The 68,678-nt window shown below is 50.3% G+C and overlaps 1 protein-coding gene across 2 annotated transcripts; it reads left to right on the forward strand.

Moving 5' to 3' along the window:
• The first annotated feature begins 12,651 nt into the window (after nt 1–12,651).
• Nucleotides 12,652–59,105, forward strand: VCP (valosin containing protein). Of its 2 annotated transcripts, none has more exons than XM_075580882.1 (17): nt 12,652–12,986; nt 24,739–24,850; nt 25,001–25,173; nt 34,283–34,425; nt 35,039–35,169; nt 40,250–40,381; nt 41,389–41,491; nt 42,356–42,489; nt 44,669–44,804; nt 45,566–45,678; nt 50,142–50,306; nt 51,279–51,401; nt 52,565–52,777; nt 52,974–53,282; nt 54,156–54,311; nt 56,885–57,084; nt 58,234–59,105. In XM_075580882.1, the coding sequence occupies exons 1-17, from the start codon at nt 12,970–12,972 to the stop codon at nt 58,337–58,339; spliced, it is 2,466 nt and encodes an 821-aa protein (XP_075436997.1). In that variant the 5' UTR covers nt 12,652–12,969; the 3' UTR covers nt 58,340–59,105. The 2 variants fall into 2 exon arrangements, with proteins under 2 accessions (XP_075436997.1, XP_075437053.1); XM_075580938.1 differs by having other exon boundaries at nt 12,653–12,986; nt 56,930–57,084.
• The last annotated feature ends 9,573 nt before the right edge of the window (nt 59,106–68,678 follow it).

Here is a 68,678-nt window from a genome sequence, read left to right on the forward strand (position 1 = left end):
TGGGCAGTTGTTCACAACATCCGCACGCACACACGCACACACACACACACACACACACACGTGTATGTGACAGTCCATTCTTCATTTAAACGTACTGTAGCAAAAATAATATCCAAGGGAGGCTAAAGGTAAAAAGTTGTAGAGAGAAAGAGACAAGCGCAGCGAGTGGATAAAAGAGAAATATCAAAACTTTATAGCGGGGGCAGTGCGCATCGGTGCTGGATGTTAACTCTAGCAGGGACCCTCCTACAGCTAAACAGTCCTCGTGGCTCGCCAACACCAGGAAGTGACGCCTGTAACGGTTCGACCAATCCCTACGCGTTACGCAATATAGTGCTTTATAACCAAGAGAACTCAAAAAGAATTGAGTAAAGCACCCTATGAGTTTGCACTCTTACCCTATAAGTAATACATAGCTCCTAATAACCAAAGGGCTGCGCACTGTTCCCTGTCAGAGTATGGAACCGACGAAAAAACAAAAAATTCTTTAATAAATCTAATTTTCACATTCAATGGTAAAAGGTGTTTAAATGTTTTAAAATCCCCTTATGGGAGCGGTGGAGTGGGGAATAGAGGAAATTCTGATGAATAACTGCTTAGATTCTGCAGTCAGAAGGTAACTTTCCCCCTCCTGCGGTCTCAGAGGCTCTGCGGTATATGTTACAACATACAGGGTGTTGCTGTTCTAACTAGAGTAACTACATGCGATATATATTACTAATTAAGGTCCTCAGATGTCGCTAACATATACAGTGTTATATAGTAGCTTTAATAGGCACAGGTAGATAGACTGTATAAGGAGTGTCTATTGAGACAACACCTGATTGCAACAGTTGTATCATACTGTAACAACACTGCTGGAATATACAAGCTATTAGATGTCAAGGAAACAACACATGAATAATAGTAGTAGCCAGTAGCCTGCTGGGACTGCAAAATCACATATAGATACCACTATAGACACAATATAGTAAACATACAATGCACATGCCTGTATCAGGATAAACTAGGCAATGCAAGGTGCCACAGTGTATACAGCTCGCCTGAACCCAAAAGTAGCTGCTGTGTAACCACTGGTAATAACCTGCTAGTATATAGCGGTGAGTCCTGCAACAAATGTAGCGATGCAAGAAGTACTCGTGCGTATTGCACAGTCAAATAAACAAAATGAATCACCAGTACATTAGTGTGGGTATGGGTTGCGGCAAACCCCAGCAGCAGAGAGGGAAAGAGATTATACAAGCCGTATGTTTTTGCAGGTAATATAGTGCTTTGTCAGGGGTAAACCATAGAGATGTACCATGGGTGACCAACTCGAGTCCTCAAGGGCCACCCACAGGTCAGGTGTAGCAGGGTCTCCCCTGGCCCCCCTCACCTGCGCGGAGTAGCGGAGACCCCTGCGGTATGTCAGGCAGTTGCAGGGGCAATCGCGTCGCGGGGGGCTTCCGGCGACATCAGTGACAGGGTGCTGCCATCTTGCGTGCGTTCGCGCATGCGCGGGAAATCGCGCATGCCCCAGGAGTACCGGCGGCCATGTTGCGACTGGCACGAGGTTCGCGCATGCGCAGCAAGTATTTAGAATTGCGGTGGCCATTACATGTAGTGCAGGGACACCTAGAAGTAGCGCAAGCGCAGGTAGGGCTAGCAGCGGCCATTATAGGGTTGCGCAAGCGCAGTGCCCATAGCGCACGCGGCCCCAATGATAAAGACGTCCTGAGTGGACTACAACTCCCAGCAGCCTCTGGGGACTGCCCTTTCACCCAGCTCACATGCAGCCAGACAGCCACTAAGGCTTACAGATTCTCATGCTGCATGTGGATACATTGTTGTGTGCTGAGTCAGGAAGCAGACAGTGAAGCACATGAGATAGTTGGTGCTGGGAGAAGATAGGGGGAGGTAGTGTGTGCAGGGAGCAGTAGCTCCTGCCACTAGGCCAGGTTAGCCCCTAGGCCCCAGCTGGGCCCAACTCACCCGTAGATGTGTAGCTGCTGTAGGGAAGGCCCTAAGGTAGGGACTTTGCCCTTTAGCAGTTAGTTTAGTTCAGGGACACAGCTGCAGTGCTGCGTGCTCTGACAAGGAGGGAGCAGTGTGACAAGTGTGTCTGAGATCAGACCTGCATCACTCAAGATAGAGACTATCTGTGTGGGTGAGACTATCCGGATTGGGAGAGGACGCCATTGCTGCGGATTCAGCGTTGGACGCAGACGGGTCCTTTCCTGATGTATGCTGTACCCGGGTGCAGGAGCCCCGGGCAGGTATTTCTACAAGTGCACCAACTTTAACCCACATACCGGTTTACTTACAGGCGCTGATCACGCCTAGTGGGTGGGTTGCTGGACTATTGGGACACTTGGGTATAGTGGTGGGGTTTGCGGCCCAGTGAGGCCAGGTTAAGGGTGACACGGCTGTGTTGCTATTATTGATGTGATGTTATCGTTTTGATGTAAAGGGGGGTTAAAGCTGCACACCACAATATATAAACAAATACATACAGTTTACCGGTGCTGCTGGTTCAAGGAAGTACCTGCCAGGAATTTCCAAAGTACACTGAGGAAAAAAGAGAGATCCAGCGCTACACAGATTTCAAGATAAACGATGTTATCGTTTTGCCCATATAGTAAACAGTTACATATATATATACTTAATTGTATGTGTTTCCTATTTGTGGGTCCTGTGTCAGAGGTCATTCTATACACCTGGAATCCCTGCACAGGTGGAGGCGCTGTAAGTATACGTTCCAGGATACACCCCAGGCTCCCAGTGGCGGAGGTTCAGGCCTCCTGTGAGCCTATCAGGTATTGCACCACACTGGTAACACGGGTATATTTCCACACCTGCACCCTATCTGCGATTGATGGGGGAGGGGGGTGGGGGGGGGGGGGTGGTGATATATGTGTTACACAGGTTTTTAGGATATCCCTGCTTCAGCACCAGTGGCTCAATCAGTGGCTCAGTCGAAGACTGCGCCACTGATTGAGCCACCTGTGCTGAAGAGCCACCTGTGCTGAAGAGCCACAGATTAAGCCACTTGTGCTGAAGCAGGGATATCCTGAAAACCTGACGCCGGCCCTTGAGGATGGGAGTTGGCCACCCATGCTATATACCAAGCCCCCCACAGTCATTGGCTAACTAGTCACTATCCACAAATGCAGTGAAAAAGCAATGAACAGCCCATGGCGGTCGGAAACGCCGTTGCTGCGATTGCTGTAAGCGCCACAAATAAATGTTGCACCAAACTGTGAAGCTTCATCAACTCCTGGTAATGATGGCTTCATACTGTGAGTCCAATGTAATAGGAGAGAGAGAGGGGGAGAGAGAGAGAGATTCTGCCATTACCAGGTGTGTGGCGCATGCTACCTGTAGGTTCACAAGAGGTTGAGGTAGTGGGGGCTGCAGAACAGACTTCTGGGGTACATACCCGACATTCACTCCATGGTACTCAGCGCCTCCATCTGCTGTAGGCTTCAGATCCGTGAAGGTAATCTCCCACAGCAGAACCGTTTCCTCTCCCCCCCAGAAAGATTACACACCAGGCAGGAGGTATATAAAACTGGAACGGGTGTACTCTCTGTACAGCACAGTCGCAGGCACCTCTGCCCAATGCAGTCACAGCACTGGTCCCAAACTTCAGATGGTCCCTGGACCTGCACTACGGGTCAAGGGCCCCTGCAGCAGTCTTAGCTCTTCCCCAGCCCACTTAACAGGACCAGAGTTATGGGTGATCACTCACTCCCCCGAAGGGGAGGAAACCTGGGCCTGCCAGTGCACAGCAGCCTGGTTGTGACACCGTGTCTCTCTCAATGGTAGAGACGTACTGACAATAATTTAGAGATGCAACCCCCTTGAATACAGCAGGGGGAGGGTAACAGGTCTAAACCCATGATTGGGCAACCTCAGACCTAATCCCACCTCCTCCCCTGTCACTCAAAGGTACTGCCTTGGTGGGGAAAACCCAGGATTGATCCAAACACTGCCTGCTGGTACCAGGACTGATATGTCAGGGTAGGGGTAAAATAGTAGCCACACCCAGCCATGGCAACATATATACAGGCAGTCCTCATTTTACAACGCTTCGCTTTACAACGAATGGCTTATCCAACGCTATGCAATGCATACCTATGTTCATTTTTACATCGCCAAAATGGCTTATCCAACGCTCTTACGACGCTTTGCAACGTTGTGTATGTGTGTATATATATACACATTCACATAAACAATGTTGCAAAGCGTCGTAAGAGCGTATATATATATAATATTATACTATATAATATTATATTATACTATATAATATATTATTTATTATGTTATATTATATATATAATACAGTATATACACAATATAATTTATGTGTGTGCTGCATATCTTATTGCCCGCATAAAATATTTTGTGTATTTTAGTGTTAAAAATGCCTTCAGGAACGGAACCTTTCATTTAAACAGTGTTCTTATGGGAAAACGGGTTTCGCTTTACAACGTTTCGCTTTACAACGCCATTTTGAGTAACGCATTGTGTCGGATAACCGAGGACTGCCTGTATAAGGAACTGGACACAATGGAATTCTGATCATTCTACTGAAAAGCCCCCGAAAGAAAGAAAAGGGAAACTCAGATGCCCCCGGTGACGATAAGAAGCTGATGTGGTAAAAATATGTTCTTTCCAAGTTTCAGAAACAGGTGTTAATGCCAAACAGGGATGAGCTGATCCCCATGCTCAGGCCTGGTAGTGATTAGCCCATTATACATTGTAAGATCCTGGAAGCAGGGACCTCCTCGTAGCTCAGCTATCAGCGTGTGTCGCATTGGTGATGTTCAGTGCCTGATATATCATGTTATGGTCTGTAACTCATATTGTACAGTACTTCTGCACATTACTACAACACATGCAACTTACAGCAGAACATTACACCATCCAGAACAGTTCCCCATGCAGAGCATTGCACTATGCAGAAGAGTACTCTATGCCGAGCATTACACCATGCAGAACAGTTCCCCATGCACAGCATTGCACCATGCAGAAGAGTACTCTATGCCGAGCATTACACCATGCAGAACATTTCACCTTACAGAAAATGACACTCTGCAGAGCATTACACCATGCAGAGCATTACATTGTGTACATATAGCCTGGGTCCCCCTGCTCCCCCGCCTGTCCCCTACCTCTGGCTCCAGCTGCGTCTGGCAGCGGAGGTGTGGAGAGATGTGGGGAGAGTATTGGTGGCGTGCGAAGAGTGCTGGCGGGAGCAGGGAGGTTGCGGTAGGCGATCCGGTTGCCGGAGGCAATCGGCGGCTCCCCTTGCAGGGCGCCACCATGTTGGGCGCAATTGTGCAAGCGTGAGATGCTGAGCCTGCGAAGGGTACGCACGCAATTGGCGGCCAATAGGGGAAGGCTCCACGCAGGGACTACATGTCCCATGACCCTCTGGGACAGGTACACATGGTGCCCAACAGCCAATAGGGCTGCAGCTTTTCCCCTGCTGAACTTTTGATACAATTTTGCGCGCTGGGACCGCGAGTCAGTTGGAGCTGGGACACCATCAGGGTAAGGTGTGAGTGTGCAGGTGTCTAGGCACCTGCACTAGGCCAGAGACCCCATTAGGCCCCAGCTAGGCCCCAACTCCCCTCAGCTTGTGGTTGCTTTAGGGACAGGCCCATAGTATCGGGACACTGCCCCTGTAGCTTCAGAGTGAGGGATACAGACAAAAGTGGCTGCATCCTGTGCATAGGTGGTCTGGGACCAGATCACCCTTCACATAGAGACTCATCAACGGTGGCACAGTCCAGGCGGGATACCACCCAACGTAGAGGCGGAGGCTTCACCGGGTTACGGCAACGGATCCATGGATCCCATCATCATCTACAGCCAGGGTGGGCAACCCTGTCGCCATTCGCCACTTGTGGCGAATTGGCAGTGAAACTGTGGTGAACAAGGCTGCCGGGACTCCCTGATGGAGGTGGGGAATTCTAACTTTCCTAATAGGCGGCAGGGGGAGATGATATGCTGCGGTGGAAGATGGTAGGCGGCGTGGGAGATGGTGTGCAGCACCGGGCTGAAAGTATTAGCCGTTAACATAATTACTTGAGTGAGAGTCAGAGCAGGACTGCAGGGGAGGCGCGCCATCTAGCAGCCTGACCCGCAACTTCCTGTCTGCTGCTACCTCACCGCGCTGCTCTCCCCGTGCTGCTCCCGCTCTGACTCAAGAGATTCTACTACCGGACAAGGTAGGCAGGGATGGGAGGACTGGGAAAGATGTGAGGGGGCTGGGAGAGATGTGAGGGGGGCTGGGTGAGATGTGAGGGGTCTGGGAGAGATGTGAGGGGTCTGGGAGAGATGTGAGGGGGGCTGGGTGACATGTGAGGGGGGCTGGGAGAGATGTGAGGGGGGCTGGGTGAGATGTGAGGGGTCTGGGAGAGATGTGAGGGGTCTGGGAGAGATGTGAGGGGGGCTGGGAGAGATGTGAGGGGTCTGGGAGAGATGTGAGGGGGCTGGGTGAGATGTGAGGGGTCTGGGAGAGATGTGAGGGGTCTGGGAGAGATGTGAGGGGGTCTGGGAGAGATGTGAGGGGTCTGGGAGAGATGTGAGAGGGGCTGGGTGAGATGTGAGGGGTCTGGGAGAGATGTGAGGGGTCTGGGAGACATGTGAGGGGGGCTGGGTGAGATGTGAGGGGGCTGGGAGAGATGTGAGGGGTCTGGGAGAGATGTGAGGGGGGCTGGGAGAGATGTGAGGGGGGCTGGGTGAGATGTGAGGGGGTCTGGGAGAGATGTGAGGGGGTCTGGGAGAGATGTGAGGGGGGCTGGGTGAGATGTGAGGGGGGCTGGGTGAGATGTGAGGGGGGCTGGGTGAGATGTGAGGGGGGCTGGGTGAGATGTGAGGGGGGCTGGGAGAGATTTGAGGGGGCTGGGAGAGATGTGAGGGGGGCTGGGAGAGATGTGAGGGGGGCTGGGTGAGATGTGAGGGGGGTTGGGGAGATGTGAGGGGGGCTGGGTGAGATGTGAGGGGGGTTGGGGAGATGTGAGGGGGGCTGGGAGAGATGTGAGGGGGCTGGGTGAGATGTGAGGGGGGCTGGGTGAGATGTGAGGGGTCTGGGAGAGATGTGAGGGGGGCTGGGTGAGATGTGAGGGGGGCTGGGTGTGATGTGAGGGGGGCTGGGAGAGATGTGAGGGGGGCTGGGAGAGATGTGAGGGGGGCTGGGTGAGATGTGAGGGGGGCTGGGTGAGATGTGAGGGGGGTTGGAGGAGATGTGAGGGGGCTGGGTGAGATGTGAGGGGGGCTGGGTGAGATGTGAGGGGGCTGGGAGAGATGTGAGGGGGGCTGGGAGAGATGTGAGGGGGGCTGGGAGAGATGTGAGGGGGGCTGGGTGAGATGTGAGGGGGGTTGGAGGAGATGTGAGGGAGGCTGGGGGAGATGTGAGGGGGGCTGGGTGAGATGTGAGGGGGGCTGGGAGAGATGTGAGGGGGCTGGGTGAAATGTGAGGGGGGCTGGGTGAGATGTGAGGGGGGCTGGGTGAGATGTGAGGGGGGTTGGAGGAGATGTGAGGGGGGCTGGGAGAGATGTGATGGGGGTTGGGGAGATGTGAGGGGGGCTGGGGAGATGTGAGGGGGGCTGGGAGAGATGTGAGGGGGGCTGGGTGAGATGTGAGGGGGGCTGGGTGAGATGTGAGGGGTCTGGGAGAGATGTGAGGGGGGCTGGGAGAGATGTGAGGGGGGTTGGGGAGATGTGAGGGGGGTTGGGGAGATGTGAGGGGGGCTGGGAGAGATGTGAGGGGGGCTGGGTGAGATGTGAGGGGGGCTGGGTGAGATGTGAGGGGGCTGGGAGAGATGTGAGGGGGCTGGGAGAGATGTGAGGGGGGCTGGGTGAGATGTGAGGGGGGTTGGGGAGATGTGAGGGGGGCTGGGAGAGATGTGAGGGGGGCTGGGTGAGATGTGAGGGGGGCTGGGTGAGATGTGAGGGGGGTTGGAGGAGATGTGAGGGGGGCTGGGAGAGATGTGAGGGGGGCTGGGTGAGATGTGAGGGGGGTTGGGGAGATGTGAGGGGGGCTGGGTGAGATGTGAGGGGGGTTGGGGAGATGTGAGGGGGGCTGGGAGAGATGTGAGGGGGGCTCTGGTCTCCCCCCCCTACATGCAGTCCTGTTCAACTGAATAAAAACATTAAAAAAAAAACAAATATAATACATAAACACAAAACATCTCCCCCGTCGCCCTTCCCCCTCCCCCCCTGGTGGGAGATAATCTGTTACTGTGCTTGATGATGGGGGAGATCAAGGGTGCTGAGGGAAATCAAGGGTGCTGGGGGAGATGATGAGGGGGGGTTAAATGAGATGGTGAAGAGGGGGGGTTAAATGAGATGGTGAAGAGGGGGGGTTAAATGAGATGGTGAAGAGGGGGGGTTAAATGAGATGGTGAAGAGGGGGGTTAAATGAGATGGTGAAGAGGGGGGGTTAAATGAGATGGTGAAGAGGGGGGGTTAAATGAGATGGTGAAGAGGGGGGGTTAAATGAGATGGTAATGAGGGGGGGTTAAATGAGATGGTGATGACGGGGGGTTAAAAGAGATGGTGATGATGAGGGGGTGAGGAGATGATGAGGAGGGTAGTGGTGGTGGCGTAAGAGGGGTGTGAGAGGATGAAGGGGGATGCGGTCTGAGGGCCGTTCTATAGTGCGTGCGCTTGCTGCGCCGTGCGTGCGCGCGTGTGGTAGTTATAGTTGGCTGAGGTGAGTCAGTCTTTCTATAATGGTGCCGCGCACGGCAGTGAGCGTGGAACCGACCGACAGGGGGGAAGATGAGGAAAATAAAGATTTTACGCCACTACCACCACTGAAATGTGTGTGTGTGTGTGTGTGTGTGTGTGTGTGTGTGTGTGTGTGTGTGTACAATGTTGTAAAGCATTTCTTTATTTATTTCAAACGTATTTATAACACACACACACAGTACCTCACTCGCTCACAGCATACACACAAAAAGCATGCGTCACGTACACGCGCGTTCGCACGGGCGCACACACTATAGAACGGCCCTAAGAATTTAGAAACTTGTTCAAACAGTGTGTTTAAAATTTTCGCATGCGCAACATAATACCTCAATTTTTACATTGTGTGGCTATTTTCACTTCTAATTCGCCACACCTGTGGCTACATTGAAAAATAGGTTGCCCGCCCCTGATCTACAGCATTTGCGCGTTCGGGTGGGGACACTCCCGGCAGGTACCAAACTCCTCACGTGCACCAACAACACTTTAGTGGGCAGTGCTGTACCACACATTGGGTGGGGGGATTGACCTTGTGGGCACCGGGTTGGTTGGGTGCCCAAGGGCCCCTAGTTACTTTGGGGACGGCGACTCCATTGAGAGGGGGTGGAGTATTGGGAGGTACGGCCTTGCGAGGCCTGGTGGGGAGGCTGTAATTATATTAGCTGCATATAGTAAAACTGTTCTGCTATACCAAGTGTGTATTCTTTATGTGTCCAGTGTAAGGGTGTGCTAGAACCAGGTGCGTGTGTACGGCAGGTTCCGCGACGGCACGGTAATACAGGGTGCCGCCATGTTGTTGCGCAATATTGCGAAGGACACTGACAAGGTGAAGAGGTCGCGCCTGCGCAAGGGGAGCGCGCGAACAACCGGCCAATAAGGAGAGGCTCTGATAATGGACGGCAACTCCCGCGAGCTCTGGGACAATCACCTGATGCTAGGAGCCAATGAGAGGGCGGGGATTACGGAAACAGGAACAGGAAGCGTGGGGGCAGAGACCACGCTAGGAGAGGAGCTCGGGACCGAGCGAGAGGAGGTAGTGTGAGTGCAGGGGGTCCGTGACCCGCCTGCATAGGCCAGCAATTACTCCCCAGGGCCATAGGAAGTTTCCCTGAGTCATAGTAGGCTGCTGTACTGCAGGGATGCCCGATAGTGGAAGGAATTGTCACCTTAGTCAGGGACAGCGCACGGAGTTGTGGACAGTCACAGTCATCTGGGATCAGACGGCTGGGCACCCGACACCCGGAGGATCCGAGCGGAGGCAACGGACCCTTTGCGAAGAGGCACCGGTAACCGCCGTGACCGGAAGGTACAATTGTAAAGCAAGTGCACCAACACCGGTCATCAGGCGCTGATCCCGCCTTAGGAATAACTCTTGTAGTGACACTAGCAAGTGGCTAGCGGACTGAGTGTATTAGCTAACCTCTTACAAGGACAATACTCTATAGAGCGTGGCAGAGCCACTGTATACGGGACAATTTCACTAGGAATGCGGCTGAGCCGCGATAGTATAAGGACTCCAACGTTATAGTATAAGTATATAAGTTATGTGTGATGTTGTATAGAGAGTAAGCTATGGTTACCTATGCCCAGTAAACTTGGTTGCACGCATTGTTGGTATGTTTCTTGCCCAGGGTGATCTTACGTAACGGGGATCCTGGGTAAGTGGAGGCGCTGCGCTAGAACCCTTACCCCAGGCTCCCAGCTAGCGGAGGCTCATATCTCCTGGAGCCGCAGGTTAAGTACAGTGACCAGTAGTCCCTTAGGAAGGTGTTCAGAAAGGGCTACACACCATACAGAGCATTACATTGTGTACAACATGCAGAGCATTACATTGTGTACAACATGCAGAGCATTACACCACGCAGAGCATTACATTGTGTACAACATGCAGAGCATTACACCACACAGAGCATTACATTGTGTACATCATGCAGAGCATTACATTGTGTACAACATGCAGAGCATTACACCACACAGAGCATTACATTGTGTACACCATGCAGAGCATTACATTGTGTACAACATGCAGAGCATTACACCATGCAGAGCATTACATTGTGTACAACATGCAGAGCATTACACCATGCAGAGCATTACATTGTGTACATCATGCAGAGCATTACATTGTGTACACCACACAGAGCATTACACCACGCAGAGCATTACATTGTGTACAACATGCAGAGCATTACATTGTGTACAACATGCAGAGCATTACACCATGCAGAGCATTACATTGTGTACAACATGCAGAGCATTACACCACACAGAGCATTACATTGTGTACAACATGCAGAGCATTACATTGTGTACAACATGCAGAGCATTACACCATGCAGAGCATTACATTGTGTACAACATGCAGAGCATTACTCCATGCAGAGCATTACATTGTGTACAACATGCAGAGCATTACTCCATGCAGAGCATTACATTGTGTACAACATGCAGAGCATTACATTGTGTACAACATGCAGAGCATTACATTGTGTACAACATGCAGAGCATTACACCACACAGAGCATTACATTGTGTACAACATGCAGAGCATTACATTGTGTACAACATGCAGAGCATTACACCACACAGAGCATTACATTGTGTACAACATGCAGAGCATTACATTGTGTACAACATGCAGAGCATTACATTGTGTACAACATGCAGAGCATTACACAGGCAGAGCATTACATTGTGTACAACATGCAGAGCATTACATTGTGTACAACATGCAGAGCATTACACAGGCAGAGCATTACATTGTGTACAACATGCAGAGCATTACTCCATGCAGAGCATTACATTGTGTACACCACACAGAGCATTACATTGTGTACAACATGCAGAGCATTACACAGGCAGAGCACTACATTGTGTACAACATGCAGAGCATTACATTGTGTACAACATGCAGAGCATTACACCATGCAGAGCATTACATTGTGTACAACATGCAGAGCATTACACAGGCAGAGCACTACATTGTGTACAACATGCAGCGCATTACACAGGCAGAGCACTACATTGTGTACAACATGCAGAGCATTACACAGGCAGAGCACTACATTGTGTACAACATGCAGAGCATTACACCATGCAGAGCATTACATTGTGTACATCATGCAGAGCAGTACATTGTGTACAACATGCAGAGCATTACACAGGCAGAGCACTACATTGTGTACAACATGCAGAGCATTACATTGTGTACAACATGCAGAGCATTACACCATGCAGAGCATTACATTGTGTACAACATGCAGAGCATTACACAGGCAGAGCACTACATTGTGTACAACATGCAGCGCATTACACAGGCAGAGCACTACATTGTGTACAACATGCAGAGCATTACACAGGCAGAGCACTACATTGTGTACAACATGCAGAGCATTACACCATGCAGAGCATTACATTGTGTACATCATGCAGAGCATTACATTGTGTACAACATGCAGCGCATTACACAGGCAGAGCACTACATTGTGTACACTGCATGTAAACTGCATTATGGGTACTGCTGCCCTAACTGGCTGCTTAGATTTGAGTGACAGGTTTCCTGCCCAATCAGACACAGACAGATAAGGGCTCCCCATCCAGCTCTTACATCCCAGCTTTGATTTTCCGGGGACCACGCCCTCTTACACATTTCTGACCTATCAGAAGCGGCCACCAGCGCAGTTGCTAGGCAGCTTTACAGCAGATGCTGCAGCTTTACTCCTCCACTGCTATTGGCCCAAGCCGTCGGCCAATGGCAGACGGTCACCGGGTAAAACGCGAGGGGCGGAGCTTGCTTCTTCGCGTGCCCCGTTGATCGCCTTTCCCCTTCCCCTCTTCGACTGTCGCGCCTTGTGATTGGCCGGCTCTCCGCGCATGCGCTCTGTAAGGGGGGAATGACGCAGTCTTTCCCCCCTTCTCTCCCTAGGCTCCTCCCACTCGGCCGGGGTTCCGCAGTCAGTCACAGAGAGGAAAAGGGGGCAGCGCGAGGCCGTGGGACAGCGCGCGCGCGAGGGACAGAGAGTTCGAGAGCACCGCACAAGACCCGGCGCGAGACCCCCAACGGACAGGCCAGGCAGCGCGAGACTCCCAACGGACAGGCAGGCAGCACGAGACCCGGCGCGAGACTAGGAGTGCGCGCGCCTCCCCGAGTCACACACACACAGAGCGGCGGGAATAACACCGGCGTCTCCGTCACCACCGGCTGCAGGGCGGCACCGCGCGGGCACCATGGCTTCCGGATCAGAGTGAGTGCTGGGGAGGGGGTTCCGGGCGCTGCGGGCTGGGCTGTGGCACGGTTGCCGGTAGGCCGCAGCCGGAGCCTGCCAGTATTTACCCGATACAGGAGAGGAGGGGAGGCCGCTGTGTGACTGCCGGTAAGCCGCCGCCTGGGCCTCTCCCTGTGCGTGGTCTCCGGACAGGCCGCACTCCGGTAAGCCGGGGACGCTGCGGCCTGGCTGGGGAGGAGAGGCCTCCTCCCATCGTGCTGTGTCATGTAGGCCCCGCCTGCGGCCTGGGCCTGACTCGCACTATATACCAGTAAGCCGGCCCTGGGTATAACAGCAGCCTTGCCATGCACGTGTACAGTCAGGCAGGGCATGGGGCCCGGATATATATGTGCGGGATCCGCTCTCCCGGGATAGGCCTGGCTCCTGAGATCACAGCCCTGTCCCCACTATCGCCTGTATTCATGCACAGCCTGTAGGTGAGGATGTCCCCACTATCGCCTGTATTCATGCACAGCCTGTAGGTGAGGATGTCCCCACTATCGCCTGTATTCATGCACAGCCTGTAGGTGAGGATGTCCCCACTATCGCCTGTATTCATGCACAGCCTGTAGGTGAGGATGTCCCCACTATCGCCTGTATTCATGCACAGCCTGTAGGTGAGGATGTCCCCACTATCGCCTGTATTCATGCACAGCCTGTAGGTGAGGATGTCCCCACTATCACTGGTATTCATGCACACACAGGACATACTTGAAAATGAGAAGTAACTCTCAATGTATTACTTCCTGGTAAAATATTTTATAAATAACACACAGCCTGTACGTGAGGATGTCCCCCTGGTACTCCTCCCAGTAGGGACACCTTACTTACCTCCAGGGTGGGTGCCTGTTGTACAACATAGCCCACCTCTCCTTGCTGTGCTTCCCATGTATATTTTTACAACTCTTTACCATTTCTTTTTATAACATTACGATTAATGGAATATAATACAGATGGGAAAAGGACATCAAGACATAAATGTAGCATTGGGAGAGAGTCCCTGTCCCAAAGAGCTTATGATCTAATTGGCACATGCAGAGACTAACAAAGTGAACATTTGAGTGTTTGTGTATAAGGCTACACTTACAGTGACGGCAACGCGACGGTCAGGCTACGGTCGCTGGAAAAATCAACTAGAGATGACTTCTAGCGATCGCGATCAAGCCGTCGTGTCGTGCAACGGCGGCAATGCATTTGTTTTGACGCCCTGCCGTTATAACCGCAGCTTAAGTGCGTACTGTAACTTTATTGAGCAAATGCTTCATAGAACAGAAACGTTTTCAGATCTAAGTCTTTACTTTTAACACTTTCCAGTGTGGTTTGGAATTTCAGCCCTTCTCAGACTGAGGGGGGAAAAGCAAAGTCTGCTCGGGGATGTCACTTTCGTTTCGGGGCATGACTGGTCAGACTGGAAGGACATCTCATTAATTGGTTTTAGTGCCAAGTTAATGGCAGTCAGCACAGCCTTTAAAGGTTAATTTCATAAAAGGGCAGTCCCTCCTGGGACAAAAGGGAACTGAGAACCATTGGTATGATTAACTCTTTTGATGTCAGAGGTGCGAGGCCACGGCTCTTAGGGTTAATAGGTTAAATGTAGCTGACAAGTGTAATTTTGAAGGGTTTTCTTTCCAAACTAACATCTCATGAATACAGATGAACATAAGTAGCTAATATGAATTCGGAGGACCCAGAGAAAAACAAAACATTCATTTTTCACACAAGCTACAAATAAGTAAAACATTTATTTTAAAGGGACCATTTTTCTTAGAACCAAAGTGAACTAATGACGTGACATGTTTAAGGTGTTCCACCTGGGTGGTTATTGCCGTTTACCCACATCTAACACCTGTATTTATTCTTTAAAATAATTTGTAAACATGCTGAGCTGAGACTTGGGAGGGGTTTGATTTCCTTCTGTCTGATGTCACTGTGTTTACCACAAGTCTGCACAGATATCTCCCTCCCTGCCATTATCCCTTTATCTTTGTTGACTCTTTGTAAGGACAGAGGGAGAGAAGGGTGAAGGAAACACTTGATTGAGATCCTGAAGAAAATTAATTTTTTGTAATTAATAAAAACAAAGAGCAAGATTTTCGCTATCTGTTTATGGAAGCTAAATAGACTGCAAATTATTTACAAAAGGCGGTTTTCTGGCCGGCTGTGTCATCTCATCACATAATTGCGAGGACGTGAGTGGGTAGTTTCCCAGGAGTGCGATCTCCCATTAAAAAAAAAGGGGGGGGGTCGATTATGACTTGGTTGCTACCCTAGTGCCAGAGTTCATGATGGCGTAGCTACTTCATGGGGCACTCAAGGGGTTATGGGAGATTTAATCATTCTGGGGAAGTTTATGAACTGTAGTTTAATATTTTTATTTTATTTTTGTCCCATTATGTGGAACTACCCCATTACATAAAGTTTTGGTAACTCTGTCCCTGGCAATGGGGAAAAATATAAATCAAACTTTTAATGTAACAGGCTCCTTTAGAAAGACTCATTCACCCTTGATTGAATGTTGGACATCTTTTTAGAAAGGAAAGGTATACGGGGATATACCAAATAAGTATACAAGGGAAGGATGTTGATCCAGGGATTAATCCGATTGCCAATTCTTGGAGTCAGGAAGTAATTTATTTTTCCCCTTATGAGATATCATTGGGTGATATAACACTGGGGTTTTTTGTTTGCCTTCCTCTGGATCAATAAGTAAGTATAGATGTAGGATAAAGTATCTTGTCTAAATTTAGCATAGGTTGAACTTGATGGACGCATGTCTTTTTTTCAACCTCATCTACTAAGTAACTATGAATTGTCATTTTTATTTGGGTCCTGTGAAAAACAAATGCCTTTGTCTAATGAGGGCCTAATTATTTAGAAAACAGACACAGTATCTGTATTTTCTAGAATTTAATAAGTATTATGACAAATTAGTGCAGTGGTTCTAAACTTTTTTTGAACAAGGTACCGCTGAAGGGTTTTTATAATCTCTGCACCCCAGCTCTTCAGAGCTCACTGAAACCTTTCCTCGCTTACGTGGGCATACCCACCACCCTCACATAGTCACCCTTTTATACCACATTTATCCCCCCTTCTCACACAGTACACTCACCCTTATAATCATAAGCACCACATTCACCACACACAAAGCCCTAACCTTCCTTTCCACACACAGCTCTTCCCCCCCCCGCCCCCCCACGTACTCACACCTCAAACATGTCCGATGGTCAGCGGGCGCATGCTGCTCTGTCTGCAGATGACTAGTCTTCTCGCGTGTGATGAGACGGGTCGTGGAATCTACGTTTCCAGAGGGCGCAGGGTGTCCACTGAACAGGCCACCGAGGTTTCTTTTTCTTCCCATGGGACCGCGCCACCCTTGTTGAGAAACGCTGGATTAGAGATTGATGAAACCCTCAAGTATTTGGATACTCTAAAGTTGACAGAAATATACTTATATACTGTACTGATTCTTGTCACATATGCTCTAATCTCATTATTAAACAGGGCCGAAGTGCACGAATGCCTGTGGTGCAGCTGGAACGACCCCTTTATAAGGGTGCCTGGGTTGGTTGTGCTAGGTAGGGCCTTCCCTTAGAGTAGATAAATAAAAACAACTATATGGTGCTCTAATATGGCCTCAATGATTGTAAGCACACATCTTGTGCTTTGATGAATATCCTATGATGTAATTAAGAAGAAACCCGGTAGGTGACTTTTATTATGCACCTTGAGAGAGCGGAAGCTCGAAACGTGTTTGTGGGGTCCTTGGGGCGCCGTTATGTAGTTTTTGCCTGAGTATCCATGAAATAATTTTTTATATGGGTCACACACTTTGCCATCATTTTCCTATGGATGTCAAACGTGCTCCAAGTTTCCTGTGATCAACTTCCCTGTGATCAACTTCCCTTAGAGTACTCAATATAATCTTTCCATGGATAAGGATAAATAATACTGTAAACCTTCTACTATTTAATATTGTATGAGTGCTAATGATCCAGTTCAGAACGTGTCAAAGCAGAATCACTGTTGTAAGCTAAACCAGGGGTGCGCAAACGATGGGGTGGGGAGGGGGGGGAGCGCAGCGGTGGTAGCAGCAGCGGCCCCGCGCTCTTCCCCGAGGCATTTAAATGAAATGCCGGGGGACTGCGCTAGGCCCCTGCAACCTCAACTTACCCGGATTCAGCCGGCTTCTGGTCACGCGGGGTAATGTGGCACGTTGTCATGGTAACGTGTCAAATGATGCTGTGGGGGTCACACGACCCTCGGCTACATTTGACTCCAGGTCACTTGAGAGGGGGGCACAAGGGTGGGTGCAGCAAAAAAACTTTGCGCACCCCTGAGCTAAAGGACTACTGTACATGGAAGGGGAATATAGATGGCTGACACTGTATACATTATGGAGAACTCAGCAATGATTGGATCTTCCTGCCACGGGGTGCGTGTAATTCCAGGGAGCAGATGGAGCAGTATGTGAAGACGTATTAACTCCACTCACATGGATTTGTGATCAAAGTGTTGCTTCATTATTGCATAAGGCTTTGTCCATAGCAGGACACGCTAGATTCCGCGCTCCTCCTCCCCGGCAAAGCACCGCTCTCCCTGTAGCGCATGTGCACGCGCTAGCACTATGCACTACTACATTGCTGTCCTAGTGTTTTGCTTCGGCGCAAGCTACGTAGCCTGCTTTATGTACGAAGCCTAAGATCAATGTTTCAGTCCCTGCATGGGTCAATACATCTTCATGTACACGGGGATGGCTACATTGATGCTGCTTGCACTCAACTGCCACCAGGGAAATCTCTCCCATCCCATTGTCCTTCATTCTGTATTCATACAGATCCCTTTTCTGGTATTGTTTGGCTAGTGATTGCAGCATAACTGCCGAATAGTGTTACTGGTGAAGAGCATTTCTTACCGGGCCTGATAGCATAGTAGACCTACTCATTTGAGTGCGAGTGTTTCATAAAAGGCAATTTCATCATTTTCAGCAGATTACAAATTAGGCCTGATACATGGAACTGCCCCATTAACGTGTGGTTACTTGTAACATCTGCAGTGATGAGGACTGGGGTGTATGCAGCAGTTCTGGGTAACTGCAATTTAAGACAAGCTGCAAAAAAAGCGATTCTACGTAAATATATCTAAAAGACAAACTGCTGAATGATTCAGCAATAAAATGTGACCATGATGAAAAATGTAAAGTTAAAGCAAAAGTCGAACTGGGGCAGTGGCCTTAAATGGCCTCATCATTGCTAAAAACAGCAAGACGGCCTCATCAGCAATTGTGCTGTATTGCAAATCTTGGACTGTCACTTCTGTCTGATCTTGGTGTTTGTAATTATTCATTATTTTATTGCGTCGAGCACAAAGTACGCTTAGTAAATATGTGCAGCCTGTTTCACATCCTATTGGACTGCTTGCCACGTATACAGTATTCAGAGGCAGTGCAGGTGCAAAGATGTTCTGTGTACATGCAAATCTGTACATTAAGTGTTCGAGTTTATGCTGGCAGTGCTGGAAAAGAAAAACGCCTATTGATGGAATATCTGAAAGTGTGTGTGTGTGTGTGTGTACATACATTGTATGATCTCTGCTGTTCTCCTATACCTCACCATATGGTGAACAAATGCTCAATTCTTTTCCGTTACATATGTTTATGCCAACAATACATCCATACCTATAATCCTGTTCATTCAGAATACTGTTGCCACATTCATTTATCCAGTGGCCGAAGTGCCGTCCTGCAGCCCATTTCTGGCATTAGTTCACTGCCTTGAGCTTTTAGACTTGCCCTTCACATAGTTTGTTGTACTAAATACTCCTATCGGTTATCCTGTTAATTTTCTCACTCTACCTCTTCCTTGCTCTAGCACAAAACGAATCACCTCATGTCAGTAGAAGACCATCCCAGTTTCTTATTTACACAGTGATAAACTACAGATCCCTAATCACACAGACCTCTAAACACTGCCCATGTTTCTGCCCCCCCCCCATGCTGTTTACATTATAACCCCCTTGAAACAGGGATCTCCGTATCTGTGTCAGCATACTCATGTTTGTTTTTGTGTTTTTATTAACTGAAATGTAAAATATTTTCGCTCCTTGTAAGTAAAACAAAAAACCTGTAATCTGGATACCAAAACGGTTTCTTTTGTAGGCTTTTCCAGAATTGCTTCCTTGTGCAGAGAGAAGTCTAGCTTGTATTCATAGTTTTGCTGGCCAGCAGTTTAAGTTGCTCTATTTGCTAGGGTCTTTTAAATGCGGTCTCAGAAGTGCTTTGTAACAAGGTATTCCCGTAAACTGCCGTTTTGGTTTTCAGAATATGAGCACGCCTTTGCTGGCCAAAATCAATGGGGTATTCTGTAGTGGTAACCCAATGTTTTATAGCACCCAAAACTGTCAGGTAGAGTAAATGAGAAACGTTTCATGTTGGCGACTCTAGGCCTGGGGAGTTTTGAAGGCATGACTTGCATATCCTGGTGTTCGTCACATTGCAGAGTTACTGCTAATCTGTGCAAAGGCAGGTTACTTTCTAGCTCAATGGGGTTAATATGCAGCTTCCTTGTGACGAAGCTTTTCTATGCTATACTCTCACATAAGGAGCGATGCAAATCTTCCAGATTTTACGCTGCAGGTATCCAGAATGCAGTGCATTCACATTTTCACCTGATCCCTTCTGGAACAGCCCAAACAACGGGCTCATTTATATAGCACCTGGCTAAAGAGGGGCTTTGTACGGTTTCGAACCCTAGTGACGAATACACGTGACATTAATCCAGAATCACAGATTCTTGAGGATAGGAAGTATAGTCTGAACATTTGACTGGATTTAGTATTGCTATAATAAGTTTAGCACTGACTACATGTTGGGAAGGGGGGATGAGTTTGCAGTCCTGCTTGCTTTATCACGTAAGTTCTGATAATATAGAAATGCACTTTCTGTATCGGCGTATTCATTTTTAGATCGGACGTGGACATGAGACTTTACCCTTCCAATCAACCGGGTCTTGTCGTGTAAAGGGTCTCTGATAACCCAGATGTTACCAATAGGAAAACTAGTGGGTACTAATGGGCCTTTAGTGTGGTGTTGCTAATGATTTAGCATTACTATTTAAATAGTAGACAAATCTATTTAAGAATGCCGACATGATTTCTATCTTGTTTTAGGGGAACATTAATGAACTTCATGATCAATCAGCTTTTTGGGAGTCTACATACAAATATGGGTTTCTTGTGGCGGGTGATAACTTCATATTCTCCCCTTTGCTGCTTGACAGGTCTGTAACAGATCAGTCTGGTAGCAAAGGGGTTAAAGGTGCCATCTCTTGTAGCCAGCCACCACCCAAGTCATTTTACATTTAATTGGCTTCCATAAGCAAATGTAACCAAGCTCAAAGAAAAGATTTGACTGTTGCTTTGGCAATCCATTACACATTTCAATTCTTAAAGGCCTTTGAATTGTGAAACTTGTCAATCAAGGGTTTTCTTTACCCTTATCCCACACTGTCCTTATCAGATAGACGATGATGATAAGGGGAGGGGGATTCAGCTGTACAAACTGACATCACACAGATCAAACGCCTCAACTAATGTTTACAAACGGTAATAATGTACAGGTCTCAGATTTTGGTTAGTGTCGGTCACGCAGATGTAACCCCCTTAAATAAATGTCTGCCATTACTACGTGCTGCTCCTACGAGGGGCTGCCCATTTAAGCCGCTTTGAGAAGGGGCAGGGTATTTATTTATAAAAATGTTTTACCCGCAAGTAATGCATTGAGTTACCTCTCGTTTCCAAGTATGTCTTGGACACAGAGTTATAACAATACATGGTTACATGAAAAGACAGGGGTTATACCGTCAATTCCCAGACATTTCATGGACAGACAGAGTAAGCTGCATTGCCTTTGGGAATGGACTTTGCTTTTGATGCGAGATGAGGAGGAACAAGAAACTACTTTCATTTGTAAGCCCATGTTTGGTTTTACTTTCTTTTCTCCTTTGCAGTGATAGAGAAGTGGCCTGATAGTGGGGATTTTTTTAATTGATTTTGCATTTCCGTGTTGGCTGCTTAGGCGTGTCCATTATAGGACCAACATTGGCTTATAAGCTCATAGCGAAGGGACTCGTCTGCAAAAAATGTCCTCCATTGAGTGGGCTCGTGTTACATGGTAATAAATTGTTACCTTTTTTCTAGTTTGCATGTACCATCGACCTGTTTTTGTTTTTTTATTTTATTAAGGGTACGGTTCACACCAAAAAATTGGACAAAATAATCACAAAATGGTAATGGGGGTTGAATGCCTTTTTAAATGAATGGTTTGTGACATCTGAGGTACCGTGGCACGGAAAAAGGACCGCAGTAAACAAGATAAATATGTTACAGGGTTTCCGTGCACAAAACATGGAGCTTGATATAATGGGATTGTGTAGTGATATCCACGAGCCCTACCCCCAAGCATCAGGGTAAATCCTGCAGGCTTCTCGGCATATGACAAGTCTGATGCAGCCATGACCTAGATCAGGGGTGGGCAAAATTCCTAAGCTGCGCTCCCCTGCCAGGCAGCATTCAGGCCCCCCATCTCCAATGACTACATCAAATGACGCTGCGGGACGTGACGTCACGACCCCACCGCGTCATTTTACGTGCGTTGCTACGGTGTCACATCACGTGACTCCGTGGCGTCATTTCCCGTGGCGTTGCCTTTGCGACGCGCCGCTGAAGAGCCGACAGAGCAGGTAAGGGAGTTGCAGAGTATTGGTGATTTGGTAGATGGTGCTTCACCAGTAAATGCTCTATTGTATAAGAACAATATATTCGGAGTATAGTCCCAATGTCCATAATAACAGAGACCACCAAAGGGAGATTAAGGGACCTAATGGTGTCCACCTGGTTACCACAAGGGTTTAGATCAATAAAACAGCAGGCACTGAAAAGGTAAATACAGAGGGACTGCTGCCCTTTACCTGACAGTGAAATCCAGAGAGGGAAAAACTCTGCAGCGTGCAATCCTCTCTACCAAGGGAGTTGCAGAGGCCTCGCCTCTGTAACCGCTGCAAACCCCCTAAAAATTCTTGCGCACCCCTGACCTAGATGAAGAAATTGCTGAGGGAAGTTGAGCTGGAGAAGATTAATAATAATAAAAGAACAGCTGATCATCTCTCGTCAAAAACGGTGCAAGATGCAAGTGCATCTAATACCAGACTGCAATCAATGGTGGGCTGTAAATGTTCCCCCATTAGAAATGGAAGTTCTCATCAGTGTATATGTAACCTTCCTTTCTGCGACCTTGGAATAACTTGACCCATCCCCTGCCAGAGGGATGCAGTGAAGGGGTTAAGGCAAGGGTGACAAACTCCAGTCCTTAATGGCCACCAACAGGTCAGTTTTCAGGATATCCCTGCTTCAGCACAGGTGGCTCAGTCTTTGGCTGTTCTGAAGTTCTGACCTGTTGGTGGCCCTTCAGGGCTGGAATTGGTCACCCCTGGGTTATGCCTGGGACATAGTACAGCAGGCCATTCTGAGCCGCGCTGAGCAGATGCACTTACCCCCTGCATCTGTGATCAGAGCGGCTATAGCAGCCGCTTCCGCATGCGTGCGGAGGCTCAGAAATTTTGAGGAGACAGGCTTGTTTGAATTTCGGCGCTAAGGGGAGCGGAGGAGCGGTCACGTGACCGAAAGCAGCCAATGGGAGCGAGGGACTAGCCCCGCCACCCATCACGCCTCCGCTCCGCCCCCAAAGCGCGCTCACTGCCTCGCCTGCCAGGACGCAAAAAAGCTCCTGCTTGAGCAGGCGAGGCAGAGCAGGAGCGCGGACCAGCGCGGCCCGAGGCACTATGCCCGAGGCCTTAAGGAGAAGCTTTGCATACTCTGTTTCGGAGTCACGTTCTGCATCCTTGCTTCTCTTGGGACTTGCCTCCTTCAGTTGTTTGATGGAATGATTCCTTTTTTCCTATTAATGCCTTCTCAGGACAGAGCCTGCGGCGTCACTATTCTGCGGCGTCACTATTCTGCGGCGTCGCTATTCTGCGGCGTCGCTATTCTCCGGCGTCGCTATTCTCCGGCGTCGCTATTCTCCGGCGCCTGCTGTTTTGCTTTACACGGCCTCCTGTCAGTTGAGGTGTTGACAGCGGATAGTAGAAGGTGCTTCACAATAAGGCAGCGCTTATAGCGGCGGCAAAACAAATGTATTGCCGCCGTCGCATGCGCTTATAGTAGAAGCGACGGCTTGGTCGCGATCACTGGAAGCCAAGTCAATTTAATTTTTCCAGCGACAGCAGCGTGACGGCGCCGGCACTATAAGCGCGGCCTAACATGAATGCCAGAATGAGACGTGCGCATGGTCATTTCTTTGTATCGATCTCCTAGTCTGACCGGTGTCGGGCTCCCGGTGAAATAGTTGCTCGCTGCAGAGTTGCTTTTCCTTGGTCTCTTGCTTGTTCATTTGTAGCATTTGTGACCAGGCAGGAGACACACACCTTGCACTATACTGAGACGCTTTGTTGTGCATGGTGTGGTCCCACTGCTCGTTCCTTGTATGAAAATCCATCACCAGCTGCTGTCTGTGCAGGTGTACGGGCGATGCACGTCTTTAACCCGCGCTGTGCTGGAAAACCTGTAATACGGCAGGCATAAGCTTCGAAGGCTGCGCTTATAGTGCTGGTGACGTCACTCCGAAACAAATTAATTGACTCCGTCGCAGTGCTTATAGTAAGGGCGACGAAGCGACAAATGTTGAAGCCGGATAAATTTGATTTTTTTTTTTAGAGACCGTCACGTGGCGACTATCTCTAAACCAATCAGAGACTGGCCTTGTCGCCAGTGACATCACTTCAATTCAAATTATAACTTTCGCTGGTGGTGACGTCATCGGTCGCGTCGCCATCGCCTGCACTATAAGTGCAATAATATGGTAAAATGGACGAGAAGCAAGGAGTGATGCTCCGAGTGCTCATTTACCCAGAAACCCTTGCTACACTGGAAGCTTTGTATGCCAAGGGATTGTGGGGAAAGACGTGCTCACAAGTGGAATTTTTATTTGCTGTGTGATGGATGGTTTGTCACTACTTTACTCGCCACAACAGTCTGGATCAAAATCCATCAAATCGCTACTCGTTAGTGAGCAATATTGATCTGTATGCAGTTTGGCGTATTGTTGGTAGCAGTGCCAGGGATACACGATAATTTTTTTTATAACCCCAAGGTTTCTGTGCATTTTGTCCCCATGATGACCATTGTTGTAAATCCCTATTGCATTGAAGCCCGTCACGTCTCCTCACTGCTTGGCTATTGGTATTACTCTGCATGGCCATTGTATCTCCACCCTCCTCTTACATTGACAACACATCTTAGGGCAACCCCTCCATGTCAGGTGAGGGACAGAGGAAGCCAGGGTAGTTGTATTGTGTTGATTCTAGTTTTAAGGAAACCTGCCTCACGAGGAGAGCAGGGGAAAGTCTGGTGCTGCCCCCTGCTGGCTGCATCATCGACTGACTCTTCAAACAAAAAAAGGGTGGGTGGCCGTGCTGCTCCTTCCATGCAGTAACAAAGGAGAGAGTAGGGGTACGATAACTTTGTATTGGTCCAACAAGTAGTTGTTACAAGCTTTCGAATCTCTCTGGGTCCTTCATCGGGTATGACTTCAAGATGAACTCCTCCCCCCCCCCCCGCCATAGAGAGCTCCTCACATCCCTACTATCACTGTCTGTTTACATCTTCCTTCCTTTCTCCACAGCTCTAAAGCGGACGACTTGTCCACCGCTATTCTGAAGCAGAAGAGCCGGCCCAACAGGCTAATTGTGGATGAAGCCATCAATGAGGACAACAGTGTGGTCTCTCTGTCCCAGGTTGGTGTAACACTGAGCTCACATGTCTTGTAACGCAGGATGCATACTTTATAGTGTGTGTTTAATGCATAGTATGATAACCTCGTACAATACCTTCCGGGTACGTCTGTCCTTTGTTGCGCACTTACCTTTTTGCCTTGCTTTGTGCAGGCCAAGATGGATGAGCTGCAGCTGTTCAGAGGAGACACGGTCCTCCTGAAGGGTAAGAAGAGACGAGAAGCCGTGTGCATCGTCCTCTCCGATGATACCTGCTCAGATGAGAAGATCCGCATGAACAGAGTTGTCCGTAACAACCTGAGGGTGCGGCTCGGCGATGTTATCAGGTACCGTCCGGCGGCTTTCTGTGCCCAGAACTAGGCCTGGACTGTAATGGCCACACTGTCCGCACGGGTTTCATCAGTGTGGGGGGCCGCACATCAGTGTGGGGATGCATGTGGTATCATTACATTGGCATGTGTGGCTCGGGCAGGAAGTGCCTGGCGTTGTCATTCGTCCCAACACTCTGTACATCAGCATGTTATCTGATAACTCCATCTCCAGACCACGCACGCTGAGCTTCCTATTCGGGATTCATTTACCAGACTGAGACTCTGATAGTGACACTTGTTTATGTTTTAGATATTTTGGTTTTTCAGAAGTCACAGAATTAGTAATGGCAATCGGCCAAATGTTCTGTGTTAATGATGCACAAGTACACAAAGAGATTTTATTAATGAATGTTGTTAACCTCCAGGTCTTCTTACTACCTTACAATAAGGTAACCGATTTAAGAGCTGCCGATCCTTCTAAGCAGTTGGGGGATTCTGGTTTTTATAAAATCTGTTTATTTTTTATTTCTTCAATATGCAAGTAATCTGTTTTTTTTAGTGTTTAAGTACATAACCATAACAAATTAGAGTATGTATGTATTAACCGCACTCAGTTGTGATTGGGTCTCAATGGTCAGTTTTAACCAGAAAAGCATAGGGAATGGTCGATTAGTGATTTATCGGGTTCCTTCCCCCGGTTACAATAGAAAGTTGCAATGCTTAAAAAGATATAGGGCTATATTTACCTAAATATGCCATAAGGTGCCTTACAGCTTACCACCACTTAGGAAATATGGACCTAGATGTATAAATGCCAATGTGAAACTTTGATATGCCTGCATGTTTATCACCTCGGCGGGGCATTCCTCTTGTAGTTGGGATATATTGTTCTACTATACTATACTGGCACGGATCTCTCTGCTCTGTGCGTGCGCTGTTACTGCGGGGGTACTGGCACGGATCTCTCTGCTCTGTGCGTGCGCTGTTACTGCGGGGGTACTGGCACGGATCTCTCTGCTCTGCGTGCGCTGTTACTGCAGGGGTACTGGCACGGATCTCTCTGCTCTGTGCGTGCGCTGTTACTGCGGGGGTACTGGCACGGATCTCTCTGCTCTGCGTGCGCTGTTACTGCAGGGGTACTGGCACGGATCTCTCTGCTCTGTGCGTGCGCTGTTACTGCGGGGGTACTGGCACGGATCTCTCTGCTCTGTGCGTGCGCTGTTACTGCGGGGGTACTGGCACGGATCTCTCTGCTCTGTGCGTGCGCTGTTACTGCGGGGGTACTGGCACGGATCTCTCTGCTCTGTGCCTGCGCTGTTACTGCGGGGGTACTGGCACGGATCTCTCTGCTCTGTGCGTGCGCTGTTACTGCGGGGGTACTGGCACGGATCTCTCTGCTCTGTGCGTGCGCTGTTACTGCGGGGGTACTAGCACGGATCTCTCTGCTCTGTGCGTGCGCTGTTACTGCGGGGGTACTGGCACTGATCTCTGCTCTGTGCGTGCGCTGTTACTGCGGGGGTACTGGCACTGATCTCTGCTCTGTGCGTGCGCTGTTACTGCGGGGGTACTGGCACGGATCTCTCTGCTCTGTGCGTGCGCTGTTACTGCAGGAGTACTGGCACGGATCTCTCTGCTCTGTGCGTGCGCTGTTACTGCGGGGGTACTGGCACGGATCTCTCTGCTCTGTGCGTGCGCTGTTACTGCAGGAGTACTGGCACTGATCTCTCTGCTCTGCGTGCGCTGTTACTGCGGGGGTACTAGCACGGATCTCTCTGCTCTGTGCATGCGCTGTTACTGCAGGGGTACTGGCACGGATCTCTCTGCTCTGTGCGTGCGCTGTTACTGCGGGGGTACTGGCACGGATCTCTCTGCTCTGTGCGTGCGCTGTTACTGCGGGGGTACTGGCACTGATCTCTCTGCTCTGTGCGTGCGCTGTTACTGCGGGGGTACTGGCACTGATCTCTCTGCTCTGTGCGTGCGCTGTTACTGCAGGGGTACTGGCACTGATCTCTCTGCTCTGTGCGTGCGCTGTTACTGCGGGGGTACTGGCACGGATCTCTCTGCTCTGCCAGCAGTATGTACTAAAGTGTGCCTGCGCTGTTACTGCAGGGGTACTGGCACGGATCTCTCTGCTCTGCGTGCGCTGTTACTGCGGGGGTACTGGCACGGATCTCTCTGCTCTGTGCGTGCGCTGTTACTGCGGGGGTACTGGCACGGATCTCTCTGCTCTGTGCGTGCGCTGTTACTGCGGGGGTACTGGCACGGATCTCTCTGCTCTGCGTGCGCTGTTACTGCAGGGGTACTGGCACGGATCTCTCTGCTCTGCGTGCGCTGTTACTGCGGGGGTACTGGCACGGATCTCTCTGCTCTGTGCGTGCGCTGTTACTGCGGGGGTACTGGCACGGATCTCTCTGCTCTGTGCGTACGCTGTTACTGCGGGGGTACTGGCACGGATCTCTCTGCTCTGTGCGTGCGCTGTTACTGCGGGGGTACTGGCACGGATCTCTGCTCTGTGCGTGCGCTGTTACTGCGGGGGTACTAGCACGGATCTCTCTGCTCTGTGCGTGCGCTGTTACTGCGGGGGTACTAGCACGGATCTCTCTGCTCTGTGCGTGCGCTGTTACTGCGGGGGTACTGGCACGGATCTCTCTGCTCTGTGCGTGCGCTGTTACTGCGGGGGTACTGGCACTGATCTCTCTGCTCTGTGCGTGCGCTGTTACTGCGGGGGTACTGGCACGGATCTCTCTGCTCTGTGCGTGCGCTGTTACTGCGGGGGTACTGGCACTGATCTCTGCTCTGTGCGTGCGCTGTTACTGCGGGGGTACTGGCACTGATCTCTCTGCTCTGTGCGTGCGCTGTTACTGCGGGGGTACTGGCACGGATCTCTGCTCTGTGCGTGCGCTGTTACTGCGGGGGTACTGGCACTGATCTCTCTGCTCTGTGCGTGCGCTGTTACTGCGGGGGTACTGGCACTGATCTCTCTGCTCTGTGCGTGCGCTGTTACTGCGGGGGTACTGGCACGGATCTCTCTGCTCTGTGCGTGCGCTGTTACTGCGGGGGTACTGGCACGGATCTCTCTGCTCTGTGCGTGCGCTGTTACTGCGGGGGTACTGGCACGGATCTCTGCTCTGTGCGTGCGCTGTTACTGCGGGGGTACTGGCACGGATCTCTCTGCTCTGTGCGTGCGCTGTTACTGCAGGGGTACTGGCACGGATCTCTCTGCTCTGTGCGTGCGCTGTTACTGCAGGGGTACTGGCACGGATCTCTCTGCTCTGTGCGTGCGCTGTTACTGCAGGGGTACTGGCACGGATCTCTCTGCTCTGTGCGTGCGCTGTTACTGCGGGGGTACTGGCACGGATCTCTCTGCTCTGTGCGTGCGCTGTTACTGCGGGGGTACTGGCACGGATCTCTCTGCTCTGCGTGCGCTGTTACTGCAGGGGTACTGGCACGGATCTCTCTGCTCTGTGCGTGCGCTGTTACTGCGGGGGTACTGGCACGGATCTTTCTGCTCTGCGTGCGCTGTTACTGCAGGGGTACTGGCACGGATCTCTCTGCTCTGTGCGTGCGCTGTTACTGCGGGGGTACTGGCACGGATCTCTCTGCTCTGTGCGTGCGCTGTTACTGCGGGGGTACTGGCACGGATCTCTCTGCTCTGTGCGTGCGCTGTTACTGCGGGGGTACTGGCACGGATCTCTCTGCTCTGTGCCTGCGCTGTTACTGCGGGGGTACTGGCACGGATCTCTCTGCTCTGTGCGTGCGCTGTTACTGCGGGGGTACTAGCACGGATCTCTCTGCTCTGTGCGTGCGCTGTTACTGCGGGGGTACTGGCACTGATCTCTGCTCTGTGCGTGCGCTGTTACTGCGGGGGTACTGGCACTGATCTCTGCTCTGTGCGTGCGCTGTTACTGCGGGGGTACTGGCACGGATCTCTCTGCTCTGTGCGTGCGCTGTTACTGCAGGAGTACTGGCACGGATCTCTCTGCTCTGTGCGTGCGCTGTTACTGCGGGGGTACTGGCACGGATCTCTCTGCTCTGTGCGTGCGCTGTTACTGCAGGAGTACTGGCACTGATCTCTCTGCTCTGCGTGCGCTGTTACTGCGGGGGTACTAGCACGGATCTCTCTGCTCTGTGCATGCGCTGTTACTGCAGGGGTACTGGCACGGATCTCTCTGCTCTGTGCGTGCGCTGTTACTGCGGGGGTACTGGCACTGATCTCTCTGCTCTGTGCGTGCGCTGTTACTGCGGGGGTACTGGCACGGATCTCTCTGCTCTGTGCGTGCGCTGTTACTGCGGGGGTACTGGCACTGATCTCTCTGCTCTGTGCGTGCGCTGTTACTGCGGGGGTACTGGCACTGATCTCTCTGCTCTGTGCGTGCGCTGTTACTGCGGGGGTACTGGCACGGATCTCTCTGCTCTGTGCGTGCGCTGTTACTGCGGGGGTACTGGCACGGATCTCTCTGCTCTGTGCGTGCGCTGTTACTGCGGGGGTACTGGCACGGATCTCTGCTCTGTGCGTGCGCTGTTACTGCGGGGGTACTGGCACGGATCTCTCTGCTCTGTGCGTGCGCTGTTACTGCAGGGGTACTGGCACGGATCTCTCTGCTCTGTGCGTGCGCTGTTACTGCAGGGGTACTGGCACGGATCTCTCTGCTCTGTGCGTGCGCTGTTACTGCAGGGGTACTGGCACGGATCTCTCTGCTCTGTGCGTGCGCTGTTACTGCGGGGGTACTGGCACGGATCTCTCTGCTCTGTGCGTGCGCTGTTACTGCGGGGGTACTGGCACGGATCTCTCTGCTCTGCGTGCGCTGTTACTGCAGGGGTACTGGCACGGATCTCTCTGCTCTGTGCGTGCGCTGTTACTGCGGGGGTACTGGCACGGATCTTTCTGCTCTGCGTGCGCTGTTACTGCAGGGGTACTGGCACGGATCTCTCTGCTCTGTGCGTGCGCTGTTACTGCGGGGGTACTGGCACGGATCTCTCTGCTCTGTGCGTGCGCTGTTACTGCGGGGGTACTGGCACGGATCTCTCTGCTCTGTGCGTGCGCTGTTACTGCGGGGGTACTGGCACGGATCTCTCTGCTCTGTGCCTGCGCTGTTACTGCGGGGGTACTGGCACGGATCTCTCTGCTCTGTGCGTGCGCTGTTACTGCGGGGGTACTAGCACGGATCTCTCTGCTCTGTGCGTGCGCTGTTACTGCGGGGGTACTGGCACTGATCTCTGCTCTGTGCGTGCGCTGTTACTGCGGGGGTACTGGCACTGATCTCTGCTCTGTGCGTGCGCTGTTACTGCGGGGGTACTGGCACGGATCTCTCTGCTCTGTGCGTGCGCTGTTACTGCAGGAGTACTGGCACGGATCTCTCTGCTCTGTGCGTGCGCTGTTACTGCGGGGGTACTGGCACGGATCTCTCTGCTCTGTGCGTGCGCTGTTACTGCAGGAGTACTGGCACTGATCTCTCTGCTCTGCGTGCGCTGTTACTGCGGGGGTACTAGCACGGATCTCTCTGCTCTGTGCATGCGCTGTTACTGCAGGGGTACTGGCACGGATCTCTCTGCTCTGTGCGTGCGCTGTTACTGCGGGGTACTGGCACGGATCTCTCTGCTCTGTGCGTGCGCTGTTACTGCGGGGGTACTGGCACTGATCTCTCTGCTCTGTGCGTGCGCTGTTACTGCGGGGGTACTGGCACTGATCTCTCTGCTCTGTGCGTGCGCTGTTACTGCAGGGGTACTGGCACTGATCTCTCTGCTCTGTGCGTGCGCTGTTACTGCGGGGGTACTGGCACGGATCTCTCTGCTCTGCCAGCAGTATGTACTAAAGTGTGCCTGCGCTGTTACTGCAGGGGTACTGGCACGGATCTCTCTGCTCTGCGTGCGCTGTTACTGCGGGGGTACTGGCACGGATCTCTCTGCTCTGTGCGTGCGCTGTTACTGCGGGGGTACTGGCACGGATCTCTCTGCTCTGTGCGTGCGCTGTTACTGCGGGGGTACTGGCACGGATCTCTCTGCTCTGCGTGCGCTGTTACTGCAGGGGTACTGGCACGGATCTCTCTGCTCTGCGTGCGCTGTTACTGCGGGGGTACTGGCACGGATCTCTCTGCTCTGTGCGTGCGCTGTTACTGCGGGGGTACTGGCACGGATCTCTCTGCTCTGTGCGTACGCTGTTACTGCGGGGGTACTGGCACGGATCTCTCTGCTCTGTGCGTGCGCTGTTACTGCGGGGGTACTGGCACGGATCTCTGCTCTGTGCGTGCGCTGTTACTGCGGGGGTACTAGCACGGATCTCTGCTCTGTGCGTGCGCTGTTACTGCGGGGGTACTGGCACGGATCTCTCTGCTCTGTGCGTGCGCTGTTACTGCGGGGGTACTGGCACTGATCTCTGCTCTGTGCGTGCGCTGTTACTGCGGGGGTACTGGCACTGATCTCTCTGCTCTGTGCGTGCGCTGTTACTGCGGGGGTACTGGCACGGATCTCTCTGCTCTGTGCGTGCGCTGTTACTGCGGGGGTACTGGCACTGATCTCTCTGCTCTGTGCGTGCGCTGTTACTGCGGGGGTACTGGCACTGATCTCTCTGCTCTGTGCGTGCGCTGTTACTGCGGGGGTACTGGCACGGATCTCTCTGCTCTGTGCGTGCGCTGTTACTGCGGGGGTACTGGCACGGATCTCTCTGCTCTGTGCGTGCGCTGTTACTGCGGGGGTACTGGCACGGATCTCTGCTCTGTGCGTGCGCTGTTACTGCGGGGGTACTGGCACGGATCTCTCTGCTCTGTGCGTGCGCTGTTACTGCGGGGGTACTGGCACGGATCTCTCTGCTCTGTGCGTGCGCTGTTACTGCAGGGGTACTGGCACGGATCTCTCTGCTCTGTGCGTGCGGGGGTACTGGCACGGATCTCTCTGCTCTGTGCGTGCGCTGTTACTGCGGGGGTACTGGCACGGATCTCTCTGCTCTGTGCGTGCGGGGGTACTGGCACGGATCTCTCTGCTCTGTGCGTGCGCTGTTACTGCGGGGGTACTGGCACTGATCTCTGCTCTGTGCGTGCGCTGTTACTGCGGGGGTACTGGCACTGATCTCTCTGCTCTGTGCGTGCGCTGTTACTGCGGGGGTACTGGCACTGATCTCTACTCTGTGCGTGCGCTGTTACTGCGGGGGTACTGGCACGGATCTCTCTGCTCTGTGCGTGCGCTGTTACTGCGGGGGTACTGGCACGGATCTCTCTGCTCTGTGCGTGCGCTGTTACTGCGGGGGTACTGGCACTGATCTCTGCTCTGTGCGTGCGCTGTTACTGCGGGGGTACTGGCACGGATCTCTCTGCTCTGTGCGTGCGCTGTTACTGCGGGGGTACTGGCACTGATCTCTCTGCTCTGTGCGTGCGCTGTTACTGCGGGGGTACTGGCACGGATCTCTCTGCTCTGTGCGTGCGCTGTTACTGCGGGGGTACTGGCACGGATCTCTCTGCTCTGTGCGTGCGCTGTTACTGCGGGGGTACTGGCACGGATCTCTCTGCTCTGTGCGTGCGCTGTTACTGCGGGGGTACTGGCACTGATCTCTCTGCTCTGTGCGTGCGCTGTTACTGCGGGGGTACTGGCACGGATCTCTCTGCTCTGTGCGTGCGCTGTTACTGCGGGGGTACTGGCACTGATCTCTGCTCTGTGCGTGCGCTGTTACTGCGGGGGTACTGGCACTGATCTCTCTGCTCTGTGCGTGCGCTGTTACTGCGGGGGTACTGGCACTGATCTCTCTGCTCTGTGCGTGCGCTGTTACTGCGGGGGTACTGGCACGGATCTCTCTGCTCTGTGCGTGCGCTGTTACTGCGGGGGTACTGGCACGGATCTCTCTGCTCTGTGCGTGCGCTGTTACTGCGGGGGTACTGGCACTGATCTCTGCTCTGTGCGTGTGCTGTTACTGCGGGGGTACTGGCACTGATCTCTGCTCTGTGCGTGCGCTGTTACTGCGGGGGTACTGGCACGGATCTCTCTGCTCTGTGCGTGCGCTGTTACTGCGGGGGTACTGGCACTGATCTCTCTGCTCTGTGCATGCGCTGTTACTGCGGTGGTACTGGCACTGATCTCTGCTCTGTGCGTGCGCTGTTACTGCGGGGGTACTGGCACTGATCTTTCTGCTCTGTGCGTGCGCTGTTACTGCGGGGGTACTGGCACGGATCTCTGCTCTGTGCGTGCGCTGTTACTGCGGAGGTACTGGCACGGATCTCTCTGCTCTGTGCGTGCGCTGTTACTGCGGGGGTACTGGCACGGATCTCTCTGCTCTGTGCGTGCGCTGTTACTGCGGGGATACTGGCACTGATCTCTGCTCTGCGTGCGCTGTTACTGCGGGGGTACTGGCACGGATCTCTCTGCTCTGTGCGTGCGCTGTTACTGCAGGGGTACTGGCACGGATCTCTCTGCTCTGTGCGTGCGCTGTTACTGCGGGGGTACTGGCACGGATCTCTCTGCTCTGTGCGTGCGCTGTTACTGCGGGGGTACTAGCACGGATCTCTCTGCTCTGTGCGTGCGCTGTTACTGCGGGGGTACTGGCACGGATCTCTCTGCTCTGTGCGTGCGCTGTTACTGCGGGGGTACTGGCACGGATCTCTGCTCTGTGCGTGCGCTGTTACTGCGGGGGTACTGGCACGGATCTCTGCTCTGTGCGTGCGCTGTTACTGCGGGGGTACTGGCACGGATCTCTCTGCTCTGTGCGTGCGCTGTTACTGCGGGGGTACTGGCACGGATCTCTCTGCTCTGTGCGTGCGCTGTTACTGCAGGGGTACTGGCACGGATCTCTGCTCTGTGCGTGCGCTGTTACTGCGGGGGTACTGGCACGGATCTCTCTGCTCTGTGCGTGCGCTGTTACTGCGGGGGTACTGGCACGGATCTCTCTGCTCTGCCAGCAGTGTGTTGTGGGCCAGTACTAGCCAGTAACAGCGTGCATCATTGAAGAGATTATCCTGTGATTCACGGGAAGAAGTGAATTCAGTAAACCAGTCTCACTATCGTTATGCTTCCTGAAGAAACCTATTTACCAGATGTATGGCCTAGTTTGTAACTTGTATGTTTACAGACACCTTGTTGGCTTAACATTGGCTAACTGTATCCCTTCTTCTCTTCTCTCCCCTCCTGCTGTCAATGTGTCCAGTATCCAGCCATGTCCAGACGTGAAGTATGGCAAACGAATCCATGTGTTGCCCATAGATGACACTGTGGAAGGCATCACTGGCAATCTGTTTGAGGTGTACCTAAAGCCTTACTTTTTGGAAGCCTACAGACCAATCAGAAAAGGTACTGACTAACAGCCTATATGTGGCTGGAAAACCTGCGCTCTCTGGCTGAGGCCCCACTGAGGTGTAACATCATACTCTAGTCCAGGAGTGGCCAACTCCAGTTCTCAAGGGCCACCAACAGATCAGGTTTTCAGGATATCCCTGCTTCAGCACAGGTGACTCAAGAGGCTTAGTCAAAGATTTTAGTGAAGCAGGTATATCCTTAAAACCTGACCTGTTGGTGGCCCTTTAAGACAGTAGTTGGCCAGCCCTGCTCTAATCCTACCTCTCAGAAAATGGCCTGGGACACCGATGCAGGTATCTATGCAAACACGTTGCCCACGCCGGTCTCCCACGCCGGCCTCCCGCGTTCCTGCACTGTCCCTACCTTTCCACTTGAGTGAAGGTGCTGGCTTTGCGAGGCATAAAGGTGGGTGCAGTGTAGATTTACTGGGACACTCCCTTCCCCTAACCATTTAATTAAAATACAAATGGAAAGATGAAATGATTTCCATCCTTACTAATGTTGGTTAGTAAACAGACATTTATGTTTTAAAACAGTACTGTGCAAGTTGTACCCAATGCTCGTTAGGTGTGTGCTGCTGGGTTAACGAAGCGGTTTGTTTCTGCAGGGGACATATTCCAGGTGCGCGGGGGGATGCGTGCGGTGGAGTTCAAGGTGGTGGAGACAGATCCGAGCCCCTACTGCATAGTGGCCCCAGACACTGTAATCCACTGTGAAGGAGAACCCATTAAGCGGGAGGTAAGATCACTGACCTGGGAGGTATCCAGCTTCCTGTGCTCTGACCACCAGAGGGAGTCTGCTTTCAGCATTGGGAAGCCTCGGCGTGTGTGCTCTCCGAGGCAGGGATGTGTTCTCCTGTGCTCTGACCGCCAGAGGGAGCCTGCTTTCAGCATTGGGAAGCCTCGGCGTGTGTGCTCTCCGAGGCAGGGATGTGTTCTCCTGTGCTCTGACCACCAGAGGGAGCCTGCTTTCAGCATTGGGAAGCCTCGGCGTGTGTGCTCCCCAAGGCAGGGATGTGTTCTCCTGTGCTCTGACCACCAGAGGGAGCCTGCTTTCAGCATTGGGAAGCCTCGGCGTGTGTGCTCTCCGAGGCAGGGATGTGTTCTCCTGTGCTCTGACCACCAGAGGGAGCCTGCTTTCAGCATTGGGAAGTCTGGGCGTGTGTGCTCTCCGAGGCAGGGATGTGTTCTCCTGTGCTCTGACCGCCAGAGGGAGCCTGCTTTCAGCATTGGGAAGCCTCGGCGTGTGTGCTCTCCGAGGCAGGGATGTGTTCTCCTGTGCTCTGACCACCAGAGGGAGCCTGCTTTCAGCATTGGGAAGCCTCGGCGTGTGTGCTCTCCGAGGCAGGGATGTGTTCTCCTGTGCTCTGACCACCAGAGGGAGCCTGCTTTCACCATTGGGAAGCCTCGGCGTGTGTGCTCTCCGAGGCAGGGATGTGTTCTCCTGTGCTCTGACCACCAGAGGGAGTCTGCTTTCAGCATTGGGAAGCCTCGGCGTGTGTGCTCTCCGAGGCAGGGATGTGTTCTCCTGTGCTCTGACCACCAGAGGGAGCCTGCTTTCACCATTGGGAAGCCTCGGCGTGTGTGCTCTCCGAGGCAGGGATGTGTTCTCCTGTGCTCTGACCACCAGAGGGAGCCTGCTTTCAGCATTGGGAAGCCTCGGCGTGTGTGCTCTCCGAGGCAGGGATGTGTTCTCCTGTGCTCTGACCACCAGAGGGAGCCTGCTTTCACCATTGGGAAGCCTCGGCGTGTGTGCTCCCCGAGGCAGGGATGTGTTCTCCTGTGCTCTGACCACCAGAGGGAGCCTGCTTTCAGCATTGGGAAGCCTCGGCGTGTGTGCTCTCCGAGGCAGGGATGTGTTCTCCTGTGCTCTGACCACCAGAGGGAGTCTGCTTTCAGCATTGGGAAGTCTGGGCGTGTGTGCTCTCCGAGGCAGGGATGTGTTCTCCTGTGCTCTGACCACCAGAGGGAGCCTGCTTTCAGCATTGGGAAGCCTCGGCGTGTGTGCTCTCCGAGGCAGGGATGTGTTCTCCTGTGCTCTGACTGCCAGAGGGAGCCTGCTTTCAGCATTGGGAAGCCTGGGCGTGTGTGCTCTCCGAGGCAGGGATGTGTTCTCCTGTGCTCTGACCACCAGAGGGAGCCTGCTTTCAGCATTGGGAAGCCTGGGCGTGTGTGCTCTCCGAGGCAGGGATGTGTTCTCCTGTGCTCTGACCACCAGAGGGAGCCTGCTGTCAGCATTGGGAAGCCTCGGCGTGTGTGCTCTCCGAGGCAGGGATGTGTTCTCCTGTGCTCTGACTGCCAGAGGGAGCCTGCTTTCAGCATTGGGAAGCCTGGGCGTGTGTGCTCTCCGAGGCAGGGATGTGTTCTCCTGTGCTCTGACCACCAGAGGGAGCCTGCTTTCAGCATTGGGAAGCCTCGGCGTGTGTGCTCTCCGAGGCAGGGATGTGTTCTCCTGTGCTCTGACCACCAGAGGGAGTCTGCTTTCAGCATTGGGAAGCCTCGGCGTGTGGGCTCTCCGAGGCAGGGATGTGTTCTCCTGTGCTCTGACCACCAGAGGGAGCCTGCTTTCAGCATTGGGAAGCCTCGGCGTGTGTGCTCTCCGAGGCAGGGATGTGTTCTCCTGTGCTCTGACTGCCAGAGGGAGCCTGCTTTCAGCATTGGGAAGCCTCGGCGTGTGTGCTCTCCGAGGCAGGGATGTGTTCTCCTGTGTTGGGCTTTTAGGTTTGCTCTCACAACCAATTGAAGGTGCTCAAGGCCATATAAGAGCAGGTGTTGAGCTATAAAATAGGTGCACGGTTCCCTGTAACAGAATATAAAGAAACAGCGGGAAGAATGAGGTCTTTCTAGTTTTGTACAATAAAGACTAGGAAACGTTTCTTGCTTTAATAGAACCGTGTATTAAATGTTAATTTTTTTGGTTGGTGTATTTCTATTATGGGAATGGCTGTATTGGGGGGGGGGGGGTGTATTTCTATTGGAATGGCTGTATTTGGGGGGAGGAGGGTATTTCTATTGGAATGGCTGTATTGTGGGGAGTGTATTTCTATTGGAATGGCTGTATTGTGGGGGGGTGTATTTCTATTGGAATGGCTGTATTGGGGGGGTGTATTTCTATTGGAATGGCTGTATTGGGGGTGTATTTCTATTGGAATGGCTGTATTGGGGGGGTGTATTTCTATTGGAATGGCTGTATTGGGGGTGTATTTCTATTGGAATGGCTCTATTGGGGGGTTGTATTTCTATTGGAATGGCTGTATTGGGGGGTGTATTTCTATTGGAATGGCTGTATTGGGGGGTTGTATTTCTATTGGAATGGCTGTATTGGGGGGTGTATTTCTATTGGAATGGCTGTATTGGGGGGTGTATTTCTATTGGGAGGGTGTATTTCTATTATTGCAATGGCTGTATTGGGGGGTGTATTTCTATTATTGGATTATTGGAATGGCTGTAATTGGAGGGGGGTGTACTTCTATTATTGGAATGGCTGTATTGGTGGAGGTGTATTATTGGAATGGCTGTATTATTGGAATGGCTGTATTGGTGGGGGTGTATTATTGGAATGGCTGTATTTTTGGAATGGCTGTATTGGTGGGGGTGTATTATTGGAATGGCTGTATTGGTGGGGGTGTATTATTGGAATCGCTGTATTTTTGGAATGGCTGTATTGGTGGGGGTGTATTATTGGAATGGCTGTATTATTGGAATGGCTGTATTGGTGGGGGTGTATTATTGGAATGGCTGTATTAGTGGGGGTGTATTATTGGAATGGCTGTATTGGTGTGGGGGGGTATATTTCTATTATTGGAATGGCTGTATTGGTGTGGGGGGGTATATTTCTATTATTGGAATGGCTGTATTGGTGGGGGGGGTATATTTCTATTATTGGAATGGCTGTATTGGGGCTGTTTTGATGGTATCGTATCATAGGGTCTTATTTCCTAAAATGCTGGGAACATTGTTGGCGCCATGTCAATAAATAGCCATGACTTTTTACTACCTGTAGAAATATTAACCCTTTCATTGACAAAGGGGCCAGTAACAGTTATTCCACAATCCACTGTGCACAATAATTTATCCACCTCAATCACTGTAGGGTAGAGTTTAATATCTCGGCCGCATATCCCATGCTTCCCTTTCCTGTTATAATGGACTCCATGCCTGTGATAATTGTGGGAGTGCTGGCGTGCGACTGAGCAGTGCCGCACAGGCATTGTCACACTTCTGTAAGAGTAATGTGGCACTTCTTACCCCTGTGTATGGCCCCAGCCAGTGACGGCTGGTTATGTGGGGCTTTCCGACTCTATACCTAATGACTCCCGGGCTTGTACCTTTTATATTACACAGTGAAAGCAGGAATATTCTGTAACCGGTTTGTGCAGCTGGATTATTAGAAGTAATTACAGGGCTTCACTAACCTGCTATGGCCTTTTCCTGACTGCTGTTTTTAACCTAATCTTGTGCTAAAATGTTTTGTAATATCTTGTATAAACAAGCAAATACTTGGCAGTTGTTCATCCTAAGTAAACCTGGTCAGCCATTTATGGAGTTGTTACTATAGTAATAGTGTTATAGGGGGGTGCCTATTGTGACCATTGCAACGTGTGTGCATTACTTTCACTCCCAACTATGTTTAACATTTGAAGCAGAAATGAAAGTTCACATGCTACTTGGTTCTTGAGGTAGTTATGTGAATGTCCTGGGGAGACGTGTTGCAGATCCTTACTTTGAGTTTCCGAAAACATTCTCCTTTCCCGTCACGTCTGTGAAGCCATTTATTGTTTCATGACGACTACAAGAAAGTCTTCATATTGGACGTAGCTAGCGGTCCTCAATGCCGCAGCTGTTCAATGAATGGAGGAAGGATTGTGCTGCAGTGAGTGTACGGAGCCGACGCCATAAGATGCTTCCTGTGCGGTTATCTAGTACTTTGCTTTAATGAGAAGCTATTCTGTTTGGCGTGCGCTTTTATTCCCAGTTATTGTCTCCATTCTGTTCTTGTTTAGTGAGCCATGTACAATGCTGCGTGAGTTTTGTCTTCTAATGAGAGCATTGTGTGTAAGCAAATAAGATGTTCTGCTTTTCAATGGTTCAGATCTTTGTTAAAGCAGCAATCCCAGTCCTTTTATTGTAACTTGAGACTGGATTTGGGGGTGTCCCTGGAACAGAACCTCGCTATTTTCAGCTCCTGGGCCCTGCCTTATTCAACATACTTACTATCAAGTTTATATCTCCCTCCAGAAGAAACAAAAATGGCTGCTAAATCTCTGGCCAATTGAAAGCTGCAACATCATTGGTTGCAAAGTCCCTATTGGGTGGCTATTTAAATCCCCTTTAGAAAACAGGAAGTAACTCCGTTAAGGTCACTGGTAACGGTGGGGTTACCCGGTGCTTTCCCCCCGGGCCGGATTAGCTGAGAATGAGTGGTTGTGTTTGCATGACATGACAAGCCGCTTCCCATTCAGCGCTACGCACAGAAAGGTAGAAAGGCGTTTTCTGTGCGGGAGAGATCGCTTCTTCATTGTCGTACCAGCCTTTCTCTTTGATTATACAGACACTGTTCTCATGACTAAAGAACATTGCGGTATTGATATTGGCATTAAGGCTTCCATATATTAGAGCAAACAATGGCAGCTTCTTGCTTTTTAATGGGGTTTTCGACATGTGAATTTCTTTCCTACTTATCTAAAGTCAACCATTTGGGGATGAGTTTCCATCTAAGCAGCATGTTAATGGTATTGCAGCATGTTCTCTGCTACACCAGCACCTTGTTTGCGCGGACTATTCACCCATTGCTAATGGCTGGTACTTCCCTCTTGCAGGATGAAGAGGAGTCTCTGAATGAAGTGGGTTATGACGACATCGGGGGATGCAGGAAGCAGTTGGCTCAAATTAAGGAGATGGTGGAGCTGCCTTTAAGACACCCTGCACTCTTCAAAGCCATCGGTGTGAAGGTAATATGCAGATATGAGGCATTAGGACAAGGTCTTTGGCCTAAAAGTCCTATCACTGCGGGAAGGTCTGACACCACTTGGCAAAGAGCTGTATCTTTGGGGTTTAATGAGCACACTTCATCCCTTGGATATACAGTATGTTCATGGTGCTATACGTCTCTGTGAGAAGGTCACATACTCATCTGCAGACGCCATTCAGAAGCAGCAGCTAAGCAGGGCTCTAAATATTCACTGATTTTATGTACTATATTCAGTGCTTTGGGGTACTGGTGAAGTCTAAAATACAAACCAGAATATCTGTGCAGTACACTCCATGCATTGTTACATAGTGTGTCCTGACTTCAGCCATTTTATTAAAGCCGGGATGTTCCTGCTCGTATGGAGCAGGACTGTGTCTCTTGTACTTTAATGGGCCAGTCCTTCCCAAGACCAAAGTACAGTCGTGACATGTTTTACATGTTAAATGTATGTGAAGGCAGCTTGGAAAATAAATCACAAGCCTTTTTTGCGTTCTTTTTAATGTCTCCTTAGTAGTATTGAAGTGTGTTTACGGTCTTTGCCCAGTCTTGTGATAAAATGGCTTGTAATATGTGGTTAAAACGGTTGTTCTCTTTTGTTTGCAAACACATTTTGCTGCCATTAGTCTGTACCAGAGCACATGAGAAATACAGAACAGGAAACAAGTAACAATTTTACTTTATAATTAAATCTTGCTTAGGAAACAGATGACATTCAGAATGTGTTTAAAGCAGTGTGCTTGTGTTATTTATTCCGGTCTGTGAGGCGGCCTCGGTAACACCGCTGGCGGGGGGTCTGGTAGTGAAGGCCGGAGCTCTTCAGTGGAAGGGGCAGTAGGTGAATGGAGTGGTCTCACTTCACAGGTTGTTTATGCAGCAAAGGGCTAGATAAGGCTCTTAAAGTCTGACAGTGGGACCCTTATTAATGAAACAGTTTCAGGTGGCAGGTAATAATTGAGCTGTTTCTAATGTAACTCTCTCCCGGTGCAGCCTCCTCGTGGTATCCTGCTGTACGGACCCCCGGGCACTGGCAAGACTCTGATTGCCCGAGCGGTTGCTAATGAAACTGGTGCTTTCTTCTTCCTGATTAATGGTAAGAGCCATTTCATACCACTGCGCGATGTGTACCTAATATGAAGGGAGGAGGGTTTCCTACACCCTGTGCCAGCAGCTTATTGGAAGTGAAATGTGGCCGGTGTATTTTACTTACCTGCCGGCCTTCCTCCGGCGTCGTGACGGCGCTTTGTCATGGCAATGCGTCACCATTTGACATTGTAGTGACATCCATGGAAGACTGCGGCCCTCTTAGAGGCCCTGCTCTCTTCCCCCATCAATCGGTTTCATTGCTGTGGGGAAGAGCGCCGGCCTCTAACCGCGGTGCCTGCCGCGGTGCCTGGCGCAGCACCGGCACACAGGGTTTTCCCAGTAGCACAGATACATTGAGGACACCTTGTCTGACCATGGGGAGCACCAAATGTGATGAACACGGCCCACATCACTGCCATAGGGAGCCAGCAACACTTTATAGAGCCGTATACATTACTAGCCCATTTGGCAGTGAAGGGGTTAAAAAATAGGTGTACCTGCACTTCATGCGAAGCTTTCACACATCTCGGCATTACCAGGAGACACTTAGAATATGTAACGGCTGGTTTGTTATTTCTGTCCTGTCTCGATCATTGTGAGAAGTACAAGATGCACATTGAATGGTGATGAAATAGCTCAATACACTGCTTGGGTGGATCATGTTTACATAGAGAGAGGCCCACCCATGTCCAGAATATGTATTGACCTTCCTTAACCCCGGCGCAGTTGATCCATTCTGCACGTACGATTTTGGCGCTCCTTACCTTGGCGCACAGTCCCAATGCTGCCCCCAAATCCCTCATGTAAATGATCTTAAGTGTCCGAGCAAAGAAGCGATTTATTCTGTGGCTTGTTCACCTCCACCATTCAGGCCCCGAGATCATGAGCAAGCTGGCTGGCGAGTCCGAGAGCAACCTGCGCAAAGCCTTCGAAGAGGCAGAGAAGAACGCCCCGGCCATCATCTTCATAGATGAACTGGATGCCATTGCCCCCAAGAGAGAGAAGGTGCGTCCCAAACCGTCAGCAACGAGGCGGCTTAACTTGGGCAGATGAGAAGCACGTGGCTCACCGCGTCTGATCGGCTGTAAAACCTCAGTCCCTATAAGATCCTTATAGTTTCATTTTTAGCTTTGTGCATCATCCCAAGTGTCTGCATGCCCTTACAGCCTCCGAGAGGCTGCAAGTGTCTGCATGCCCTCACAGCCTCCGAGAGGCTGCAAGTGTCTGCATGCCCTCACAGCCTCCGAGGGGCTGCAAGTGTCTGCATGCCTTTACAGCCTCCGAGAGGCTGCAAGTGTCTGCATGCCCTTACAGCGTCCGAGAGGCTGCAAGTGTCTGCATGCACTTACAGCCTCCGAGGGGCTGCAAGTGTCTGCATGCCCTTACAGCCTCCGAGGGGCTGCAAGTGTCTGCATGCCCTTACAGCCTCCGAGAGGCTGCAAGTGTCTGCATGCCCTTTCAGCCTCTGAGAGGCTGCTCCTAGAACCCTGCCCCTTCTCCGTGACCACGTTATTCCTCCCATTTCCTCTCCGCCTGTCGCCCTCCCGCTTCAGAGCATGTTCTTATCTGAAATCTGCTTCCCTCCTCTTCAAACCCTGGATATACTGTATTTGAACCTTTCAATGCTGTCCTCCAGTACAAACGTTCATGTGCAATGTTAGGATTAAACGTTTTTACTTGAACTTTAAAAAAAATGTTATGTAACCGTTCTGGTCTATCTTACAATAAGCTCGTCTCTCAACATACTTTTCCCCCCTCACTCTTTCCCTCGATGTTTAAATTGTTGAGTAAACCACGCCATACTGCCAGTCACGATCATGTATCCGAGGAATGCAGAGAATATTTATTTATTTTATACAGAACCAAGTTAATGGTAGTCTTCTTTTTAATTCAGTTAAGACGTCCTTTACATAATGCTCATATAATATTTTGCTTTGTTATTAATATTGCCAGTCCCTTGTGTCCAGGTTGAACCTTGCGTTTGATGCTCTGCTGCTTGCGATGGTGATAATGCTTTTCTACAAAGCAAAGAAAACCAGTGCAGGTTTTTGCCAGTTTGTGTTCAAATGGGGAGTAGAGGACGCTAATTTCAGTACTTTTCTTTCATACAAATTCATTCTTCTGTAATGGGGAATCCAAAAGGCAGTTTAGCAAACTTGGCTAAACAAGAAAAACATTTATTGTAAGTTAGCAATAAAAGGTGTTTTTGCAGTAAAAGGAAAGGGTTCTTTACAATAAGGGCATTTAAATTGACAATGAATTTCTCAGAGAGACTGATGGCAGATATGATGGATATCTCTAAGAAAAGGTTGGACATCTTTTTAGAAAGGAAAGGTATACAGGGATATACCAAATAAGTATACATGGGAAGGATGTTGATCCAGGGATTAATCCGATTGCCAATTCTTGGAGTGAGGAAGGAATTAATTTTCCCCTTATGAGATATTAGATAATGTGTCACTGGGGTGTTGTGTTTGCTTCCCGGTGAGTACAGATGTAGGATAACGTATCTCCTTTGTCTCAATGTAACAGCTGTAGCAGGCGTTATTACACCCGCTGGGTGTGTGCAGCTAATTGTTTTGCAATCGTGTCTTCTGCTCCCGCTCACACATTGTGTCCCCGCTCACACATTGTGTCCCCGCTCACACATTGTGTCCCCGCTCACACATTGTGTCCCCGCTCACACATTGTGTCCCCGCTCACACATTGTGTCCCCGCTACACACCACACCAGCGGGAGCAATAACGACAGCTGCAAATGTTGGTTAAACTCGGCAGGTGTCTTATCGTCCACAAAGTCTACTATGTCACTATGTAAAACTAATAACCGGGTGCTAAAGACTAAGCTATTCAGGCCAAAGTGACTGCAAACGGGTACAGCACAAGTCAAGCACACCGAGAACCAAAACAGTGGAACTGGCAAACGTGTGCGTTTAATCATTAGAGCTGCATAATAAACTGATATTCAGCATATCGGGCAACCATGTCTGGGAGAGAAGCAAATTTCTATGTTTTAACTTAAAAAATGTAATCTTGTGCTAACAAGTATCCTGAATAAAACTATATATTTATTTAATCTCCCACGTTTTCCTGTGTTGGTTAAACTGCCTTCAGAACAATGGCAAGGAATTGTATTTGTGTCCGCTCTCCTTTTGGTTCAGACACATGGTCTCTCATCCCTGTAGACCCACGGAGAGGTTGAACGCCGTATTGTGTCCCAGCTGCTAACTTTGATGGACGGACTCAAACAGAGGGCGCACGTGATTGTCATGGCTGCTACCAACCGACCCAACAGCATCGATCCAGCGCTCAGACGATTTGGTAAGTCCTGTACAGAGCAGCATTTAACAATCCTGCGGTGTCTGCTGTAACACCGTTAAGGAGCTTCATGCTACATTTGTCCCTGTTATAATAATAGCGTGTTCTTGTATAGCGCTGCTAGTTTTATGTAGGGCTTTACAGAGACATTTTGCAGGCGCAGGTCCCTGCCCCGTGGAGCTTACAATCTGTTTTTCGTGCCTGGGGCACAGGGAGATAAAGTGACTTGCCCAATGTCACAAGGAGCCGACACTGGAAAATGAACCAGGTTCCCCTGCTTCACACTCGGTGCCAGGCAGTGCCGTTACTCACTGAGCCGCCCCTCCTCAACACCTTTTTCAGCAAGTTCTGCCCTAAACTTGCACACGCGGCCTATGTTCCTTTGCGCACGCGGCCTATGTTCCTTTGCGCACGCGGCCTATGTTCCTTTGCGCACGCGGCCTATGTTCCTTTGCGCACGCGGCCTATGTTCCTTTGCGCACGTTGCATAAAACGCCTCTTGGCCTTTCTTACTCTTCTGGCAGCATAAACATTGAGAAGCTTTGAATGTTGTCACAGGTTGGCTGTCATCAAGCTAGCCACCAAAATGGTGGTATCCTGTAATACACTCCAGTTGACGACTGGTTGATGTTTATTGTAGATGAGCGGGGTGTGTCGGTGTTAGCATGGGCCTATAGACTATCTCCTCTGCTTCCGGCACACCTAAACGGTCCCCTTGACTTGTGCTGTCTCCAATCATGAGGTGACCCCTTGTGTCCTTGCAGGTCGCTTTGATCGGGAGGTTGACATTGGAATCCCTGATGCCACGGGCAGGCTGGAAATCTTACAGATCCACACTAAGAATATGAAGCTGTGTGACGACGTTGATCTGGAACAGGTTGGTAAAGAGCTGCCAGTGATTTCGCTCACACCCTTTGCTAGAAGACTATTTTTGGCTCTTTGATACTACAAGGTATTTTACCTCCCCATGTAGGACCATGCGGGACTTGCAGTCCTTGCGTTATTACATACTGGAAGTGCCTTTGAGGAAAATTGCACATAATTAAAATGCAGGGTAGGGGGGATGAGATATTCTGTGTCTCGGGGAAGAAGCTGTAATGCAGGGTAAGGGGGGGGGGGGATGAGATATCCTATGTCCCGGGGAAGAAGCTGTAATGCAGGGTATGGGGGCGTGGGGGGAGGGATGAGATATCCTGTGCCCCGGGGAAGAAGCTGTAATGCAGGGTATGGGGGGGTGGGGGGAGGGATGAGATATCCTCTGTCCCGGGGAAGAAGCTGTAATGCAGGGTATGGGGGGGGGGGGGGGGGGAGAATATCCTGTGTCTCGGGAAGAAGCTGTAATGCAGAGTAGGGGGGATGAGATATTCTGTGTCTCGGGAAGAAGCTGCTGTAATGCAGAGTAGGGGGGATGAGATATTCTGTGTCTCGGGGAAGCTGCTGTAATGCAGAGTAGGGGGGATGAGATATTCTGTGTCCCGGGGAAGAAGCTGTAATGCAGAGTAGGGGGGATGAGATATTCTGTGTCTTGGGGAAGAAGCTGTAATGCAGGGTAGGGGGGGATGAGATATCCTGTGTCCCGGGGAAGAAGCTGTAATGCAGGGTAGGGGGGATGAGATATTCTGTGTCTCAGGAAGAAGCTGTAATGCAGGGTAGGGGGGATGAGATATTCTGTGTCTCGGGGAAGAAGCTGTAATGCAGGGTAGGGGGGATGAGATATCCTCTGTCCCGGGGAAGCTGCTGTAATGCAGAGTAGGGGCGGGGGGGGGGGGGATGAGATATCCTCTGTCCAGGGGAAGCTGCTGTAATGCAGAGTAGGGGGGGATGAGATACCCTGTGCCCCGGGGAAGAAGCTGTAATGCAAGGTAGGGGGGGATGAGATATCCTCTGTCCCGGGGAAGCTGCTGTAATGCAGGGTATGTGGGGGGGGGGGGATGAGATATCCTGTGTCTCGGGAAGAAGCTGTAATGCAGAGTAGGGGGGGTTGGGGGGATGAGATATTCTGTGTCCCGGGGTAGAAGCTGTAATGCAGAGTAGGGGGGGATGAGATATTCTGTGTCCCGGGGAAGAAGCTGCTGTAATGCAGGGTTGGGGGGGATGAGATACCCTGTGTCTCGGGAAGAAGCTGTAATGCAGAGTAGGGGGGGATGAGATATCCTGTGTCCCGGGGAAGAAGCTGTAATGCAGGGTTGGGAGGGGGATGAGATACCCTGTGTCTCGGGAAGAAGCTGCTATAATGCAGAGAAATCCTCTGTCCCGGGGAAGCTGCTGTAATGCAGGGTATGTGGGGGGGGGGGGGATGAGATATCCTGTGTCTCGGGAAGAAGCTGTAATGCAGAGTAGGGGGGGTTGGGGGGATGAGATATTCTGTGTCCCGGGGTAGAAGCTGTAATGCAGAGTAGGGGGGGATGAGATATTCTGTGTCCCGGGGAAGAAGCTGCTGTAATGCAGGGTTGGGGGGGATGAGATACCCTGTGTCTCGGGAAGAAGCTGTAATGCAGAGTAGGGGGGGATGAGATATCCTGTGTCCCGGGGAAGAAGCTGTAATGCAGGGTTGGGAGGGGGATGAGATACCCTGTGTCTCGGGAAGAAGCTGCTATAATGCAGAGAAGGGGGGGATGAGATATCCTGTGTCCCGGGGAAGAAGCTGCTGTAATGCAGGGTAGGGGGGGATGAGATATTCTGTGTCTTGGGGAAGAAGCTGTAATGCAGGGTAGGGGGGATAAGATACCCTGTGTCTCGGGGAAGAAGCTGTAATGCAGAGTAGGGGGGATGAGATATTCTGTGTCCAGGGGAAGAAGCTGTAATGCAGGGTAGGGGGGGGATGAGATGTTCTGTGTCTCGGGGAAGAAGCTGTAATGCAGGGTAGGGGGGGGATGAGATATTCTGTGTCTCGGGGAAGAAGCTGTAATGCAGGGTAGGGGGGATGAGATATTCTGTGTCTCGGGAAGAAGCTGCTGTAATGCAGGGTAGGGGGGATGAGATATCCTGTGTCCCGGGGAAGAAGCTGTAATGCAGAGTAGGGGGGGTGGGGGGGATGAGATATTCTGTGTCCCGGGGAAGAAGCTGTAATGCAGAGTAAGGGGGGGGATGAGATATTCTGTGTCCCGGGGAAGAAGCTGTAATGCAGAGTAGGGGGGGGGATGAGATATTCTGTGTCCCGGGGAAGAAGCTGCAATGCAGGGTAGGGGGGATGAGATATTCTGTGTCCCGGGGAAGAAGCTGCAATGCAGGGTAGGGGGGATGAGATATTCTGTGTCTCGGGAAGAAGCTGCTGTAATGCAGAGTAGGGGGGATGAGATATTCTGTGTCCCGGGGAAGAAGCTGCAATGCAGGGTAGGGGGGATGAGATATTCTGTGTCTCGGGAAGAAGCTGCTGTAATGCAGAGTAGGGGGGATGAGATATTCTGTGTCTCGGGGAAGCTGCTGTAATGCAGGGTTGGGGGGGGGATGAGGTATCCTCTGTCCCGGGAAGAAGCTGCTGTAATGCAGGGTAGAGGTTAGGGGGCAGTGTCTGCTTTACAGAGGAACTAAACAGGTTGAGCGCTTTGAAGTCTAGATTTCTAAATTAGTCTGCGCTTATAGTGCTGGCGACGCGACTGACGTCGTCACTAGCGAAAGTTATAATTTTGTTTTCAGCGACGTCGCTGGTGATGAGGCCAGTGACGTCACGAAGGGGGCAGGCAGCGCTCTCTGATTTGTTTAGAGACAGTCACATGTGGCGACTGTCTCTAAAATATCAAATTTACCCAGCTTCAAAATTTTTGGTCACTCTGTCGCGCTTACTATAAGCGCTTGCGTCGGAGTCAATGAATTTGTTTTGGCGCGACGTCGCCAGGCACTATAAGCACAGCATTAGGCCGCTTTTATAGTAGATGGCAGTGTGCCACCGCGTGACTTAACTCGTGCGAAACCTGCACTGGAGGCATGACCATGATGTCACATGAGCGGTTCACCCTCATTGGCTGAACCGCTTACGTGACGCAGCTGTTGCGCGGCAAGATCAATTATAGATGTCTGAAAATTGGCGCGCTTGGACGCGCGCACAATTGAAAACATTCATTTGTTTTGCCGGCGTTGCGTGTGCACCGCGTGTATGATCACAGCCTAAGTAACACTGTGTGAGCTAAATGCCCTGTAGCTGTTTTGTTTCCTCTTCGCAGGTCAATTGAATTTAATAAGTGTGATCACAAATGCATGGGAAATGTAGGGGGTGTCTACGTAGTGTCTTCTGGGTGTTTAACCTTTTTATCAGTACCCCAAAGCAAGTTATTTAGACCAGAGGTTCTCAAACCTCCTTAGTGCCATGAACCAGGGGAGTTTTCTACACAACATGGGTTCTTTTCATATGCAGATTAGGGCCTGTCACCTGTGTACAAGTGCATTGGTTCTGCCTAAACCAGTGTGATCGGTGTTACCAGTGTTACCAGTGTGATCGGTGTTACCGGTGTTACCGGTGATCGGTGTTACCGGTGTTACCGGTGTTACCGGTGTTACCGGTGTGATCGGTGTGATCGGTGTGACCGGTGTGACCGGTGTGACCGGTGTGACCGGTGTGATCGGTGTTACCGGTGTGATCGGTGTTACCGGTGTGATCGGTGTTACCGGTGTTACCGGTGTGATCGGTGTTACCGGTGTGATCGGTGTTACCGGTGTTACCGGTGTGATCGGTGTTACCGGTGTGATCGGTGTTACCGGTGTGATCGGTGTTACCGGTGTGATCGGTGTTACCGGTGTGATCGGTGTGATCGGTGTTACCGGTGTTACCGGTGTGATCGGTGTTACCGGTGTGATCGGTGTTACCGGTGTGATCGGTGTTACCGGTGTGATCGGTGTTAGCCGTGGGATCGGTGTTAGCCGTGGGATCGGTGTTAGCCGTGGGATCGGTGTTAGCCGTGGGATCGGTGTTAGCCGTGGGATCGGTGTTAGCCGTGGGATCGGTGTTAGCCGTGGGATCGGTGTTAGCCGTGGGATCGGTGTTAGCCGTGGGATCGGTGTTAGCCGTGGGATCGGTGTTAGCAGTGGGATCGGTGTTAGCAGTGGAGCAGTTTAAGAACCACTTATTTATAACTATTGACTCTACCATTGACAGATCAGTCATGTCATTGTTTCCTTTTATGTTCCAGGAGTCTAGAGATCTTTGGAGAGGTTTGCTTTAGGATCATAATGTCTGCTTGTACCACAAATACATTACTCTTCTGCTTGATTTGGTGTGCCAACCGTATCCATGCCACTCAGTGCTGCTGGCTGCAGTAAAGCGTTGCAGCGCTGAGCAGTTAGACTTGCGTATCTTTCATGCCTCTGAGCAGCAGTGACAGTCAGTGCTCTCCTCTCTTCCTGCAGGTTGCTAACGAGACCCATGGACATGTGGGTGCGGATCTAGCTGCTCTGTGCTCAGAGGCGGCTCTCCAGGCCATCCGGAAGAAGATGGACCTCATAGACTTGGAGGACGAAACTATTGATGCTGAAGTGATGAATTCGCTGGCTGTCACTATGGACGACTTCAGGGTAAGCGCGGGGGACTCCTCTCCTGGGACAGGAACAGGCTGAGAAGATATTCAGGATAATTACATGTTATTAAGGAAGCTGTGCTTGCCTGGGATGGACTCCTGACGGATATAAGATAATGTTTTACAAACGTACACTTGGCAGATCCAGCTGGTTACCCAGCTGCCAGCGAGACGTAGCAGAGTACTGTTACTCCTACCCTGAGGGAGGTTTGCAGCAGTTATTACTGCGCACTCTTACCTGCCACACGTTCTTGCATTGTCTGTGTTCGCAATGTCCCTGCACATGATTCTGGTACACAATGCACATGTTTTCTGTACACAACACACCTGCTGTGATTCAGTCATTGTCACACAGAGCAGATCATTTAGACAATTGTAACTTATTCACAGAATTGTCTGAAACAAAACACTTCTTAGGGTTATAGCTTGTAGTGCCGGTGACGTCACGCTGCGGTCGCGGGAGAAATCTAATTGAGATGACTTCCAATGACCGCTTCGTCGTGCTGCTTTTACTATAAGGGCACGCGACGGCGGCAATACATTTGTTTTGCCGCACCGTCGCCGGTACTAGAAGCGCAGCCTTTAAGAAAGCGCACTAATATTTAAGAGCAAGGCTGAAATCTACAAAAGATGCAGATTTTGGTGTTTTTAAAATAACGTTCCACGTGCCTTGGTAAGAATTCCCCCCTCGCGACCTGAAGCAGTGACCTAGTAACCGCTAGCAAGTATCCACACAAGAGGCGGCAGACACGAGGGGTTAGCAGCTGGCTTCTATCCCCCCTATCACACACGGAGAAAACATTGCAGTTGTACACTAATGTAGCGGCTTTGTGGGGAGTGTTTTGTATCTACCATGTTGTATTATAGTGAGGAAATCTCCTTTACCTTCCATACCTGATAACGGCTCTGTGCGCAGTGATCTGCAGCACACGGTATACATTGCTAAATATCCTTTTATCTAACCTGCCAGTGGGCGCTGAGCCAGAGTAACCCATCAGCGCTGCGCGAGACGGTGGTGGAGGTACCACAGGTCACCTGGGAGGACATTGGTGGCCTGGAAGACGTGAAGCGGGAGCTCCAGGAGCTGGTGCAGGTGAGTGTGGGCTGTGTAAATGAGCTGGTGCAGGTGAGTGTGGGCTGTGTAAATTGAGCTGGTGCAGGTGAGTGTGGGCTGTGTAAATGAGCTGGTGCAGGTGAGTGTGGGCTGTGTAAATGAGCTGGTGCAGGTGAGTGTGGGCTGTGTAAATGAGCTGGTGCAGGTGAGTGTGGGCTGTGTAAATGAGCTGGTGCAGGTGAGTGTGGGCTGTGTAAATGTGCTGGTGCAGGTGAGTGTGGGCTGTGTAAATGAGCTGGTGCAGGTGAGTGGGCTGTGTAAATGTGCTGGTGCAGGTGAGTGTGGGCTGTGTAAATGAGCTGGTGCAGGTGAGTGAGGGCTGTGTAAATGAGCTGGTGCAGGTGAGTGTGGGCTGTGTAAATGTGCTGGTGCAGGTGAGTGGGCTGTGTAAATGAGCTGGTGCAGGTGAGTGTGGGCTGTGTAAATGTGCTGGTGCAGGTGAGTGTGGGCTGTGTAAATGTGCTGGTGCAGGTGAGTGTGGGCTGTGTAAATGAGCTGGTGCAGGTGAGTGTGGGCTGTGTAAATGTGCTGGTGCAGGTGAGTGTGGGCTGTGTAAATGAGCTGGTGCAGGTGAGTGTGGGCTGTGTAAATGAGCTGGTGCAGGTGAGTGAGGGCTGTGTAAATGTGCTGGTGCAGGTGAGTGTGGGCTGTGTAAATGAGCTGGTGCAGGTGAGTGTGGGCTGTGTAAATGTGCTGGTGCAGGTGAGTGTGGGCTGTGTAAATGTGCTGGTGCAGGTGAGTGTGGGCTGTGTAAATGTGCTGGTGCAGGTGAGTGTGGGCTGTGTAAATGTGCACATTACACAGTAGCTTATTGTACATTGCCATGCCAATGCTGACTGTCACTTGCTGCCATTGCCAGTCCTGCTCCGGAACATGGAATACTTTATATTATGCAGCAGGAGAAGGATAAAGTAGAATGATAGCAGTGTCCGTGTCAGAAGAGCGCAGGATAATGTATTGATGCCAAGCGGTTATTGGTGGCGTTAGAATCTTATCAGATCTTAACTGACACCAACATTTCAGGGCAGTTTGGGCTGATCTTGGCCTCCTGGCCAAAACCTGCTGGCAGGTTCCAACCTTGGTCTTGCTTTGTCTGTCTCCTACTGTATATCCTCAATTGAGCACCGTTTCCCTCATTTCAGTACCCCGTGGAGCATCCAGACAAGTTCCTGAAGTTCGGGATGACCCCATCCAAGGGTGTGCTCTTCTACGGGCCACCCGGTTGTGGTAAGACTCTGCTGGCCAAGGCCATTGCCAACGAATGCCAGGCCAACTTCATCTCCATCAAAGGGCCTGAGCTGCTCACCATGTGGTTCGGAGAGTCCGAAGCCAACGTCAGAGAGATTTTTGACAAGGTAAGAGCAGGCCGCCTCTCCTGCAGAATGTGTTGTGTAGATTCTGTGTGTAGACGCATCTACTTTGCTTTCACTTTAGTCACCAAAGTGAAATAAAATCAGATATTGGTAGTTTTTTGATACTTCTCCCTCCTCCATACATCAGAAGGGTTGCTACTTTAATCTCACTCTCGCCGCCTCCTCTCCCACTCCCCAGGCTCGTCAGGCTGCACCCTGCGTCCTCTTCTTTGATGAGCTGGACTCCATCGCCAAGGCCCGAGGTGGCAACATTGGCGACGGTGGTGGAGCCGCCGACCGAGTCATTAACCAGATCTTGACAGAAATGGATGGCATGTCCACCAAGAAGAATGTCTTCATCATTGGAGCCACCAACCGGCCTGACATCATCGACCCTGCAATCCTGCGCCCGGGCCGTCTGGACCAGCTCATCTACATCCCGCTGCCCGACGAGAAGTCACGCATGAACATCCTTAAGGCCAACCTGAGGAAGTCTCCTATTGCCAAGGCACGTCCCGCCCTCCCCCCCCCCCCCCCTCTGTACCTGTCACTTGGTGTACAGATGTAGCTCTCTGCACTGTTTCCCGAGGTCACACACAGGTCCCGTTATAACATACAGTAGCAGACATTCCATAGGATGCAATGGCTGTACTGGTGCACATTCTAACCATATACCCCACCAGAGGCGGCAATGACGTGTGCTACATCTGTTCTTTTTAACCTATTCATGGCTGGAGAAGCCAGCAACGCAAAGAGCTGAAGGGTTCAAAGGAGCAGATACCAAAGGCACTTCTGTCAGCAACTCCCCTGCACATTAATTATAACCCTCATTTTATGGTGTGTGTGTGTGTGTGTGTGTGTGTGTGTGTGTGTGTGTGTGTGTGTGTGTGTGTGTGTGTGTGTGTGTGTGTGTGTGTGTGTGTGTGTGTGTGTGTGTGTGTGTGTGTGTGTGTGTGTGTGTGTGTGTGTGTGTGTGTGTGTGTGTATATACAGGAGCAATGTTCTATTCACAATCAGCGAGTCGCTCGTTCCATGTGCACTTTATTTTCTTACAAAGTTATTGTGGCCGTGGGCTCAGAATCGGGGTACACTGGAGCCCGCATAGACATGGTAATGTGCACGGGTGGAAATGCCGCCTGAGGTGGCAATTCCCTTCAGTTCCTATTCGGTTTTGTATCATCACTGTGCTGCTTGATGTGCCTGTCACTAAAGGGGTTAACCACTTAAGTGCCAGAAGAACTAGGCAATAAAGCGGTTAAAGTCGCATGGTAGCCAATGGGCTCTTCACCTCCTCTCTGCAGCTGCTCTGGTGCCAGTGCTTGTAATAAGGCTTTGCTTGGAGAGCTGCCCTCATCGTGTTAATGCTCGTCCTGTCTTGTAGGATGTGGACCTGGACTTCCTGGCCAAGATGACCAATGGCTTTTCCGGCGCTGACCTGACGGAGATCTGTCAGCGCGCCTGCAAATTGGCCATTCGTGAATCCATTGAGAATGAGATCAGGAGAGAGCGCGAGAGGCAGACTAACCCTGCAGCGATGGTATGTACTCCAATCCTGCGACCCAGAAACCATGGCCGTGGAAACGGACATCACATCTCGTGGAATTGTGCTACTCCGTGCGTTATGCCCCTTCCGGTCCGTGCCCCCTGCACTGTGCCGTGTTCTTTGACACACGAGATTATGGCAGCAGTAATGTTGGCACTCCTATAATGGGGAGCCTTTACATGTCTCTTGTAGCCCGGAGGTTGCCTGTATCACCTGGCTTCCCTGCTACGAGAAGTGTTCCTCACAGCCTTACACTTGTAATCAGGCCGGCAGCTAACACAATCACTGCAGAGCTTTATGGTCTTTCTCCAACTCCGTTCTAACCTGGGGGGCAAACAGCGGTTCCTGTGCCCTTAATGTGCGCGCTGCAGTACCAAATACTGAAGGCCGGCTTCAGCATAGTCACAATATGAGACTGGTAAAAGGAGTCCCCGGTCTCCCGACACTGGCTTTAAATACAGAAGCACATGAATGGGGAGTAATCCGGGAAGCTCTTCTTTGGTTATTTGCAACTATTTCATGCAGTAAATTGCTCTGAAAGTGCATTTTCATGGCAGCTCCTTTTATATGTGCGCTTTCAGAGGTCACCTTTGCCTTGTTTAGATATAAAACGACAGGAGTGTGATTATCACCAAATGGTACAAATCTCAGGGATTGGAGAAGCAGGCATGTATATCAGGAGAATAAATTGTACGGGGTCAACAACGTGGACAACGGCAGCCTGCTTTCTGCCGTCACTAATCTATTCCCCCCGCCCCCATCACATGGCGTATAAACTCCTGCCGTGTCTTATACTGTCACTTTCTGATGTCACTAATCTATTCCCCCCGCCCCATCACATGGCGTATAACCTCCTGCCGTGTCTTATACTGTCACTTTCTGATGTCACTAATCTATTCCCCCCGCCCCATCACATGGCGTATAAACTCCTGCCGTGTTTTATACGGTCACTTTCTGATGTCACTAATCTATTCCCCCCGCCCCATCACATGGCGTATAAACTCCTGCCGTGTTTTATACGGTCACTTTCTGATGTCACTAATCTATTCCCCCCGCCCCCATCACATGGCGTATAACCTCCTGCCGTGTTTTATACGGTCACTTTCTGATGTCACTAATCTATTCCCCCCGCCCCCATCACATGGCGTATAACCTCCTGCCGTGTTTTATACGGTCACTTTCTGATGTCACTAATCTATTCCCCCCGCCCCCATCACATGGCGTATAAACTCCTGCCGTGTTTTATACGGTCACTTTCTGATGTCACTAATCTATTCCCCCCGCCCCCATCACATGGCGTATAACCTCCTGCCGTGTCTTATACGGTCACTTTCTGATGTCACTAATCTATTCCCCCCGCCCCCATCACATGGCGTATAACCTCCTGCCGTGTTTTATACGGTCACTTTCTGATGTCACTAATCTATTCCCCCCGCCCCCATCACATGGCGTATAACCTCCTGCCGTGTTTTATACGGTCACTTTCTGATGTCACTAATCTATTCCCCCCGCCCCCATCACATGGCGTATAAACTCCTGCCGTGTTTTATACGGTCACTTTCTGATGTCACTAATCTATTCCCCCCGCCCCCATCACATGGCGTATAACCTCCTGCCGTGTCTTATACGGTCACTTTCTGATGTCACTAATCTATTCCCCCCGCCCCCATCACATGGCGTATAAACTCCTGCCGTGTCTTATACGGTCACTTTCTGATGTCACTAATCTATTCCCCCCGCCCCCATCACATGGCGTATAAACTCCTGCCGTGTTTTATACGGTCACTTTCTGATGTCACTAATCTATTCCCCCCGCCCCATCACATGGCGTATAAACTCCTGCCGTGTTTTATACGGTCACTTTCTGATGTCACTAATCTATTCCCCCCGCCCCATCACATGGCGTATAAACTCCTGCCGTGTCTTATACGGTCACTTTCTGATGTCACTAATCTATTCCCCCCGCCCCATCACATGGCGTATAAACTCCTGCCGTGTCTTATACGGTCACTTTCTGATGTCACTAATCTATTCCCCCCGCCCCATCACATGGCGTATAAACTCCTGCCGTGTCTTATACGGTCACTTTCTGATGTCACTAATCTATTCCCCCCGCCCCCATCACATGGCGTATAACCTCCTGCCGTGTCTTATACGGTCACTTTCTGATGTCACTAATCTATTCCCCCCGCCCCATCACATGGCGTATAAACTCCTGCCGTGTCTTATACGGTCACTTTCTGATGTCACTAATCTATTCCCCCCGCCCCCATCACATGGCGTATAACCTCCTGCCGTGTCTTATACGGTCACTTTCTGATGTCACTAATCTATTCCCCCCGCCCCCATCACATGGCGTATAACCTCCTGCCGTGTCTTATACGGTCACTTTCTGATGTCACTAATCTATTCCCCCCGCCCCCATCACATGGCGTATAAACTCCTGCCGTGTCTTATACTGTCACTTTCTTGCTGGAAAGCTTATTACGGTTCATGTATGGCTCGGTTGAATCTTGGGCATTCATGAAGCTGCATTTTTTTTTTTGTCTTGACTATACATTCGGCAGCCGTGCGTGTCCCAGACTCAGGCCCTTTCTGTCCCCTGTCTGCAGGAGGTGGAGGAGGATGACCCCGTGCCTGAAATCCGCCGGGATCACTTTGAGGAGGCCATGCGCTTTGCTCGCCGCTCCGTCAGCGACAACGACATCAGGAAGTACGAGATGTTCGCACAGACCCTGCAGCAGAGCCGCGGCTTCGGCAGCTTCAGGTAATGTGGTCACGGAGGCAGCAGTGATGTGAGCACGCCGCTGAGCGGGCACTGCTCCTGATGTGGGGTCTAAATACATGTGCAGTACGCCTATAACCTGATGTTTGTAGTGTAGACTTCACTCAGCCTGGGCCGTCTGTAAACTCTAAACTGAGACCCTTTTACTTTCTCTAAGTTCATACAATGTGCTACAGTTTTCTCTTAATCCTGTTCATGGTGGATTTTGCACCTCCAACACAATGTGAACATGGTGTACAGGCAGTCCTCGGTTATCCGACACAATGCGTTACGCAAAATGGCGTTGGATAGCGAAACGTTGTAAAGCGAAACACGTTTTCCCGTAGGAACACTGTTTAAATGGAAGGTTCCGTTCCTGAAGGCATTTTTAACACTAAAATACACCAAATATTTTACGCAGGCAATAAGATATGCAGCACACACATAAATTATATCGTGTATATACTGTATTATATATATATAATATAACATAATAAATAATATATTATATAGTATAATATAATATTATATAGTATAATATAATATTATATATATGCTCTTACGACACTTTGCAACGTTGTTTGTGTGTGTGTATACACACACACATACACACATACACACATACACACACACACACACACACACACACACATACACACAAACAACGTTGCAAAGCGTTGTAAGAGCGTTGGATAAGCCGTTTTGGCGTTGTAAAAATGTATGCATTGCATAGTGTTGGATAAGCCATTCGTTGTAAAGCGAGGACTGCCTGTATTTATAAATGGCCTGCATTTCCAGCCAACCTCAGCGCCTTTCTCTTAGAGATTGGGACAGTATACTTGCATTCAACCAGGCAGCATGTTCTTTATCAGTTGACTTTTCACCTGCATTAATTGCTGCTCAAGTTCACAAAACCTAGAAGAACTGGCTTACTCAGCACACATCTTACAATGCGAGAAGCAAAGCTGGTTTTGGTACTACATTACGTTTCTTCCGGGTCTTTAAATGGGGCAGGGCGGGGGGTTAGGTTAGTGACGATTGGAATAAGGATAAGGAAGTCCTAATCATGTTTATGAACAAACTTTACAAATGATTTATATACAACTGACAATGATCCTCCTGCTGAGTATCTGCACGTCTGTCCCTTCTCAGGTTCCCCTCGAGCAGCCAGGGAGGAGCTGGCCCGAGCCAAGGTGCCGGAGGAGGCAGCAGCGGCAACCCCTATACCGAAGACAACGACGACGACCTCTACGGCTAAAATGCCCCCCGACGCCGTCCGCGTTGTACAGCAAAAGAAATTCCTACGTTAATGGACACTCTGCTTTTCATTCCTCAGTCAGAAAGAGCGCAGCTGCGCCCCCCACTCCTTCCAAATTATTGTTTTGTTACATGGGCTCAAGGAGAGGGGAGTCGAGTCTCACAGGATGCGGGCAAACACGTTCCTTTCTCTTTCTCCCTCCCCATTGCCGAAGCAGCACTGTGATTGCTAAGAGATGTAGAGGGCAGGTTGGTGAGCATCGCTCCTCCGTGTCACATCCGACCCCTTCAGCGCCGGAAGAGGCCTGCGATGTATTGTTTGACATCTCCGACCCATATCTTGACTGCCTTCAACCCCTCGTCAAACATGAAATAGCTACAGTGACTTCCGATGGCTGCTGTCAAGATTGACCGTTTTGTTTCCAGGGTGGCAAACAGTGTGTTGCTGGCCTCTCCGGCAGCAAAAGGGTTAAGCTTGAGGTAGTGGTAGCATTAGCAGGAGGATCAAGCAACAAATCCTGCTGCCCATAGTACTGCAGGCCTCTCCAGCTCCGAAGGGTTAACCATCTGTACAGCGGGGAAAACGCAAGCCCGTGTCTGAAATGAAAAGCATCGTACAGAAAAATAAAACATACCGTGAAATTTCTTCTTTTTTTTTTTCTTTTTTTTTTGCGGGGTATCTGGCATAATGTTATTGGATTTAAATAAAACGAAATAAAAACACGCAGGTTGACGTCTAATGTGAGAATAAACTGACTGATCACTGATCTCTGTCTATTATGTTTTACTAACGCAGTAGCGCAAGTTGGAAAAAGGTAAACACCCATAGTTTAACCTGGCAAATCGGATCAATGCCGTGCCTATCTGTAACTTTCTTTAGTGTAGCCCTGTATACCTTTGCTTTATAAGAAGATGTATAATCTTCTCCAATGTATTTATGGTATCTGTGTCCAAGGCAGCAAGCTGTACTTATTCACTGACCCTTTGGTATAGAAAAGTTCTTATGAGACTGTCTTTAGTGGATGACCGTGGGCCTGTTTATAATTGTACAGTCCTCATGCTACAATACCTAGCCCGTTCCTTCTGGATATAGTTGGTAGGCTTAGCTGCCCTTATTCGTGCGTTCTCTGCACTACCACTGGATCGTGTGGAAAAAATCTATGCTTTTGGAGCTGCAGAGACAGTGAAACGTGTTGGGTCTTTTTGGACCATTGTGCTCTCCGTAGTTGGCACTATTGGCATTCTCCCAGATAAGAGTTCCCACAGTCCGACGCTGCACGTAGGAGGGATGCGATGCGCAAGTGTCCTCCAGCCATCGGATAACATCAGCTGGTCAGCGGGAGCTGTGCCTTCACAACTTTGGAAGAAGGGCACGGGGTGTCCCATCAACATCCAAGACTCGTTGATCTTGGAAGTTTTGTAAGTGTGATTCTGTTTGCGTGTCTGTTACATGTTTGCAGTTTTACACTGCCTTTCCCCTTTCTTTCCTTGGTGATTATACACACTGAGGCTATTCCGGTGAGACCAACCCAAAACATTCTTTCTAAGGCCACAATTCAATTGTCTTCAGAACCTTATTTTTTTTTTTTTGCCACCAGACAAAACAAATCATCTGATAAAACACGTCAGATACCTCATTGCTTCGTCAAGCAATGAGTACTATGACTTGTCAGAGTCCATAGAGGCACTGCCATGGGCAAGATTGCACATGCGTCCACTTCAGGCAGAAGTCCTAATGGTGTGGGACAGACACAAGGTCACTAAAGAAGCACTTCTTGCTATCATTAGGACTTCTCTGAGGTGGCAACTGGGCAGCAATCTGCGAGCAGGATGTCCCTGGGAAAATCCAGAGTGGACAGGGCTCACCACAGATGCCAGTTAATTCAGATGGGGAGCAGACTGGCAGAAACACGATTCAAGGGCAATGGTATCAAGTAGAAAGAAGATTGCCATCAAACCTGCTAGAACTAAGGGCTGTCTTCAAAGTGCTGGAAACGTTCCAAGCGCAGTTGAAAGACAAGCCAATCAGACTGCAGACGTGCTGAAAGCAAGACACAATATCAGCAGTACATATCAGAATTATAAGGAATAACAAAAGGGCAATCAAATTGGCAAAATAGTTAATGAAAAGGATTACAATAGAAAGTAAGATCAACCCTAAAATGTTCTTTAAGTACCGATATAACTAAAAATAAATAAATGAGAAAAGAAAATATAGGACCCTTTCAGTGTGAGATGGGTAGGCAGATTATTGGATATAAGGAAAAAGCTGAGGTATTCAACAAATTCTTTGCCTCTGTGTTTACCAGGGAAGAATCGATTGCAATAGTAGTGACGCAGGAGGAAGCCACAGCATCTATATTGACAAACAATTGGTTAACTGAGGAAGAAGTTCATAAGCGCCTTGAAAAAATTCAAGTAAATAAGGCACCTGGCCCCGATGGCATACATCCAAGAGTTCTCAAGGAGTTATGTTCAGTAATAGCCAAACCATTACCTTTAATGTGTAAAATATATGTAAAACCAATTATTTATAATGATTATTCTAAAGATGGAACCAAAAACAGGTAGGGCTCTTGTAAAGCGAAGTGTGCATTATTATAAATACTTTTTGTTGGTTTTATTCATTGAAAATCACATAACGGTAGTTAGTAACTAACGTGTGTGTGTGTGTGTGTGTGTGTGTGTGTGTGTGTGTGTGTGTGTGTGTGTAAAAAAAAAAAAGTGACAAAAACCCTCCACAGCAACGCCCTATGTGATAATGGTGAAAGGCGGGGTTGCAGACCTGCCTAAGACATGCAAATGAGCATACAGTTAATTTCCATTTGAGACACACACACTCTCTACTATAAAGATGGAATAAAGAAAGGTATGGCTCTTATACTGCCATGTGTGCATCCACTATGGGCACCAAAGACAGATGCACAGACACCACAGATGAATATGCCTGCCAGACTCCTGACCTCTCAGGTCCTAACCAACCAGACTAATCCTAAAGGAAAGAAACAAATTCAATATTCAAGCCTGTTGGGGCTCACGGTTTTAATTCATATATCCAAGAACCCTTCCTGCCAGACCGGCAATGAGTCCATTAACATGCCCATATGTTATGGAAGAATGTGCTGAGGGGTATTTTTTTTCTCCCATCTCTGTTCTTCAAAGTGCACCCTGCAGGGTTGGTGCCCCTGTGTTCTGGGAAGTCTGGAGATGAAAAGCCTCAGAGATCCTAGGTGTTAGGGTGAGCGGGATATTGTAAGTACCAGATACCGGTGTGAAGAATGGGCTCTCCACACTTGGTAGCCAAACCCCAAATCTACTGTCGCCAGGTAAGGGGTTGGGTCCGGTATGTAAGGAGCTCGGGTGCGAGGTTAGCACATGCTCTGTGCAAACCGGGAGGCAACTTCTGCCCTGTTTGTAAGGTACTGGCAAGTCGGGGATAGGTGGGGAAAATTATTCCCAAGAGAGGATTGGGTGTAGATGTTAAGTATAGGACCCTTAACCCTATAAAAATGCCTGAAGCCCAGTCCCAGTCAGATTCATCTCAGATTTTACCAAGAAGCGTCCAAGTACAGCGTCAGCGGTTCCGGAGTGTGAGGGGTTAACTACATCGTAACCAAGGATTGCACCCCTCTTCCAGAATTCGTTTGAGCTAAGGATTCCCGAACGAATCCTGTAAGGACATTACGAAAGACTTCCTTTTGGTGGAGATAGCGGTCTGGCAAGTTGCGCCCCTAGCCAAGGACTGACGCACGGCTCACATCGCGCACCCACTTGCAGGGGTGCCCAGACTTTGTTTCGTTCCGTGGACATTTTATTTTGTTTCCCCATCCCAGTAAGTGTATATTGACTGTAATTGTGAAGTATTGTGTGTGTTTGTAATTTATTTCCTTTCCTTTCAATTTATTTTACTCATCTTGTGTGCTCAGTCCAGAATCCCGGTATAATTTGTTGGTAAGCCCGGGTCTACCGTGACAGATGGTACCACCATATGCAATGTCTCTGTGTTGCAGGTATCTGGTCCCAGATCACCTGAGGCCAGGATGCAGCCACGTCCTGGCTGTGTCCCTCACTTTAATGCTACAGGGGCAGTGTCCCTATCTATGGGCCTGTCCCTGCAGCAACCACAAGTTGAGGGGAGTCGGGGCCTAGCTGGGGCCTAACGGGGTATCTGGCCTAGTGCAGGAGCCACAGACCCCTGCACACAAAACCTACCCCTTCCTTGTCCCAGCTCCGACTGGCGTGGTCTGCAGTGCGCAAAATGTATCCACAGCTGAGCAGGGGATTCTCTTAGCCCTATTGGCTGTTGTGCCTCACGTGATCCTGCAGCCCCAGTGGCTGCTGGGGGTTGTAGTTCTCCGTTGAGCCTTCCCTGCATTAGCCGCCGCTTGCGCTAACTTCTGCGCATGCGTGCGCTCCCTTCTAATGGCGCGCACCAACATGGCGGTGCCCTTCAGAGAGAGCCGCCGGAGCAACTGGCGAGCCGATCGCCGCTCCCTACTCCCCCGCAGTGCCGCCCGCACCTGTCCCTGCCTCTGCTGTCAGGCGCGACCGCGCCGGGAGGTAAGGGAACACGGGGCACCAGGGGGACCATGCTATACATGGATATCACATCTCCTGAAGAGAACAATCAAAAGTGATAATAAATCACCTTGATGTCATCTCACTGGAGGAAAACATATATAGCAAATATTGGAATAACTATCCATAACTCACAAAATATCATAAGACTGTCTTCAATGAATAAAATCTTGGATAAACCTTGCCCACTCCTTGAGCCGCCACGACTTTATAATGGCGTGTCCAGCCGCTGATACAGATGTCCAGTAGCAACAAAGACAGAAAGCAGCGCACGGCCGGCAGCCAGGCGGTATAAAAATAATAATCTTTATTCAATAATAAACATCACCGCAGGAGGAGTGCAACCTGCTACGCGTTCCGGGCACAAAGTCCTTTAGCGAGGACCACCTTTTTGCGGCCAAGTTCTGAGAATTGAACGTAGCGGTCGCGCCTGGGATTTTAAGCCGATTTTCGTTCCAGGGCATTTGGAGCCAAGTTCCGGTCAAGGTAAAACTCTGTTTTAGAGCGCACAGAAGCTAGGAAAGTCCATTTTTTTAGCCCAGTTACCAAGTAAGTGTGTCTTTTCTTATGTAGTTTGTGTATCATTGTGTGTATGCCTATTTATGCAAATAAATCACAATTTATTTCACTTTACCAGTTTTGCTCAATGTATGATCCTGGTAAAAAGGTGTAAATGCCTGGTCTCCCGGGACCCCGCTCTCCTCCCCCCCTCCCCCCCGCCTGGGGACAACCAATTCATGTAAGGGGCTAAAAACCTTAATTGGTTTACAGGATGGGATCACTCTGGTATTTCCCAGTGATGTCACTATATGGTGATAGATGAGTATATATAGCTCCACCCAATGTTCTAGAAGCAGGTTCCTCAGAGTTCAGGTAGAGGGCCTCACCGTGAGTCATGTGTAAATGTTTACGTGTATAGTTGTGTGTATTAAGGATGTTCTGTCACTATTTATTGTTTTCAGTTAAGTAACGTGTCCTATATAGTTAGTGCCTATAGTAATGGCCCAAGATTGTTCTCATTCAGTAAAGGAGAGCTCAGGAGTAATAGCTCCGAAGCATAATTGGATCGGCCCCGCCAGAAGGTCCTTAGTAAACACCCGATCCAATATGCATGGACAAGGTATGCAGTACACAGTAACCGGATCCTGACCCCACAAAGCAGAGTGTATTCCCAACAGGGGCCCACTTGCGCTGGGGGGCTATTGACACTATGCAGGAGATTACATTAGTATTGGTTACATTGGCAAACAAGCATAAGTACCTCTCCAGGTAGGAGCGAGAGCCAACATCGGAAGAAGCAGAGAGGGACCATATTATTTGCTACCAGCTAATGTCCGAAGTCGTGTCTATTGTATGGCTCTTGTTTGTACTATAAAAGTTCCTGGAGGACATCATTATTCTATCTGCAAATACACGCCCAGCCCGCACTGACCCAGCACCTTGACCAGGTCTGAGGGACTGAGCCCAGCCTGCACTGACCCAGCACCCTGACCAGGTCTGAGAGACTGAGCCCAGCCTGCACTGACCCAGCACCCTGACCAGGTCTGAGAGACTGAGCCCAGCCTGCACTGACCCAGCACCCTGACCAGGTCTGAGAGACTGAGCCCAGTCTGCACCCTGACCAGGACCGAGAGACTGAGCCCAGCCTGCACTGACCCAGCACCCTGACCAGGTCTGAGAGTGAGCACAGCCTGCACTGACCCAGCACCCTGACCAGGTCTGAGAGACTGAGCCCAGCCTGCACTGACTCAGCACCCTGACCAGGTCTGAGAGTGAGCACAGCCTGCACTGACCCAGCACCCTGACCAGGTCTGAGAGACTGAGCCCAGCCTGCACTGACTCAGCACCCTGACCAGGTCTGAGAGACTGAGCCCAGCCTGCACCGACCCAGCACCCTGACCAGGTCTGAGAGACTGAGCCCAGCTTGCACCCGCCCAGCACCCTGACCAGGTCTGAGAGACTGAGCACTGCCTGCACCCAGCACCCTGACCAGGTCTGAGAGACTGAGCCCAGCACCCTGACCAGGTCTGAGAGACTGTGCCCAGTCTGCACTGACCCAGCACCCTGACCAGGTCTGAGAGACTGAACCCAGCCTGCACTGACCCAGCACCCTGACCAGATCTGAGAGACTGAACCCAGCCTGCACTGACCCAGCACCTTGACCAGGTCTGAGAGACTGTGCCCAGTCTGCACTGACCCAGCACCCTGACCAAGTCTGAGAGACTGAGCCCAGCCTGCACTGACCCAGCACCCTGACCAGGTCTGAGAGACTGAGCCCAGTCTGCACCGACCCAGCACCCTGACCAGGTCTGAGAGACTGAGCCCAGCCTGCACTGACCCAGCACCCTGACCAGGTCTGAGAGACTGAGCCCAGCCTGCACTGGCCCAGCACCCTGACCCGGTGTGAGAGACTGAGCCCAGCCTGCACTGACCCAGCACCCTGAACAGGTCAGGGAGACTGATCCCAGCCTGCACTGACCCAGCACCCTGACCAGGTCTGAGAGACTGAGCACAGCCTGCCCCCACCCAGCACCCTGACCAGGTCTGAGAGACTGAGCCCAGCCTGCACTGACCCAGCACCCTGACCAGGTCTGAGAGACTGAGCCCAGCCTGCACTGACCCAGCACCCTGACCAGGTCTGAGAGACTGAGCCCAGCCTGCACCCAGCACCCTGACCAGGTCTGAGACTGAGCACTTCCATCTATATAGTTCAAGTCGATGTAAACTCTTTTAGCACCAGGCGAGAAGGGCTACTTATCCTTCTCCACTTCCTTCTGTCTACCGTAACATGTTGATATGGCTTTTTACTCTTGTATAAATATGCTGTTTCATTGTGGAAAATCATTAAATAAATAGTAATAGAGATTCGCTGTAATAACGCCCTCAGGTGCTGGAGGATTGGTACTTCCATGTCTCATTATACAGTGCAAGGCAACACAACTTAATCAACTGCCCTATTGCCACCTGGGCCGTGAGAAGATCGTGGTTATTGAAGTGGAGGTCACTAACCTTCTCATATCCAAACCTGATGTGGCTACCCAAAAAGTATAGACTTTAATTTAAAGTCTCTTGTCCAGTTGTATTAAAATTTGGGACCCAAATTGCTTTAAAGTGAAAAACATATCTCCCATGCATGTCATGATTCCAGCATTTTCCCCTGACCTAAATCTGATGCATTAATGATAATTGGTCCTCCAAAATTAATAGCGGTTGATATATGTTTTATGTAACCCATTTATTAATAAAGTTATTTGTTATTAATTGTAGCCGGGTCCCCCTTTAACCTCGGGCCGAGTGGGGGGAGGGGGAAGGCTGCAGGCTGGTGATTGGAAGGTAGCGCTGAGGAGGTATCTTTGTTCTCTTTCTTCGCTGGTCTTTCCATGGCACTGTGTACTCGGATTGATCAGTGTGTGTATCGCTCATGACTTGATTTTCGGAGGAGGGTCATTTAAGTCGCCTTGTTCTATTTTTTAAGCTTAGTTTTGGCGTCGCATTTCCTGCTTTTTTGCTCCGACCTCGAAGGAGAACCCATTTGTCACTATTAAAGCCAGACGGCGGCATTGCTCATCCCTGGGATATCTGTCTGCGCCAACCATAGCGACCAGACTTTTTGGAAATTTGTGCCAGTGTCGTTGACCAGACTTGTCAACTTCTCCATCTGGCAAGCGAACCAAATTCTGTTCCGGATTTTATCTATTGATGGAATTGCGTTCTGGTTCCACAGTGCTGCGGTCTCGCACCTCATTACCGTGGCAAAATGTGCTATTAATTTGTTGCCCGATCTAGAGACCTCATCTGTGGGCTTACCCAACAGGAACACCCATGGGTCCAGCTGAATTTTGAGGCCTAAAAATATCCTCTGTAGCCAATCTCTAATTTGTGTCCAGACAGGCATGAGTCGTGGACAAGACCACAGCATATGTACCAGATCTCCCCGTTCCCCGCACTGTCTGGGACAGAGCGGGGAAGCACCCGCGACAAATTTTGCTAATCTAACTGGGGTGAGATACCACCTCATTAGTACCTTATATGAGTTCTCCTTCAATGTCGTACATATCGAACTACTGGCCGCAGCCTTGAAGATTGCTGTCCAGTCATCGTCTTCTAATGGTCCTGTCAAGTCCGTCTCCCATTGTGCCATGAACCTGGTTTTATGTGAGCTGTCTATGTTTACCCTGACCACCTCTCTGTAAAGAGCAGAAATTAGTCCCCGCGTATCGGTTCCCCGATCACAGAGCTTCTCAAAATTGGTTAGCGGCGGCCTAGTCGGGTGTTTGGTATAGAATGCCCGGACCTGGAGGTATCTAAGAAATTCAGTGTTGGGTAGGTCTGTTTCTGACTGAATTAGGTCGAATGGTTTAATCGTGTCGCGCCCCTCCAGGTCTTTTAGTCTTCGCAACCCCAATCTCTGCCAACGTAAGAAGTTCTTATCAATCAGCCCTGGAGCAAAGTCTGGATTTCCGTATAAGGGAGTCATCAGAGTATGTTTTGAGGTTAATGAGTGATTATTTTTAGCCGTATCCCAGACCGAGAGCGAGTTAAGCACCGAGGTCAGCGGATCTCTGAGATCTTTTAATCTAGATTTAGGATACCAAATTAGGTCCTTAAGCTCTAGCGGGGCACACACCTCCCTCTCCAATGCCACCCAGCGCCTCTGCCGTGCCACTGTATAATTTGGCATAATTGTGCCGCTTTATAATATGCCATCAAACTCGGTACTGCTAAGCCCCCAGTTTCCCTAGGTCTTTGCATAATTGACATTTTTACCCGCGGTGTTTTGTTTTTCCAAATGAATCTAGTAACTGCATTCTGCAATTCTTTAATGTCTGATCTCACTACGGGTATCGGAAGAGTTTGGAACAGGTACAGTATCCTAGGGAGGAGGTTCATTTTCACACAATAGATTCTGCCAATCCAGGATATTCCGTATTCGGACCAGTCCTTTAGTTCCTTCGTGAGGGCTCTTAATAATCTCGGGTAGTTCTCTTGATATAGATTGGAGCTACGTTTGGTGAGATAGATCCCTAAATATTTTATAGCCTTGTACTGCCATTTAAACTGGAAGTTAATTTCCAATAGTTTCTCTGTTTCCTTTGGGATATTTAGATTTAGTGCCTCCGATTTAGATTGATTTATTTTAAAACCAGAGATTCTACTGAATTTTTCCAGTAGAGCAAACAGATTGGGCAGCGAGGTAAGCGGTTTCGTCAGAGACAAAATGATGTCATCTGCATATAGAGCTATTTTATGCTCTTGTGAGTGGATTTGTATTCCCGATATATCGGGACTGCGACGTATGTGAGCCGCTAGCGGTTCCACGCATAAGGCGAACAACAGGGGCGAGAGTGGGCATCCCTGTCTGGTCCCGCTTTTGATTTTAAACAACTCTGATGGGAAACCCTGATGTACCACCCTGGCAGTCGGAGTTGTATACAATGCTTTTATTGCCCCTAAGATTTTACCTCCGAACCCAAATGCTCCAAGTGTGGACTCCATGTATGGCCAATCAATCCTGTCGAAGGCTTTCTCTGCGTCTAAACTTAGCACTATTCCGCGGACCCCGTTGGCGTTGATGTAATTAATTATATCTATTATCCTTCTAGTGTTGTCGGCCGCTTGTCTATCTCTAATAAAGTCAACCTGGTCCGGGTGGATAAGCCTTGGCAGGATCACGCTCAATCTATTGGCCAGTAATTTGGAGTATATCTTAACATCCGAATTGATTAAGGAGATCGGCCTACAGCTTTGACAGTTTGTGGGAT

The sequence above is a fragment of the Ascaphus truei genome, chromosome 1 (assembly GCF_040206685.1).
Source record: "Ascaphus truei isolate aAscTru1 chromosome 1, aAscTru1.hap1, whole genome shotgun sequence".
NCBI lineage: Eukaryota > Metazoa > Chordata > Amphibia > Anura > Ascaphidae > Ascaphus > Ascaphus truei.

Bases quoted from the DNA above. Each gene is read 5' to 3' on its own strand.
- VCP (XM_075580882.1), top strand. The intron at 35,170-40,249 runs GTAAGATCACTG...TCCCTCTTGCAG, and splicing joins GAGAACCCATTAAGCGGGAG to GATGAAGAGGAGTCTCTGAA. The intron at 54,312-56,884 runs GTATGTACTCCA...TACATTCGGCAG, and splicing joins AGACTAACCCTGCAGCGATG to CCGTGCGTGTCCCAGACTCA.